Below are 70,578 nucleotides of genomic sequence, written 5' to 3' on the forward strand. Positions count from 1 at the left end.
TCACTCACGTGGAGTCTTGTCTTTTCTCCTGCCCTCTGAGTCAAAGCATACGTTTTATTTTAGTCACATCCTCTTTTGGGGAGGGAAAAGTATGAAATTGCCGTGATGGAAATGTATTTTACTTTGATCAAATGGTTGTTCACTAATAATGATCTTTATATGAGTCACTTTGTTCTGTGGGCTGGGTTGAGTACAGAGGGTGAACTTTTTCCTTGTGATGGAAAGTATGAAATTGCTGTGATGTAAATTTATTTTCCTTTGATCAAATTGTTGTTCACTAATAATGATCTTTATATGAGTCACTTTTGTTCTGTGGGCTGGTTTGAGTACGGAGGGTGAACTGTTCCCTTGTGATGCTTGTGTAGGCCTGCTAGCCACGGTGCCGTCCAACACCAATGGAAATGGTGAGGCCTCCAATGGCATCATGGGATTCCCCAGTGCAGACAACACACAGGAAGCTCTAACCGCCACCTCTTCAGGTATGTCCAATGACTTTTTTTTTACCTGTGGAGAGTGTGTGTATGTTTTTATACAAGTGTGTATGTGTGACATTTACACATTCTTCTCCATCCAAATATAAACCTGGTTGAAGTTGTTAGCCAGCTAAAGTGACATTTCTGGGGGGTGTTTCCAGGGTATCAGATGCCCATGGCATCCCAGGGAGAGTGGCACAGTGGGGTGATGGCATACCCACAGATCGACCCCAAAACACAGCGATCAGGTGAGGGGCAACCACCAAACATAGAGCCACACTCAATTCCCATACAGAGCATGAAAACAATGAAGCTTTTCTCTGATCCGTGGAGCCTGTGTGCACTGTTGAGTAATCTGTGTCTGGCCTGTGTGTTGTTCTCTGGCAGGTTATGTTGGCAACGGCAACAGTGTAGCCTGTTACAGGCAGGAGGCCCAGCAGATGCCTGGCCCCTCAGTGCTGCAAGGTACGGTATGCGTGCCCCGCCCAGTCATGTCAAAGCATGTCCGTAAAACACAATATAGTTTACTGTATGTTGAACCATACATCTGTGTTAAAACATACATCTGTGTCAATCAAGTTCTAGTCTACAATAATTGGTCGGAACTGTTGAATGTTAATTGAACAGAATTACGTCAGAATTATGTCATACTGTACTTAGACGGTGTAGACTTAGACAGTGCTGCCGATGCAGGAGTTTGTTCAGTTCTGTTATTTATGAAGGTGCATGCTACTATTTGTTCCAAAGCGGTGTTCTCCATCCATGAACTTTTTTAAAGGCTTTTCCAATAATCCTCGTTGTTAATATTCCTGTTTCGCTCCTCCTGCTCCTCCTCAGGTCGTGGGCTGCACCCCACCAGCACCCTGCCCTCTGGGAAGCGCCACAGCGAGGATTTGTCTCCCAGCATGGGCTCCAAGGTGCAGCGGCAGAGCACCACCTAGTCAGGTAAGCATCGCCGCTTGGGCATCACAGGGCCTTCTGAATCATGAGCCTCTTGAAGTACCAATCATATTTCCGTTCCCATTTTAATGCCTTTTGTGTGTGTGTGTGTGTTTTTTGTGTTTTCTCAGGAATACGGATGACTTCAAGGCAGCATCACAAACACTTACAACGACTTCTCAAAAAACATACGGGAACAGATCTATGCGCAGCCAAATCCAGACGCTGTCATTCATACATGACAAGAAAACCCGGAGACCAAAAACGCTGTTCTTTCATTTTTATCCTGTTACATGTCCGTGAAAAGAGAGACCGAAGACAACACTGATTTGACCAAACACATGTTGGTCGGTTTTTTTGTTTTGTTTTTTCCTTCCCGTAAGCACATCCACGTCTCGAAGTCTAAAACTGTAATATAGTCACTTGGACTACACTACCCCCAAGCGGGCGGCGACGTTCTCACAACCCTGCAGCGAACCACTGCCCTGTGGTCTCATCTTGCCACCGCCGGCCACCTGAAGTGCCTGAGGCACTCGGATGGACTTGGGTGGCAGACCTTTTGTGTATATAAGGATTTGATGAGTTCAACTCACATACAACCTGTACATATTTGATATTGTATGTGTTCTCTCTCTATCTACTTTTGTCTGGTCATAGGCCCAGTGATATATTTTTGATATAAAGAATCCTTGTGAGATTAATTTTACTCTGTTCTTTATGGAAAAGTACAAATAAAAGTAAAAAAAGGAAAAAAAAACTTTTTTGGGACTTCCCCCACCTGCTGACCTAGAAGGTCAACAGCGGCCTGGGTCTTGCTGGCATGTTGTTTTTTCCTCCTCCTGTTCAACTCCATTTCTTTTCTGATGATTCCTTCTCTGTCCCTTCTGCCCCCACCACCACCACCACCACCCTTCCATCCACCTATGCACCCCAGCCCCTCTACTCTGTCTTCTACTCTTATCTTCTCTTTCAAACATTTACTTCTTCTGCACTCGCTGTGGTGACGTGCCGCAGTAACTCATTACAGTATTTTCCATCCTGGTTGCACCCACACTCTGAGGTCCACTCTGTTCTCGTCCCTCCAGGCCAATCTTGTTCCACCCCAGCGCCGGTAATACCTTCCCCTCCTGTGATTATCTTTGTGTACTACTGGAGTGTACCACTTCACTTTGTGCTTCTCTGTCCCTTATGTTGTGCTCGTTTTATTAAATAAAATGATAAATGTGAACTATTCTGGTCATTTTATTATTATTATTTATATATGATGCAAAGGAAATGCATTGAAGATTAGGCATGTTTCAAACTATAATTGCTAATGCATATTTTTATACAGAACCATAAATATGAACATACTAATACAATGTCACCTTTGGCTATGTTTGTATAGACCTTGCAGCTTGCGTAACCACTGAAGGTATCCCCCCCCCAAACATTTTAAAATGTTTCTCTTCTTAGACCTACAGTAAGAACATTGTCTAGACTGGTTATCACCAGACCAAGCTCAATATTCTAAGAGTCTGTGTGGAGTCGACTCTGTATTTTCTACGGCACAAGAGACGAGATCAACAGGCATAGTTAAAATGACCGCGCGTTTGGATAGTCCTTCAACCAATCAGACCAACGATCCTGGTGCATATGCCAGTTTGGGATTGGTCCCCGTAGATTTGTAACAGAAGCTGGATAGAGAAGTGTGGAGGTTTCCAGCCTGAGCTGCAGGGCTAAATCCAATAGCTGGCATACAGTATCGGGCTGGGTTTACCCAGTCTAAACATTTGTCATGAGCAGTCAGGAATCTTGCTCTCCTCATTTGTTTTCTGAGGACAGTGTGTGCTTTCAAACTATTAGCATTTTTTTTTTGTCATTTTATTTGTAAGGGACCATGTACAGTTTTTAACAATATATGTTTCCATTTGATGCACTGTACCAGAGCTAGCCTTAGGCTAATTTACATCCGTAGTCCCCCCAATACTCTTATGCTGGATGTTAAATAATAATTGTGGTTGTCTTGTGCAACCCTGGCCTATCAAGCTGAATTTGGCAGCACATGAAATACCCTCTTCAGTCTTGTTTACTCCTCTTGGAGTTGAAGATGGGTGGTAGCCTTTTCAGTCTTGTTTACTCCTCTTGGAGTTGAAGACGGGTGGTGGCCTTTTCATCACAAGACGACGTTAGACTGGAGCGCATGAAGGTCCTGAGTGGAGCGGAGTGCAGTGACAACCTAAATGAAAATACGATTATGAGGATGAGTCCTAACACAGAGTCGGGATGTAAGAAATTAAAATTGTTTTATATTGTGCTTCAAAATGTCATGAGCACTCCTCTTGAGAGGTACTGTACTTAGCTTGTTCTAGCATCCCCTGTATGGACACCATGATTCAGCTTTACAACTGTGAATGTTTACAACTAATAACCAACATTTTAACCTTGATTTATTGATTTAGGGTCTTAGTAAAAAGGATAAGCAGGCTGACACAAACATATAAACAAACAACCAACTTTTATTTTGTTCTTTTTCATTGCTTTGTGGTGTTAGTGCATAATCGAGAATGGCAACAATGTTAGCCATTAGCCTTAGTACACTCAGCAGTCTGAAATACTTCAGCCTTCCAGACGAATAATCGAAACTTAAATAATTCCTACAACTTGTTACTGCATTTGTTCCAACGGGAATATTGTGTTTCTCTGAACATCTGAACAAATGTACTGTACGTACCATGTCATATCTTAACAGTCTTTCACTTGTGTTTCACTTTTTTTTGATCACGAGATCTATAAGATATACATTATAGTGATCATGTTTCATGTCAACAGAGTAGTCATTTTTTTCCAGTCTGGCTTTATATTGCATATCAATTTCCCCACAGTTTCTTATGCAAAGGGAAGTCAGCCAAGCCAGGCTTCACAGCAGTGTGGCTCACTCTAGTCTAGAGTCCAAATCACTCTTCTGAGCACCTCAGCGGGGCCACTGGGTTGAAGAGTGGCCTCTCCGTGCGTAGCTTCAGCCGGCCGTAGCTGGCCTCAAAGTCCTTCTTGGTCCCGACGATGACGTCCAGGCTCCCCGCGCGCACGTCGTAGCCGTACGACGCCAGCTTGCTGATGCGGTACGTGACGATCTGCGTGGTGAGCTCCAGCACGTTGGGCGCCTCGCGCACCTGCTCGGGGGTCAGCCCGGCGTCCATGAGCCCGCTGAAGCGCCCGGCGAGCACGGGCACCGAGTAGTAGAGCAGCGCCGGGCAGCGCAGCACGATGCCACGCAGCTCCTCGCCCGAGCAGTCCAGCGCCGCCTGCGTGTAGTCCATGGCCTGCTGCATGGTGGCCGGCTCCATCTCGGAGATGCAGGCGCGCAGGCTGGACACCAGCTGCAGCAGCTGCTCGGTGGTGAAGCCGCGGTCGTGCAGGAAGCCCAGGCTGTCGCGCCAGGCCTCGGCCGGCCGCAGCATGATGTACGGGTTCTGGCTGAGCAGCTTCTGGAGCCAGACGCGCAGGTTGCCCTCGTGGCCGCCCAGGTCCAGGTAGGTCTCGCGCAGCGTGTGGATGACCTCCTGGTTGCGCCGCACGGGCCGGCTGAAGCTCTGCGGCGCGCTGGCCATCAGCTTGCCGATGACGCGCTTGCTCAGCCGCAGGCTCTGCAGGTAGCGGAAGTTGTCCAGCTGGTTGGCGTGGTTGGACACGGCGAAGAAGGAGGCGGGGAACTTCTCGACGATGCCCAGCAGCTCGCGCTGGTTGGGGCAGACGGTGGCCCAGAGGTCGCGCTGCGCCGCCACGTCCTCCGGCCGGCAGAGGATGGCCTCGGGGTGGGCCTCCAGCACGCGCGCCACGCAGGCCGTGTCGGCGCCCATGTCCTGCAGCAGGCCGGCCGTCTCGCGCGCGTACGTGGGGCTCTCGAAGAGCACCCAGCTCTTGAACTTGCGCACCTTGCGGATGTCCACGGACAGGTCGTAGAGGGTGCTGACCGTCTGCTGGTTCTCGGCCAGACTGCTGCTGACGAGCGTGCCGTTGCTGTAGGCCCCCGTGGAGGGCAACAGGCGGAGCCGATGGCAGGCACACAGGGAGGCAGTGGTGGCACGAAACATGGTGGCAGATACGGCAAACTCAGGACACAACCTGCCAACACAGCACCATACATTACATAAACATTACATTATATAGGCATTACTACCACTAGATCTACTATTAACACTTTGTTACAGATAATAATATATATATATTATTAGATCGTTATCACTATTACCCTACCGTTATAACATATATTATTAGATTAGATTAAATTCAGGTGAGGATGTATAATACTAAAATTATATAAAGCCCAATTTTGTCACGTCAGAGAGCGTTATTCTGATGTTCTGTCAACACTACCACAACTAAATGAGAGTCAGGAGGAGTCACGCGGTGAAATTTGGCATAGCATGCTACATGTCATGGGTACACCATGTCCCAGCTTTAGGGACAGAACACCAACACCCCGGTATGCGATGATTAGACAACACATGACAATGCAAAAAAACAAATATGTTGTATAATAACATGTTCTGCTAGCCTATATACGGGCATTTCCCAGAATTCGGGTCAATTTATGTCCCCTGGGTGTAATTATATGAAAAACAAACTAAATCGAATAAATTTGAGCACCACTAATTAGTATAAACAAAACCAAGCATAGACTTTTTTTATGGTTGCTCATACTAATGATTTTAACACATTTTATTGATGTTTTATGGTACAAAAACTATGTTTTGGTGTTGTCCCACACTAGAGTTTTTAGATGTCACGTCATATCTCAAACATTATTTATCACAAATTAATAAAAAAAAGTATGCATATGAATTAAATGTTACCTGAACTAATAGACTACATCCACAGATTAAGCATATATATGCATTTTATACTCTATTTTGCTCTATTTATACCTGTCCCATGGTTTTGCCGTCATTACCATCACACTCTACATAGAGGCACTTTCCTACTGTTTTTTCATCAAAAATGTATTTGGTAGCCATGGTAACATAATATCATAGTGGAGCACATGGATTTCAAGCTGCAAGACAGATGCCCTAATGTCCAGAAAAGTGACTAAATCCACTCTTTATTCTTCGTGTTGGGCATGTACACTTATTATGCGTCATTACCATACGTGTTGTATTTCTGTATTTTAAATATTTTTTTAATTATTTTTTGTCACTTTAATAGTTAAATTGTGTACATTACACATAGAAAGCTAGCTACACTTGCTTAGTCATCATCTCTGCTTTGGAAAGCTAGTTTTTTGACAAAAATGTCATTACCAGCACAGTCATTACCAGCACATTTCCATCAGTGATTTGTCATCACCGCCACAAAATGTCATTACCAGAACTGCAGTGTCATTACCATCACAATACATATTTTTGGCAATAAATGATGTATAAATTACAAAAATATCAAACTATTATGTATTTTTGACAATGTTGGACAGTCTACATGATCACTGTATTAGTTTACTATCAGTGATTTGTCATTATCACATCAAACTGTCATTACCAGAGCTGCAGTGTCATCACCATCACATACATATTTTTGCCAATAAATTAGGTATAAATTACAAAACTATCCAACAATTATATATTTTGACAATGTTTGACAGTCTAAATGATCACTGTATTAAAAAAGTTTTGATTTATGGCATTTCCTTAAAATAAGCTTATATTCAAAACTAGGGTAGATTGATGAATCAGAAATGTAGATACTAAAATGACTATAATTCATCTTGCAAGTAAAAAACAACAATACCATTGAGCTAAAGATGAAATAGATTTCATTAGAAACCAGAAAATGTTTTAAAAGCATTGATTTATCATTTAAGCTTCATTTTTTATATCTTTTTGATGATGTGATGGTAATGACACATTTACTTGACATAGTTAAGAAAATGGCAAAAAATAATAAATTCCCTTATTGTATGGTCTCAACCAAGCTCATAACGTCACTCCTGACTAAAGGACCATTAATTTGATGTATACCAATTAGTCAAATTTGGAATTGTGATTTTCAAAATTTCAGCAACCCAATTTGACCCCTAATCTGGGAAATACCCATACACAGGTAAACTTACAAATTTACGATTACATTTGATGTGAACTAAGGAGAGTACAAATTGACCATTTTGTACGGTAGGCATGCAACAAACAACACATGCAATTCAGCGTAAATGCACGATGCAACTGGACGCCATTGTTTAAGGTAAACAGAGAGTAGTTTAAAAAGGAAAACTCACCAAAGTCAGTAGCCTATATGGGTCCCTGCCTTTCTCTCCACGTAGGTGGCGTGACTGATGTTATTCCACTTACACTAGCAGTTTGAACTAGTGTTTTTCCTTCACAAAAAATGCACATTAGGCTATGGTTTAGACAAGAGTGGCACAATAGCTTACTCTCTCCGGGGCCAGCAGCAATAACAGTGCTCGGTGCGCACAATGGCTTGTATATGATGTGCGTAGTCTGCGTACCTTATGTAAACGCTATTCTCAGCTTGACTTACGATGACATAGCATATGTACCCAAACGTACTTGCGTAACTCACAACATCGGGCCTTGACCAATCGGATCGCTCGGGTAGAACACATGGGGAGGAAGGGTGTTTATTTTTTTTCCATACAAGTGGGCTATACATACTTTTTGGCATGGAGGAATGGAATGAACAAACTGTTAAGCTCGTAATGTAGTAGGCCTATGCCTAAGAACTGTAAGATAGGCCATATACATGCAAAGCAATAGCCTATTATAGGCTAAGTGATAAGTAAAACGCAGCCTACAACAGTAACGGTGTCATTCATTCTCCATGTATTCTTCTTCTCATCATATGATATCAAATAACGCACATGCAATATGGGCTCTGCTTATGACAATCAGAGCTCAATATATAATCAGATAATATAATCAGCATCGTCATCGCCACCTACTGGAGAACGTATAGAACACAACACCTGATGCAATATATGAGATGCATTTATTACATATGAATGTACAGAAATTACTATGAACATAGGCTAGACGTTTGATATATTCTAGATATTAAATCAAATGTTAGTTGAAGAGAGAGAATTGCCTGTACCAAATCATCAGGATTATGCAATTCTTCACTGTCCTGACCTGACCTGTGGTGTAGCGCCCCCCCTCTCAGTCCTCAGCAGTGCTACAGTAGTCAGCACTCATATGGTGCTGGCATGCCATACTGTATATGGTTTCAGCATATATCATAACATGTCAGCAACCATAAACATTTCAGTCGACAACATGTTACCTTGACACCAGTGTTTAAAAAGGGAACATTCATGATATCTGAAGTTGAACTTTCTTCCCTGAATTATCTATACATGTGCTATAGATTTATGTAATGAAGATCATGCGGCCTACCAAATGCCCTAACATAAGTTATACATTACATGTCTTTGCTCAAACTTTATATTGTACAGTCTTGGTCAAATTCTTTCGCAGTGACACACGTCTTATTTTTCACAAACTGTGCTGCTTCAGTATTCTGGGAATATATTGTTCTTGTTTCTCATGTATAAAGAACATTTATGAGCATTGCAGCTGCATGCACATCTGGGGTAACCTTTACTAATAAGAAAACACATGATTTGAATCCATAATAGCAATCAATCCGCTCTTGTAATTCAGTCAGAATGATAAACAGATTTCAGCAGACTTGTTTGCATATATACCTCTGTGCTGCTGAAAAATACTGAAATATGTTATCTGATCATTTAGGTCCAGATAGTGAAATGTAAAGGTTTGTGATACGGCTAATGTATTATGCTAATGAAGCTATTTGCAATGAGTCACTGATAATATGCATCTGATCACACACAATAAAGTGCAAACAAGTGAGTCAACCACACAAACTGAAGCAGCGAGTTTGCAAATCACCACACTTTGTGTCGCTGTTAAAGCCATGACTGTTTCACAACCAGCAGCATGCCACTTTTCAAAAAGATGTTGCAGTTGCTATTTTTTTCTCATTTATAAAACATTTTCAAATCCTGTGTTGCAACTACTGTAGGCCTATGCTGTTTTACTCAGATGGAAGCAAATGTCAGGATGTGAGGAGGGGACCCTGTCACTAGATGCATTCCGTATTTGGTGCAGTACAGATGTCTTCAGCTATGTAGCTTTACTATTGTGCTAGGCCTATATGGCATGAGGCAATTAAGTCCAGAGCAATGTGCGCTGATACCTTATCCGTGCACAATAAATGTAGTTAATAAATGGCTACAGACACTGATGAGTTTGTGTAAGCTTATTCAACATTTGAAAACTCCTTGTCCATATCTTATGTCATATGATGGTGCAGGAATGTCTGATCAAGATCTGTTGAGATCCAAATTGAATGGTTAAATACTGACATGAGTTCTTGATTGTTTCCCCTAAGAAAAGACTCCAAACACAACTGGACAACATGACATTCGGTTAATTCTTATGCATTGCATGAACAGTGTAGTGTGCACAATATGTCTGTCCCCTCTTGAATCCTGCATTATTTCTTGTTTTTAATCTATCATCTCTCTATGTCTGTTTCCTCTTTTGTATATTGTTTCTTGTAAAGCACTAGACGACTACAAATATAAATATATAAAAAAATATATTGGTGAGGATCAGTAACATTGTGTGTCCTTTGCTTCAAGTGTGTGTAATAAAAATGACTTTAGTAATTTCTTGAAATGTCATGTCAGTGGTTCTGTTCTTTGGTATACGCAAACTCTGAGAAGAAATTCAAATGATAGCAAAATGACATAAAAGCATCCTTATGCCTACACATGCTATACTGTATTTCAAAGCTGGTCATAATGGTGGTGCTTGAGAGCCAGTTGTTCTGTGATACAGTATGGTCATTGTGAAGTTTGAGAACCACTGACTTGTTTGATTTGGTTGATGGAATATAGGTTTGCCATGTTTCACATTATGCATTTCTCTCTCAGGACCAGTAAAGCAATATTTCTGCTTTCGTGATGTGAGGTATGTAAGCGTTCAGGTATAGCCTTGGTAGGAAATTGGTAGCCATGAAACTGACTGTTTAGGCAGTGCAATATTAGGATAACATGCATAATAATTTACTGGGATATCATCATTTTATTTATTCTTTTTTTAAAATATTATTTCTGTAGGATGCATTAACAGAGAGGGGGGATGGTGTTATTTTTAGTGCCTAGTCTTTGCCTCCCTGCAGCCTTACTGACAGGCACAGCTGTCCGTCACCTCTATCTTCCAATCAGAGCCTTGATTTAAATAAGATCACCACCTGTCAGCCACAAGACAACAAGGCCTGAATTTTGTCACTTCCTCTAGAAATTGAAATTCTCATGGCCATGGACTGCTATGTAATGACCCCAGACAAATGCATCCCTCTACCAGGGTCTTCAGAGCACAGTCCATTGGGCTGTCTCCTCTGGAGATAATGGTATGTCATCACCTCATTAAACTTATTTTTGCCATAACATCACCAACTTGGTCTAGTGTACTGTTTTGGGTATATGTGAACTCCTGCACATACAATCTGGCTTTGTCAGACACTTCTGCTATCTTAATTTTCATGGCAGAGAATACTCACATCTCCTAATAAATGAATGTAGACTACTAAAGTAGAGTCCACAAAATATCTCGTAACAGAGAGCATATCATGCAATCATATAAGTCATGATATTTACCTAGATGTTTGCAATGATACATACTGTTATTCCCAATAAACTGGGACTAAAGTATCCCAGGAAATTATGCCATGAAACCCCTTCAAAACACCTGTCTGTGCATGTCAGTTATTTCTTGGACATTTAACATTGTGGCATTTTCTTACGAGCAACAGACTTTAAGCTATTTATAGCTCCTTTCATTGGTTTTCTAGTGAGGCTCTCTGTCTGGAAATCCAAACAGTGTCAATGTAAACAAAACAGACAAGGTCACAATGTTCAAGACAAAAATATTTTAATTGCATTCTTAAGAGGCAACGATGTAAATGAAAAACACTGGGTTACTGGATGACTTCACTTCCTCCACAAACACAGGGACATCATTAAGCATCCATAGATAGAACAACTGTTTCCAGGCCAATTAACTTGTATTGTATGGAACACATGCAGCTGCTTCAGTTTATCACTCAACCAATCAGTGATGCCCAATGACCAACTTGCCCAATTTTCCTAGCAACAAAGAAAATGTAGTGTTCAAATGTTCTTACATTTGTACAAGCATAACAATTAGTCTTTGGCACTTCCTTTAGAAAAATGTTGAATGTACACATTTACACGCACTTTGAAACCACATCAAAAGTAGCCTGCATCGGAACTGTAATACTCCAGCCAGTTGTAAAGGTGAAATGTGAATATGAAACAAAGCAGAATGTATATGCAGTGTCATCTCCACCGTCTGAAGATTGGGGAGAGCACAAGTGTGGGTGCATCTGTCTCCGCGTCTGAAATAGTCTCCCCTCTTACCCTGACAAAGGAATGAGAGCTGAGGGGGCTAGCGAGGGCCGCTGGTCCTGGGAGAGAACGGGGCAAGTCTCGAGCAACGGAGAAAATAGATATGCCCCCATCTGTTCCAGCACCATCCCCCTAACGCCAAACCCTCAGCTCAAACACTGCAGCTCAAAGTTGGGCCTGTTTGAGGTCACATGGGTGACGGCACCCTATAAAAGCCTTGTGGCCGCAGGGCTGTGGGACTCCTCCCCTCCTTGGGCCAAACTGCTGGGTTTGAGGGCTGACTGGAAGCAGCACCGCTTTTTGTCCTCCTTGTTTCAGAGTTCAGATTCACATCATGTCTGACACTGAGGAAATCGTGGAGGAGTACGAGGAGGCTGAGGAGGAGGTGAAGGAGGAGGAAGAGCAGGAGGTTGAGGTTGAAGGACAGGAGGAGCAGGCGGCCGAGGAGCAGGCTGAGGAGGAGGCTGAGGAGGAAGCTGAGGAGCAGGCTGAGGAGCAGGTAGAGGAGGAACCAGAAGCGGAGCCTGAGAAAGAACAGGAGGAAGAGGAGGCAGAGGAAGAGCAGAACGAGGAGGAGGATTCTAAGCCCAAGGCTAAGATGTACGTGCCCAACATCGCACCGCCCAAGCTGCCCGACGGCGAGAAAGTGGACTTTGACGACCTCCACCGCAAGCGCGTGGAGAAGGACTTCAACGAGCTGCAGAGCCTCATCGAGCTGCACTTCAACACCCGGCAGAAGGAGGAGGACGACCTGGTGGCCCTCCGCAGCCGCATCGAGCGTCGCCGCACCGACCGCGCCGACCAGCAGCGCGAGCGCACCGAACGCGAGCGCGAGCGACAGGCGCGCCTCGCCGAAGAGCGCGCCCGCCGCGAGGAAGAGGCCGCCAAGATCCGCGCCGAGGAGGAGGCCCAGAAGAAGAAGATCTTCTCCAACAAAGGCTTCGGCAGCTACCTGCAGAAGGTGGACCAGAAGAAGGGCAAGAAGATGACGGAGCGCGAGAAGAAGAACAAGGTGCTGCTGGAGCGCCGCAGGCCGCTCAACATCGACCACCTGAACCAGGACAAGCTGGCCGAGAAGGCCCGCGACCTGTGGGAGTGGCTGCAGCAGCTGCACTCGGAGAAGTTCGACCTGAGCGAGCGGCACAAGAGCCAGAAGTACGAGGTCAGCGTGCTACGCAACCGCGTCAGTGACCACCAGAGGGGCTCCAAGGCAGCCAAGACCACCAGGGCCGCCAAGGGCAAGACCGGCTCGTGGAAGTGAGCGCCCCCTCTGGGCGGCTTCTGTGTCTTGCCCCCTCTGGGCGGCTTCTGTGTTGGGGAGTAGATTAAAAGGTTTGTCATTGTTGCATGATTTGGCTTCGCTCCATTGGGCCCATGTACAGTCTCATTAGTAAGCCTAACAAGCCATTATGGACGTGTAACAAATGTGCTGTGAGATCCACAAACTCTGTTGCAGGCCTACATTTGTTGTTGAAAGTTGTAAAATTTGCACAATTGTAACTTCCACCAAGCTATCACTGATATATGTACTTTAATAGGTAATCTGATGTGGAACACCAATGCTCAGTACATCAGTATTATTATTAAAATCAAGCAAATGTTGGCCTTCCGGGGTATATTATGTCACTGTTTCACTCCAGGAACATATGAAAGACAATTATTATCACTGTTTGAACACAGATGTTTGAAAAAGAAAATAAAAAAAACACTATTGTTTGTTGTGATGTGATGTGAGTTTATCATTAAGTGTACTCTGAGTTTTTAATTTGGTCAGTGGTGTTGTCATAATTTTCTGACAGAGGAAGCACACTAATTAGTCTTGTTGTTGAGACAAACATTCTCTCAGTTTTCAAAGATATTTAAATTGTTAATATAAATGATCAATTGTTGTGTATTGAAACAAATAGACATCTTGACTGACTTGTAATGTCAATTAGTTTTCCTGGGACATGAATTCATTAAAAGTGGGCCATATTTATAGAAACTGTTGGAACTTCAGACATCAAACCATAAAAGGACCTTAGTCTTTCTGTGCCATCCCCTTATTTTATCAGTCCATGAGCTACCCCCACGTTCACTCCCCACGGAAGCTGTTCCTCTGAATCATATCGTCCAGTGGACGTCCATTAGGGCAACTGTGGCATGCATGTCCATCCGCTGGCTGTTTAGTTTGTGACAGCTGAGTTCAAGAAGGAATGTGGCTCAGTTAAGCTCAGAGGCAAGGTGAAGGGGTCTAAATGTGTGGTCATGCAGGCAGAACCTTATACACATTTGTTATGACCTCCAGTGAGTTAAGTAATAGTGTGTTTATAAAAGTGAATATGATGAGTGGAGTGAATTTTGAACTGTATTGAGTGTAGAACATACTTTATACCCAATTTAGCAGTGTGAACAGAGTACTGGACTGTGTGAAGTGTTTCTTTCATAATTGATAATTGGTAGGACATTAACACTTTATTGAACACCATTGGAACACATCAAAATAAGCACAACCAGGGGGCTATTTTACTGCAAGGATTATGGCACATTTTATTCAGAGAGTTCCTCCTCAATGTCTCACTTGTCAATACAATGTCTCCAGTTTTATGAACATGCATTAACACAAACAAATTAAACTTAAAAAACAAAACCATTAACAAAGTCACTTATCAAATCATGTGGAAGCTACTAAATGTTGACTATGAAAGATAAATAACATTGAATGTAATACTGTAAGTACAAAAGGTACAGTTGTATCAACAGTACAAAATGATCAACTGATCTGGGCATCTCTTACATAAAGTAACAAATATGTAATGTGCAATTAACATTTTATTTATTTATGGATTTACTTAAGAGGCGTTTGGGTATCCAAACACTGTGTCATCCATTATCCCTTACCTACCATACAGTGGCACATAGTGTTTTGCACTTATCAGGCTAAGAATATAAAGCCTCCCAAGCCCAATTCAAATTCCCAAGCCAAATGTTTGCATACAGTATCAGAAGGCCAGTGAAACTGCCCCTTGGTTTTAGCGGAGACATCTGCTCTTCAGATGTGGTTATAATAATGTGTGTTTATGTTGGACAGCCTGTAAATTCAGGCATAAATGCAATTTCAAACAAACAAACAAAATATTTGACACATCGAGGGCTGAGAACCAAAGGGCCGTAAGTGACATTTCACCAACTTTACAGGAGAGCCAAATCTAACTGCCTCTATATGTTCACATGTTAAAGACCTTTGTTTTTTGTTCAATAACTATTTATAAATATTTTACTTCTATAATTTTGTCAGCTAAGAGAGCTCATCAAGAGCTTTCCGGTGATATATATAACTCAATTTTGACCAAAATGTCACTTACGCCCCTTTGGTTCTCAGCCCTCGACATAATAGTTCTCTATTTCTACACTCAGTATCCAGCTCAATTGCCCCATGTTACTTATTATAACTTCTGCAGATGATGTAGTTGTTTTTCTTCCTCTGTTTCTGTTTTCACGTGTACTTTAGGGTTCACCCACAAAATGAAACGTTTTGAAAACGATATTAGTGGATGGGCTCTTAGCCGAGGGGCCACATGCTAATCCCTGTCATTGCTGCTGAGCATCTTGGGATAGGATGTCCCAATAGAGTAGCCATACCTGCACACGATCACCTCCAGTACGTACTCGTCCACCTTCACCATCACTTTGGTGACCTTCTCATTGGACACGAGGAAGACCAGCGTGTAGAGAGCCACCTCAAATTCAGGACTGACCCCAATGAAGGAGCTGCCCACTGGCTTGACCAGGCCCTTCCAGCTGAACTGCAGGTTCAGGACATGGTCGTCCTCGTCAGGCTGCGTGGAGAGGAAGCACAAGCAAAGTGGCTAAATGACCGCACAGAGCACAAGAAGAACACACTGTACGCAGCACACATTACAGTCTCTAGCAGAGCCATTCAGCAAGATCTGCTTTCCATATGTGTGCTGTGCACACACATAGGCTACATCAATGAAATAGTATGGCACATAAGTGACCCCAGCTGTCGGACTATTAAGACACATAGCCAGTGGATAGACACGCTCACACACACACACACACACACACACACACACACACACACACACACACACACACACACACACACACACACACACACACACACACACACACACACACACACACACACACACACACACACACTGAGCCTGCGGAGCGGAACAACTATATATCATCTAAGATTAGAGACACTGCTGTTGCGTGCAACACCTGGCCTAATGAGTACTCACTGTGTCCTTATTGCCCCTGGCTTTATAGCCCTTGTAGTCAACGTGGCCATGTTTCTCCTGCAAGTAAAACTGGACCCAGTTATGCAGACCCATGATCTCCTTCCCGTGCTTGGTCTCTCCGACAAACACATGCTCAAACCCGCAGGAATCCTGCCTGTGTACAGAGCAAATTAAGAAAGGGGGGGTGTGAAAGTGAGTTGGAAACAACACGCGCTTCTTACATTTCAGCATTTATATAGTATAGTATAAAGTAGGTCTCTGTGCTTTATACTTCTTCTATTACAAAAAGAAAGCTTGAAAGAACAATGGAAACAGGTCTATTTGTCCTATGGGCATGCACAATGTCCTGACTGTAGCAAACTTGCAAAGGTAACGGTATGTGTACAGTGCAACCTAGTGACAAGTATGCATATAGCAGTTTTATTTCTTAGGACTGTTGCCAGATGGTTTCCTGTTTACTACAAAACAGTATTTTTGTGTGAGTGCAGTGCACTTCTGAAGTACAATTTAAGCGACAGAATGACATGTTGCGCCGCTAAGACACCACAGAATTGTGCATTTTCAAACAATGAGGGAGACAACAACAACAAAGCCCTCGCAAACACAAAGGATCAAAGAGACTACGAAAGGAACCCACCCGCCACTTCTGTCTCGATGGTAGAGGCGAAACCAAATGTCAAACAGCTGTTTCTTGAACTGCGCAGCATCTGAAGAGGCTTGTCCCTTCCTGACCAAGTATCTGTGGGCACACTGTAAACACAAAATACTGGAGTCAGTCACTTAGCACAATATTTGACCGAATCCATGCAGTGTTACTGGATTTAAGAAAAAAGCAAGACACCTGTACTATACCTTCATGACCTCAGTTTGAAGGACAGCATCCAGAAAGAGATGGTTCTCCATCATCTCCTGCGAGGTGACAGTCTCTGCTACACCCGTGGACATCTCATAGTTGTCCAGGAGGTTGATGAAGTCTGTAGCCATTAATATGCATTTAGAAGACTACATTAACATTAATGCACATAATGAAATGCATGACTTTAGGACTGCAAATTTGTCTTCTAATGAAAAATATCTCCTTGAGCATTAATGTGCTTACGAGCATAAGTCTCAATGGTCCTCAGCTTGTCCTCATCTACGAATGAGAACAGTGGCTCTCTTGCTCTGTCTCTGGCCTGGTTACTCCCATGGGCCACATAGCCTGCTCTTCCCTAAGCACACAACAAACATCACAATAGCGCCACATCTTCATTTATAGACGCCCCTGACATCAAATGGTAGTCTTAGTATCAAAGTGATTCATTCAAAACCCATGGGTTGCTGCATCATGTTACAAAAATGAATAAAATATCTGTTCGATATATTTGAACTTTTACCTGACAAATAACATGCCAAAGCACATGACACTGCTTTCGTTTAAACATCGTTTATAACATTCATTCAAATGTTCACTTTTGGATTCTTACATTAGGCTGCAGATGATTGCTCTCTTTATAACACACTTCACTAAAAGGCTGTGAAATATCTATGCAAACTTTACATGCTTTAACATCTATTCAAATTTTGGAAGTTTATTATTGTAAAACATTGCTGTGGAAGTTGTCTAGGAGACTATCTTGACAAAACAATGGAAGTTTTTGCATCTGAGAGAAAAAAAGGACAGCATTACTATTGCCCCATAAAATGAGTAATACTACCAGTCAGTGCTTACCTGTGTTGAGATGGCGTAATCCTTCCCAGGCTTGAGACGGTTAGTATCCAGCCTCCACAGCTCATTCAAGACATCAGATATCTCTTCATTCACACTTTGACTACATTGGCACATAATAAAAACAACATTCAGACTGAGTGAATAGCCTAAGATAACAACAAACATGTGATTGGATCTACACAAGTGTTGCTGATTATATAAGAGATGTCATCAACAGATAGGCTGTTAAATGTTCAAGACAAATAGATCATGACAGTAAAAATCTGACAATGAGTGTTGCAAACAATTTACAATGATGGCAGATCTAGTGACAGCAGATGGCTCGTTTTTTCTTATGTTTTAACCCATGCACAAATCTTTTATGCTGGACTCTGCTCCCTGTTTTATAACTTTGGTGAGAAGCCATAGGCAGAGGGATTTCTAAAACTGCAGAGCCATCACCTAGCATTGTTATTCAAAATATTGTGTCTAGGGAACAGGAAAAAGATCTTATGACGGCATGACTCAACTACAAAGGAAATGTATGCAATCTCTACTTCTCCCTTAATTAAAAATAATTAATGGAAGAAAGCTCAAGGTATCAATGTTGGTATATTATCTTGTTTAGGAGAAGTTTTATTCAGCAACAGGTTCCAAGACAATTAGGCCTAATTCTGTGAGAGCGCGTGGTGTGTCTGTAAATACAGACACAAGACGCGTTTCATGTGTATAGCCTAAACAATCGCCTACAGGTTGTAAAAAAAAAAAAAAAACGGTTAGCTACTAAGAGCAACATTCACAAATACCATCAGAATGAACAATAATGGGTTATTTTTTTCCAGCAATAGCCAAATAGGCGACAGTTGCCTTTCGCGGCAACAATACCAAATAACATCTCGGAAGCATATTCCATGAAGTCTTTAGAAAACTTCATATCCCCCATAATCTTACTCTACTTTAGGCTACATTACTCATAAATGTACCCCAGAAGGACAATGACACAAATGACAAAAAGCAATCTAGAGAAAATCTCACCTATAAGCCATTATTACGGTTAAGTTCTCACTTCCTCAAAGACGTAGCCAAGTTTAGAGCTGCATAAAATTGATAACAGTACGCGTTTTACTATTATAGAGGAACTGTCCATCAAAATACCCTCTCCCATTTTAAACCAATGACAATGATGTGATCACCCTACGCCCGCCCTGAATTAAACAAACCAATCTCTCATTGGGGTAGCCTCGAAAAGAGGAGGCGGTGCTTCGCTTCCTTTACTGGTTGGAGAGGAGCCAGTTCTGAAGGCGTGGCTGAAACAGACTTCAGGAAGAGAGACTAGTCAGTGCATTGAAGGAGTATATTACATCAAGATGCTCTCACAAATTATTGGCGTGAGTTATGCCCGTGCATGCTAAATAGAAGTTTAAATCGTTCATCTTGATTGTCAGCTATAGCTAGTTGTTGCTACAATGTAAAGTGTTTGCCACAGAACCCGTGTGCATTAGTAGGCTAACTGTCAAGCCATTGATGTTACTTAGCTAACTTACCTTAGCTAGCATGCTGTCGCAGCAAAACTTGAAAATGAACTGCCCAAGATTTAAGTCAGATAGCTTCTGTAAACCGAAGGAAAACATCTATTCAGGGATATAAATAACTGGCATACTGTTCAAAGTATTAACTAATGGCACGGGATTAGAGCACAAATTAAAGACTTGATAGCTGGGCATTTTTGACTGATTGAATGAACAAACAACCTGTTAATTCGCTACAAAACGTGCCTTTATGGAAATAATTGTACGCATGTTTTTGTGTAGCTGCTAGTGTGTGTGTGTTAGAACATTGTATGTTTTGATAACATGATGTTAGACATGACCGGACAGGACATGACTGTTTTGAGAAAAACACTTGTGGGTGTTACTGACAGTGACATGTTTTACATTTTCAGTTAATATGCGGAGTCGTTGACAGAATCCGCAACTTGATCTTCAGTCTTCTGTTCGGAAAGAAAAAGCCTGCCATTACTCTGAAAGATCCAAACATCAAATACGCATTGAAATTAATAGATAAGGAGGTGAGAGCTTATCCAGTAATGTTACAGTGCTGCCGAAATGTCAAATTCCTGTTAACACTGTGTCACATAGCCTTGGCCTACAGTTTCGTTTGATATATAGATTATATATCGATATATAGATATATGTTGGCCTTAGAGCATTCTTATTTAGTGTGCTTTTTTATTTTGTATGAAACATGAGGATACTTTTACTTTTTACTGAGGATGTCTCTATGTCCAATGTTGTTTTTGTATTCATGACTAACCAAATGAAAAAGTGTTTTGTAAACTGTTGACATCAGTTCTTCTTAAATCGTTTATCTTAGATCATCAGCCATGACACTCGAAAATTCCGCTTTGCCCTTAGCTCCCCAGATGAAGTCTTGGGTCTACCCATTGGTGAGTTCGGTCGGAGTCTCAAATATTTTCTGATGATGACAATGCATGCTATAGTGTGTCAGTTACAGACATCTCCTTTCTTGCTGAACTGGTAAGGTTAAATTGACCAGTTAGACTTATCAACTCCCTAACTTGCATGTCCCTGATAATGTGAAGTTAATGTATTTCTGATCACTCCTTATTGAAGGCTTAATGTGACAGACTGAAATGTGCAGTGTTTTTATGAAGACTATACTTCTCTCTCTCTCTCTCTCTCTCTCTCTCTCTCATTTTTGTCATGCAAACGTTAATTCTCAGGAGGAATGCTATCAAAACAATCCAATAGATGATGGAATTGCTCGCGGACATATTTGCCATTTAGCTCTACAGCTGTACTGGTGGTATGTATTGATCGATCAATCGATTGATCAGTGCCATGTTTGTCTTGTTTCCAGGACAACATATCTATCTGTCAGCCAAGGTCGATGGCAAGCTGGTGGTGAGGCCTTACACTCCCGTATCCAGTGACGATGACGTGGGATTTGTCGACCTGGTGGTCAAGGTAAAGCATGATTAACACTGGGGGTGGCTCTCAAACACTCTCCTCGATCCTCGATGCTCGGTCCTCGAGGGGCGTTCCCACTGATCTATAACGAACACTGGATAGACTATCCCATTGTTGCCGCCCCATCATTCTTCATCTAGATCAATGAGGACGAGGATCGAGGAAGGAAGGGAGGGTGTATAAAACACCAAATGAGAGGCACCCTGGATGGCTTTGGTGGATCCATGTAGGCGGCAGTGCACATGCTTAGATATGATCAGTGTGATCGAGTTTTAGCACTTCATTTGACACCAAGAAAGAAGGAAGTAAACTCTCACTTAGAGCAATGAGTACTGTACATCTGAAATGAAACGTGTGTCTTTTGATCTTTGCATGTTTTCTTTTTTTTTTTACTTGATGAGCAGCCTGGGGTGCTTTTGTTTCTCTTCAATGTTGTTGTCTTGCTCCACATGTAGATCTACTATAAGAACGTGCACCCAAAGTTCCCCGAGGGAGGCAAGATGAGTCAGTACTTGGAGAGCTTGCGCATCGGCGAGACTATTGATTTCAGAGGGCCCTCCGGGCTGTTAACATACACGGGAAAAGGTCTGTTACGGTGCTGGGAAAGGATTTGTCAGTATGATGACGAAAATGTTACTCTTTGCAGTATTATATCCTCAGGAATATTTGTCAATATCTCTGTGAAATAAACAGAGAAAGAGAGACGTACTCACTGACCAAAGTCACTTGTCCTTATCCTCAGGAGAGTTTGCTATCAAACCTGACAAGAAGAGCCCGGCTAGCATAGTGAAGGCCAAGCATGTGGGCATGATTGCTGGTGGAACAGGTGAGCTTGTGAACTCCATTTTAGAAGATGGTGGCTACAGGTTTAGTGAAGTTTGATGGTTGGTTGAAGAAGCTGATGTTCGTTTGTTTCAGGCATCACACCGATGTTGCAGATCATCCGGGCTGTGATGAAAGACCCCAAGGACCAGACAGTTTGTCATTTGCTTTTTGCCAACCAGGTAAAGCTACATCCTCCTTAAAAATGTAATGTAAATGTATACAGTAGATAAAGCTCTCGGGTAGGTACTGTACTTAAAGCGATCATGTTGCTTTGGCCTTTTTGTTGGTGATTTCTGTTGATACGACATTTTGTCCAAATCCAATCTTTGTGTAACCTGCCTAGCAAATCACACAATTGTGAATGGATGTGGAGCAGCAATCTGCAAATATTATGCATACAAAACCTCAAAATCATATACGTATGCACACATTTTTCCAACTTTTTTATAACTCCCAGGTTATGTGTGGAAAAGTGTTGTTAAGTATTGTTATAATTATCATAATTTTAGTTCATATACACTGATAGGTCCTTTGCCTGTTTTTCCTCAGACTGAAAAAGACATTCTCCTTCGACCTGAGCTTGAGGAAGTATTGGCCAACCACCCATCCCGATTCAACCTGTGGTTCACTGTGGATAGAGCTAACGAGGGTAAAATCTGAGTTTCTTCATCATGATCTTTGGCCCATCAGCATCTCCCCTCGGAGGATATTCTGAAATGAAAACCTCCTCTGTGATGAAACAGCTGTATTATATTTAAACATTTCTCAATATTGTCTCGGAATGAAAGTATTTCCTACACTGTGAAGCAATGAGATCAAGGCGTTGTCCGATGACTGATTATCCTCTTTTTTTGTAACTTGCGTAAATCATCTCTCTCTCTCTCTCTCTCTCTCTCTCTCTCTCTCTCTCTCTCTCTCTCTCTCTCTCTCTCTCTCTCTCTCTCTCTCTCTCTCTCTCTCTCTCTCTCTCTCTCTCTCTCTCTCTCTCTCTCCCTCTCTCTCATATATCGTCTCTTGGGGGGGTCATCAGACTGGACGTACAGCCAAGGCTTCATCAGTGAGGAGATGGTGCGGGATCATCTGCCACCTCCGGGCGACGACACCATCATCCTGATGTGCGGCCCGCCTCCCATGATCGAGTACGCCTGCGTCCCCAACCTGAAGAAGGTGGGCCACGCGGACAGCAGCCGCTTCACCTTCTAGATGTACACAAAGAGGGAGGGGTCAGGTGGCCGGCCAGACTGGGAGTCTGACCCTCGCGCTTGATAAGAGCGCACGTGTGGTCAAGCAGACTAGATAGGCTGCACCCGCTGCTTTGGGAAGTTGGTCATTGTAAAGCTATCATGCAAAATTCAACCTGTATTTATGCCTGAGCGATGTCTACTTAAGAACATTCTTGTTCCTTTAGCAAACAGTGCCAAAACTGTCAGAACAGTGTATATGCATCTCTAAGGCTGTAAAGACGATTAAGTTATGTAGGGGGGGGGGGGGGGGGGGACTGTGTCTTGTCAAGTCTTGTCAAGACACAATATGAGGAGTTTGATCTCAGCGTTATGCTATAGACAACAGAAACGGCAACAACATAATTATGATTGATGTGTCTGAATATTTTTAGGAAGGAAGCAGAATGAATTTTGCATGATTGCTGTTTGATGAGGAAGTATGCATTTATATCCACATATTGAGACCAAAATCAGTGTGCTCTGACCGGTAACAAATTGTGCTGTGTTGATTGTGCTTGTTTTGCCTCCTCCCTAATCCTACTGACTAAAGTCCTTCAGTTCCTGTAAACATTGAACGGAAACATCCGTGGTCCAAACCCAGCTCACTGCTCAGTTTGCACTTGAAACTTTTATGGCTGAGTGTGACTGAATGAAGGATCTGTTCAGGCACATGTTTAACAGTGTGAAGCTGCTGCCGGGTACCTGGCAAAGGCTCATGTGCTTGGCCACTAGGGGGAGTGTTTTTGCCGTTTTTGTCAGAGCCGTAGGTATCTTTATGTACGGCTCAGATTTTTGTCAGCAACAGAAAATAATGGACCCATTGTTTCATTTAGGTTTATAATTACTTGTCCCTTTTTGTACCACGATGTTTGGTTCTGAATGTTTGGCTTATTATTTTATCTTTTTGAGTTCTATGCTGTTATTTCAGTTTTTACACGGAAGCAAAGGATATTACACAAGAGCATTGGCTGATGGCTTTGGCAACTTCACAGCTGGCATTTTGCCTCAAATATTATGTGTAATCAATAATCATAGCATTACTTCATCAGTAAGCATATATCTCTGTATACTTCAGCATCCATTTGAAATGAATAAATCTGAATAGGTGAGAGACATTGTCTTGCCTGGCCTTCAGGAGTGTCAGATGTTCGACTGATTTCTGTTCTGAAAACGAGTGCCTTAGCATCCTCTTCAAGATTCTCCTTTCCAGTATGACGTACTGTAGGTGTTATGGAAACAACTCGCTAAAATTATGTTTGCGTGGAAATGCTTTACACGCCATGAAGACTATTATTTGAATGCATATCCTTTATGCACTGTGTTGAGTATGTTGTGTGAAACACCTGCTATCCACCGTTACATTCACAATTTGTCAGCACACTCTTCACCAAATAAGTCATGCACAGATATTAAGACTACTGATGTATCTGTAACGCAAGTTATGTTGTCAGCGTATTCATGAGGCCAATAAAAAAAAACTATGATTCATCTGCAGTGTTTTACTGTCATCTTTACCCTCATCTTGATTACCTGGACCACTTGAAATAAAAAAAAGTGACTTCTGTATCAAGTGCGGATCTCTAAATGCCTTTTGAAAAGATACATGGACTCATGAAAATACTTTGAAGGAAGCCCTGATTTTTTCTTCTGAAAGTACTTTATTGACTTAGAAAACATTCGTACACAGTACATATAGCTTAGACTGATAGAGTTAGATTTGTGCTCAACAATATCACCGTTGACAAGTTGCCTATCAAAGTAAAGAATTTGTATCATAGACCATGAATACCGTGTAATAGAATAACAAAGTTTGGACAAATGGGCACTGTAATATTGAATGTAGTCTGCCGTGAAAAAAACAGTGAGCTGCATTATGATCTCCTGTTCTGATATTCTAGGCTTACCTTAAAATCTAGCCGCACTAGAATGCTGCAGACAGAGACCGTCACAGCAGATCAAGTACGTTAAACAGCAGATCAAGCGGTTGCTTGCTCAAACAAATTCTTGATGAATTTCAATAAGCGAACAAAGCAAAAAACGGATCAATATGATATACCATTATTCTTCAGTCCGGACTGAAATTGGGGCTAAATCCTTGGCTTGAAATGCTTCCAAAGTGAAAATAAACAAGATTTCACAGGCTTATAGGGCTTTCACATCATGTTTGTCTTACTGTTTGTGTGTCTGTTACTCTCAAGGCACAATTGGTCAAAAGTAAATAGCTTGAAAGGAACAAGTAAAATAACTTCAGAGATCTTGTACAGTCTAAACTGTATAAAAACAAAACATCCTTGGGTCCATTATTATACGAGAGATATATGGCTGTTGTAGTAAATAGAAAGGTAAAGTACAAGAAGTAGGGGACACATGACTTGTCCATATGCATTAGGATATCAATATGCATGCACAGCTACTTTATTTGAACATTGTGAAGACAGAATGAAATTAAGAAATGGCCTTTTTGAAAAACAGAGGGAACGATGGTCCAAATGACATTGGCACTGAATCAAAACAAGATCAGATTAAGACACTGTTGCCCAGTGCCTTACTGAATGGTAAGCACAGCACAGAGGTAAATTAGATCAACGTAATAAACTAACCGAGACACTGTCCTCAGCCGTGGCCATCCCAGCACTAGTGATGTAAGAGCTGCATTCAGATGGATTCCATGAGACATTACCATAAGGGGAAAAAAATGTTACGAGTATACTCATCCTACTCACTCACTCAAACCCCCCACCCCCCCACCCCCCACTCACTCATCAACCCCCCCCCCCCCCCAACCCCACCCCCCGGGTATAATCCTGTCACATTCAGGCTGAGTACAGTTTGTTTGTGTGTGTGTGTGTGTGTGTGTTGTCACTGGGCTTGCTTAGTGGTCAAAGTGCTGGTACTGCCACAGTAATTTGTATACTGTAGTGGTGGGGGGTTCAGGACAGCCGTTGTGTTGTTCACATGTCGTCGTCCGTGGCACTGGCGTCCGGTGAGCCCTCTCTGAAAAACTCCTCCTCCTTCAGCATACTCTGGGGCACAACAGGAAAGTTCATAAAGCAGACAATCGCACAATAGTCCCTCTGTCTGAGCAGACTAAGCCAAAAGACAGCGTTATTTGTGTTGGCTTCTGTCAGAGGTGCCTTGTACAATAGCATATAAACAGACATCTCCTTGCTTTGTAAGATTTCTACCAAGCCGATTAAGATGTGATAATATGCTAGTTTATATTCCTAACCTCTTTAACGATTAAAATCTTACCGTGAGGTTGTTAATGCCTTCTGAAAAAGCCCCAATTTGTTTCACAGTTCCCTCTGAGTCATCCATCTGCAAACAAAAAGGGAACCTTGAGCTAACTATGATGTCGGACTGACGGAGAGGCTTTGAACAAGAACTTCCTCCAGTGACTCAGATGTATCTAAACGGTAAAAGAATCTTATTTTAAGAAAGTTATATTTTCAGCATAAGAGAGACCATAGCCTCAATGACCCAGAACTTAATGAAGAGCTCATGTATCAATTTTAGTTTTGGCCAATGAAAATCCCATCAGCACACATCAATAAACAATTCTCCACGTATGGGACACTCCAGAGCCATATAAAGAGATTTCTCTTTATATGGCTCTGGGACACTCTAGTTCCCCCTGTTCTATTCTCTTGCTGCACTGTTATTGGTTCTCCTGTTGTTCTCATGTTCTAAACTCCTGCTGCACTGTTATTGGTTCTCCTGTTCTAGACTCCTGCTGCACTGTTATTGGTTCTCCTGTTCTTCTGTTCTAGTCTCCTGCTGCACTGTTGTTGGTTCTCCTGTTCTAGACTCCTGCTGCACTGTTATTGGTTCTCCTGTTCTCCTGTTCTAGTCTCCTGCTGCACTGTTATTGGTTCTCCTGGGTCACCTGCTCCAGGTGGTCCAGCTCGTCTTCATAGATGCCCAGGCCCCGGTGGAAGCTGCTGCTCTGGGGCATCTCCACGTCCATGGGGCAGATGTACTCCTCGCTCTCCTCCTGCCGCTTGCGCCGCAGCGTCCCGAAGCTGCCAAACGACAGCCTCCTGGGCTGCAGGAGGAAGAGGATGCCGCAGAGTATGGTGGGTGTCACATTATAGATTTATGTTACATGTTATATGTTATATGTTATGTGTGATGTATGATGTACAGATGATGATGATGTATGTATGATGTATGATGTGTGATGTGTGATGTGTGACGTGTGACGTGTGACATGTTATATGTGATGTGAACATCAAATGCTGCTATCTCTTTTATGGAATGTATTGATGTGTGAAGAAGAATATCCTTATAGGACAATAAAGACTCTATCCAGAGTTGCCTTTAAAGTGCTAGGCTAAGCTAGTGGGACAGGGTGCCATCCATGGTGCTATCTTACGTACCTTGACTTTGGCTGTGGCGGTGAGTAAGGTGTAGTCAGGGTTTTCCAGACTCTCCTGCTTGAGTCTTTGGGCCTCTGAACCAATCAGGAGGTGGAAGTGGGTTGCCAGGTGACGCCTGAGCAGGGTCTTATTGGGCGGGATGTTGAGCAGGAGGGCCAGGGTCTCTACGTTGAAGCGCGGCTCCAGAACCTGGCAGCAAAGTCAACAGAGGACAGTTGACAGTAAAAAGTGAACAGGGGATCACAATATTTCATCACTTGATGTTCATAAAATCTCGTCATCACGTGTATCAACCACCTCAAACTACCCTCAATCAAAATAGACTTTCTACTTTGATGAGAAATGTAGAATATTAAACCACATACTGGAATACTGGACATAATGCTCTATTCCACTTTTCTCAACTCTCTTTTGCGGTGTGACAAAGGTACAGGCCAGAGACAAATAAGGTACAACTCAGCACTTTGTTTCGATTCGACCGTTTTACAGCAGCAGTTTCAACTCTTGAGATTTGCATTGGAAAGAGGCGGAGTTGGTCAACTAGGTCTTGCATTCTGTCACCCCTTTAATACATTCCCCTTATCTGTTGTTCTCTCTAAAGTAGGGTTCAGACCAAAGCGTCCCGACGAGACGAGCCGCGACGTTCTAAAACCTTGCGACTGCGACTCAACGTGTTTAATGCTCTGCGGCGGCTTGCGACGGCTTGCAACTACGTGCAACTTCTAATTCACACCGCTGCAACTCAGTCTCGTCGCGTCGGGAATCTTTGGTGTGAATTGGGCTTAAAGAAGCTTCTGTCCACCCCTTACTGAGTGGACTCGTCCTCCCTGGCCACGGTCCTCTCACCATGAGTCCCCCGTGGACGCCGCTGCCCCTCAGGTTGGGCGCGTACTCGGCCAGGTCCACGGAGCGCAGCCACTCCATCACCCGGTGGTTGGTCCACTGGCAGATCTCGGCCGGGGTGATGTTGTTCTACAAATAAAAAAAATGAAACAAATAGAAAACAACGTAACATTAACTGAAGTATGTTAAGATTGACCTTTCACATTGGACAGATATAGTATATACTGTATATATAGTAACTATAAGTAACCAGGTTCCATGCAGCTAGTTTCTCTCTATGTGATATCAAATGAATGGACTGGCGTGAGCACCTCATCAGAGGGTCGTCGGCGGAGGCAGTTGGGCTCGTAGCGGTTGAGGCGGAGCACCTGGATGGCCCGCTTGATGCTGAGGTGGTGGAGGACACTGCCCACCTTCAGACCCAGCACGTCATCCTATCAGACGGTGTAGGGGGAGGGGAGGGGAGGGGAGGGGAGGGGAGGGGAGAGGAGAGGAGAGGAGAGGAGAGGAGAGGAGAGGAGAGGAGAGGAGAGGAGAGGAGAGGAGAGGAGAGGAGAGGAGAGGAGAGGAGAGGAGAGGAGAGGAGAGGAGAGGAGAGGAGAGGAGAGGAGAGGAGAGGAGAGGAGAGGAGAGGAGAGGAGAGGAGAGGAGAGGAGAGGAGAGGAGAGGAGAGAGGAGAGGAAAGGATAGGAGAGGGTTAGTTACTGAGAGGTGGATCTATGGATACCTGGCGGTGGCACTGAGGCGGCTGCACTGGACTCACCACAGTCATGTAGTGGAGCATACGGCCGTCCACCCTGCCCTCGTCAAAGTGGGACTTGTACTGAGGAAGGCCAATGTCATCCAGCCACCCTTACACAAGCACACAAGCACACAAGGAAGAGACATTAACATGGGCAGTCAGAAATAGAAAATAATATTCAAAATCCACACAATTCCAATCATAATTAAATCATTTTAAAAACATAAAGATAATTCAAAGTAACTTACTGGTCACCCAGTTGTAGTCCAGCTTGCCCTTGGCATCCTCTTCCTCTGAGCCCAAAGCCTGTAGAGTTAACTGCAGCTTCTTCCTGTGGAGCGGATGCTTGATCCCCAGCTCCTGCGATCAGAGAGACTTGTTTATATGACATCCAGCACCGGTACTCAGGGTCAGGTTCCTAGGAGGCCGCTACTTACTATTGATCCCCTAACTTTAATGGCCAAGCAAGAGGCAAACATTACTGCTGTCTTCATTAGGTCTGTGTTTTATGCAAGTTAAAAGGAACAAAACCATATCAACACCACCACAACTGGCCCCATGTATTAACCTCATAGCTGAGGAAATTTGCAAAATCAATGTATACTGTAAGCCGCGGCTAATAGTCTGGAAATTACGGCATACACACAGTCGATATTCTATTTAAAGGCAAAGAGATTTCCGGAGTCTGTGAGCTCTCGGGCAAGAGGCTAACATTACTGCTGTCTCCATTAGACTTATGGAGCCCGTAGAAACAATTCAATCATAGTCAGGTTTGTCTCAGTAACTGGACTACTTGATTACTGCATACAGTAATTTCCAGAATATAAGCCGCATCGTGTAAAAGCCGCAGGACAGTGTTTTATGCAAGTTAAAAGAAACAAAACCATAGTAACACAATATTAACTGGCCCCATCATGCATGTATTAATTTTGCAAAATCAATGTATAAGCCGCGGCTAATAGTCGGGAAATTACGGTATACACACAGTCGATATTCTATTTAAAGACAAAGAGATTTCCGGAATCTGTGAGCTCTCGGGCGGCCTGTGGCCGGCATCCGGGGCTCACCTTCTCCAGGTCGTGCTGAGAGGCCTGCAGCAGCGTCTGGCCCGACTGGACCCAGTGCTGGGCCTGAGGCGCGTACATGCCCAGACCCAGCTCCTGCAGCCAGCCACACACCTGCTCCCTCGGCCAGCGCGCAAACGGGGTGTCCAGCTCACTGCAGGGAGCGGAGGGAGAGAGGGAAGGAGGGAGAGAGAGAGAGAGAGAGAGAAACAGAAAGATAGACAGACAGAGAGGGAGAAACAGAGAGGGTCAAACTGTACTGCATTCAGCATTGTATATTATAGCTGGAGATAAGAAAATGAACGCGCGCACACACACACACACACACACACACACACACACACACACACACCTGCTGTTGCCCTGTCGCTGCAGGTCACGTGACCATCCCAGACGAGGACCTGCCGTGGCTCTGACTCCGCCCCTCCTGAACTCCGCCTCTGCAGCATCATCCAGGTTGAACGACGTGGACTGACTCCTCCTGAGTCTGACCGCACATCCGCCAACGTAAACATCAAACATCACATAAAGACAGAGGACATCACATGTACACATATGAAGAGCTCTTTTCCAAAACGCTATAAATCCGTTTTTGAATACATTTAAAAATCACGTTTTTTAATTGTGCATTTCAGGTAATATCAATAAAAAGGCAGTTGTTTTGTTTTTATTGAGTAAAGATAAATCAACTAAACATAACCCAAATGGTGGATATAGCGTTTTGGAAAAACAACTCTTCATGTGTTGTTTAACAATGACTGTGTATGGGAATAATAAAGTAGATAAATGCAAAATAGCCCATAAAAGTACAGTACACAAGAGTAAAAACAAGACACCATTACCTCCCAAAGAACTTCCTCAGTCCCTTGTGCTTCTTCTTGGTGTCTGTGAATGCAGGTGCTGCCTGTGTGGTCTCTCCTGCTTGAGACTTGTGAGCTGGAGCTCCTGCCAAGTCCAGGTGCTCCGTCCCCTTTCTCTCCGACTCAGCTGCGCCAACATCAATCAGCAGAGCAATTAGACAAGCGTGGGATGCACAGCTCCCACAGAGAACTCTCAAGGGGCAATCACATTGCTCACGGCATGCGCTGCGCTCACCGCTAGGTTGCTCTTGGTTGAGGCAACGTTCTATGATTGTTGTTGTGCTTTACCGCTCCTATTTCTATGGTTGCCGCTGGGCTCCGCGCAGAAGACCATTCACTTACAGCGCGCCGTGGTCAAAGTTCAACATATTTCAACTTTGACCGCGGTACGCGCAACAGCGGCAAAGTGGCAAAATGTCGCCGGCACTGCGCTATACGGAGCGCAGCGGCAGACCCGTTTTTGCGGCCTCAACCCATTGAAAGTAATGGGTTCCATAGCGCATGCCGTGTGCAATGTGATGGGGCCTTCACGTATTACGACAGCACACAAGATATGACCAAACCACCACCACCACCACCACCACTGAAAAACACCTCTTCACCTCTCCTCCACTTACAGAAAACCACCACCTCAAGTTCACAACTGATTTCCCCCTTACACCCTTCAATGTATCTGAGAAGAATAACTTACAACCTTATAGGCAGAACCGAGAGAGTTTTGTTCAAACAATCATTGCTGTGATGGTCAAAGGAAGGCGTTGTGCCTATAATGATGTAAAGGTGATCTGTCCCATTGTGATTTGCTGGGCTTTAGGACTCACAGAGTTGAAATGGTATTGCAGATGGCCCTGGGTGATGGGATAAGTAACAGCCAGATGTGATGCAAAAGGAGGAGGAATAATATGCTAAAGGCCAGAAAACGCAATAGAAGCCAGACACCACACCACACATTTTTCCAAAACACACACACACACCAACACACCCACACACCCACCCACGCAGCAGCCACAGCAGCAGACAGGAAAACACACACATTCAAGCCTCTCAAATATATATATATATCAATATCACTAAAAGAAAGGGGAAGAAGACGTGAACAAAGAACAAAGCCGTGCACACAGAGAGATGTGACCCTGGCACATGACTCCACATCAAAGACTGGGCTGCGGATGAGTAGAGACTCTTGGGTCCAGCACACACACACACACACACACACACACACACAGCTCTGAGTGCAGCGCCGTCTGTGTGTGTGTGGGGTCACGTGGGAGCCCAGCTCCAGCTCCAGCTCCATCTCCGTGCACATCCAGCTGTGTTATCCCCTCAGCTGACACACTGACTCAGCACACCCGACCCGATCAGGCTGCCCTCCCCACCAGACGCTTCAGGAAAGCACGCTGACCCTGGATCAGCTCCAAAAATCATCCAGCGTTTGGGGAATTTGGATGCTGTGCTCTCCACAAACACACTGGCTGCAAGATCAAGCACTGAACGGTTGCAAGCGCAGAGTTCTAACAGTGGACAACAGCAGCTCTGTGGTCAGATTTTGACTATGCAAATGTGGCCCAACGGTGTGTGTGTGAGTGAGTGTGTGTGTGCTGATGGTCACCCAGGGAGCCCATACTGCAGGCCAGTGGCTTAAGCTGTTACTGTACCTAACGAAGGGGCACTCGCACTCCAACTACGGTCTTCAGAGCACAGCACGGAACACACATGGACACAAGGACAAGACACACACACATATTGACAACATATCATGGGACATGCATACACACACACACACTACACACAGAGTGATGAATATATTTCAAGGGATCTTGCATCTGGTTTACAGAGGGGAAAGGAGTGAGATGACAATTATTATGATTAGTCACAGTTATCAAATTATTGTTTGAAAATGTATGAATTCATGGCACATCAAAACTAGCACCTACACAACAACACTTACACACTCATACACAAGCATACAACATGAATCAATTAGTTACATAGACAATGTTAAAATGACAAAACAAATGTTCAGAATAATGCATGCAAGGCATAACATTATAGTGCTAAAAAAGGGCAAATAAAACATACTCAACAGTCTCAATGCTTGAGATATTATTCCATATGTTGCAGCGGCCTTTGGACAGCACACACAAACGAATATTCTCTTACCTAAGTTAGGGGTACTAGCAGTCCTCTTGCCCCCTCGGATCTTGAAGAATCCTCTTCCAAAAGAGGATCGAGCTTTCTTGGAGCCAAAGCCCTCTCCCTCGGCAGGGCTAGCTTTGGCTGCTGAGCTGCTCTTTAGCCGCGGTTCTTCCTGAAAGTCAGAAAGACAATTAAATATACAGTGTGTGTGAGTGTGTGTGTGTTGGTGTGTGTGTGTGTGTGTGTGTTTATGTACTTATGACTCTGTGACTACATAACCAATGTTGCACCTATGAATTGCAGTTCTTCACACTGCCAGTAGGTGGCACTCAGTGTCTGGTTGCCGGTTCCCCCCTATTCCACTGCATTGCCAGCTGAAGACAGCTGTGAATCAGTTGTTCTGTTTGAAGACTCTGCGGTGTGATGTCATGGCTCAAATTCATTATTCACATCAGAGCATCAGAGATCATGCTTTCTGAAGTGCCGTGATTCAGCGTTTGACTTTCACTAGTCAGGATAACGACTACTGGAACAAATGCCATGCTAAATTCAGACGTCTAAACAAAATGTACCGGACAGAAATATTCTGCTTGCTGGACAGTCTTCAAACAATACCATTGAGTTGGGTTAAGCTTCAGTTACATTTCAGCTCACCAAGACAAGGATGTCTAAAAGTAATACACTAACTGTGATTCAGTTAAAAGATGTTAAATCTTAAGGTTGAGTATAACTTTGGTTCTCTGATTCATCATTTTCGGATGATGTCGTCAACCTTAACCAATCTCCAAACACCCGTCTGTTGCGGGCCACTGCCTATATAAGGTTGCACCGTGAGAAACTAGTCCTCTGCAGACTCTCTGAAGCAATCCAATGGACCAGGTTCAGAGAGCCAAATGAAACTAGAGAGGCTTAACGTCTAGTGTTCCCCTTCAGAGAGTCAAGGTCATATTCACAACCATACGTTCTGCTTCGGTCGAGTTCACTTGACATTAACCAGTGGGAACATGTATACCACTGGGCCTCGTTGGCAACAGTGGAGACACGTGGTGAAGACAGATGCCCACAACAGTCTCCTCGCCAGGTAACGTCGACGTATGCCACCACCGTCCCCGTGTCGTCCCATTTGACCAAAATGTGGCAACCAGACAGTGGAGGGTTGGAAGGTTTCAGGGCTCGAGACACACGGTGTACAGCTCCAGAATAGTGATGTGGAGCTGCCTTTGAGCGCTCGCCCACCACTGCTGGCCATAATGAGAACTCGTGGCTGGACACTTGTGAAAGACTGAAGGTCATGGCTCATTGGAGGCTCATAATAGAGGAGGCAGAAGGCACATTCAGTCTGTGCAGTGAGCCTTATATACACAGCGGCCAGAGGGAGGTTGAGCTGCATCTAAAGAGAACGCTCATGTCTGATGTGATGAAGTGCTAGGCATCTGAACGTGTAAGTAGGACAGATATGCGTGTGTGTGTGTGTGTGTGTGTGTGTGTGTGTGTGTGTGTGTGTGTGTGTGTGTGTGTGAAACGGTGTTCTCATTTTACATGGTCAACAAAGCTGAGGATGGAGAAAACCTAATCTATGACCACCCACAGACATACCTCTTGTGCCTTGGTAACACGATCCGCGCTCCTTGACAAAGAACCGTCCGAAGAGCTGAAGGAAAATAAAACAGGAAAATATTATCATTGCACATTCGGGTTTCCCTGCATAAATGCCTCTGGTTTCCTCGTGGCTTTAGAAAGGGAAGCCGTACTTCTCTGGGGTCCCTTGTGCCTTTGACTCGCTGGTCTGCCCGGCTGGGGGGGCGGCCTTGGCTGCCGCCATATAAACCAACTCCGACTCCAAGAGCTCGGTGCACGGAATCAGCTGGGGCTGGGGGTTCAGACAGAACAAGCAGGCCACACACACACACACACACACACACACACACACACACACACACACACACACACACACACACACACACACACACACACACACACACACACACACACACACACACACACACACACACACACACACACACACACACACACACACACACACACACACACACACACACACACACACACACACACACACACACACACACACACACACACACACACACACACACACACACACACACACACATTAGACTGATGACGTGCTGTGGGCTGTAGGAATGATACTTTGACATGTAAATTGATAGAAAACAAAACACTTAACGAAGAAAAGGCACAATAATAGACTTGTCAGTGCCACAATATTTACGACTTGGTTTAATTAAAAGGCTTTTAAGCGTCTTCAAGAGAGAAAAGAAAATCCTTATGTTGACTGTAATGGTTGTTTCCCCCCCCCCCATGTTTTTTTTCTGTTTGGTGCGATTTGACAATGAATTAGTACAATAACACGCAATAGTGTGCATTCCTCAAACAAATAGTGGGCGGGCGGGAGACGCGCAGCCTTCCTGAGTAAGAAAGCTCCCGCTCCAGAGGAGGCCCAACGACAGCTTCTCTGAAGGAAGTCTCCAGTCTGAGGTGCATCCTGTGCACAGAAGCGCCGCGTCAGGCGTCAGGAGGTGGGGGGGGGGGGGGGGGGGGGCCCTACCTCATCGGTCTCCTCCGCACCGCCCGGGGAGGATGTCTCTGTCTCCACGGCAACCGAGGTCGCGATATCGCCGAGGCTCCCCGCTCTGGTGTCCTCCCTCAGTCTCTCTGCAGGGCGTTACAGAAATAGATCCACCACACACACCCTTAAACACATGTACTGTATGCTTCGCCAGTGAGGATCACACACACACATGCTCAACACATGGCACTGAGAGTGTTTATGGTCGATAATTAAAGATTTTGATAGGCTGTCAACAGTCTCATCATGTACTTTAAACAGTATTCATTCATTTGAGGTGAGGTTTAGCTTCAGAGAGACCCAGTCTCACCTTTCTTATCCTGCACTGACAGAACCATGTCCTGAGTCTTCTTGATGTGTGTCAAAGACAGCTGAAGCTCTTCAATTTGACGATCCTGTGTGAACACAGACAGCTTTAACACCTTACATAATCCCACAAGACAGCAGATGATGGCTAGTGCTATCATGTGTATGCTTCAGTCGAACCATAAAGACAGCAGATCTCCAGATGAACATTCTACAGTACATCTAAATCTTGATGGCTAGTGCCATCGTGTGTATGCTTCAGTCGAACCATAAAGACGTATCAAAATACTAACCTTCTCAGCGTTTGCTGCCATCACCGATTCCATTACCTTTTTCATTCTTTGCACTTCCATATCTGAGAAATAGAGTGAGCATAATTTCCCTATGCATTTGCCAAGGCAAACATTCAGTCAACACAGACACAGACAATCAACAATCTGTCAAGTAAATCATAGCACGATAGACTCATAGTAGTAGTAGCAGTCTTTCATTGTGTATTTGTCAGCATTCTTTTTGCTGTAGCCAACACTGTATCTGGCATTGTACCAAGCAGCTGTTTATACCAATTCCAACGTCATTAATCAACATGTCACACATTAGCTGTATACTGTAGACAGCCTGTTGAGCATTATGAAGTTGCATTGCGACGTTGCAAAGATGGGCATCTTTAAACAACTGTTTCTAATCCAAACCCATCTAAAAACATGTCTGAGAACACACAGAAGCCCATATCCTGAGGCCATTTATGTTTTCATTTGTCTGTTTTTACAGAGAACTCTAAATCATATGAAAAGCCGATGCCAATGTAACCAACTAGGGGAAATTCCCACTGAATAGAGCTCCACCTCAACCTCAGACAGTGACTAGACTGTGGTGCAGAATACTGCATTTGATGAGGCAACGTCAATAAAATCATTTATGTACGAATAATAAATGTGAGATGCAAAATTACGAGAGTGACTTAAACACTTTAGACATCTACATTTGATTATGTTTGCCTGCGTGGCTTTCCCAGATTAAGTATGAACTCACATTGCACATTTGTAAAACTGAACTTGACAAAAAGTGTAAGATTTTTGTACAGGGACAAATCTCATTATAAACAAAGCAATGACAACTGGTGTAGTGTTATTTAGAAAGATCAACTCCACACCTTTGTCTACATTCAGGCCACCTTTTGGGCTTGCAACGTCTTGCAGTGTCTGGTCATGAAGGCCCTTCAACTCTGCCTCTTTCTCCTCCAGCTGTTTCTGCAAGTCCAGCAGCTCCTCCTGAGCAGCAAACCCCACAGTTAGCATTAGCATTAGCATACACGGCATGACTATTAAACCTGCGATACTCTAAATGAACAGAACACCACCGTTTTGTCCTAAAGGACGCGAAAATACATGAAATACAGCAGGGATACAACTTGTATATACGGAATAATAATAGTGAAACACACAGGATGAAATGGAAAAAGGGAAGAATAGGAGACATTTGGCCAGAAACAAGGTTGGCGGTAGAGCTACAGTAGAAAAATCAAAGTTTTTCACTCTAACAGATCTTTCTATTGTACACCTGCCAGGTCTTCACTCCAAGAGTGAGGTAAGTTAGAAAGACAGAGTCCAGCGATTAGTCAGGACACAGCAATGGCACGAGAAGGCCGAGGAGAGCAGAGTATAAGACAGGGCTGGCTCCTAAAATGAAGAAGAGAGGGATCAAGATAAGAAAGGAGAGGAATTAAAAGAGCTTTAGCATTCCCAGACAAGAAAGAACTCAAACTAGACACCAAACAAAGACAACAGGGCTTTAAAAGTAAGGAAATTGTATGTGCCTGAAACTATATGACTTTTTTTTCCTTTCCCATGAGCAGATTTCTTTGTTTTTGTTAAATACTGTAAATTGATCTATTTTCAAATGCGAAACGGCCCAGCCCATGCCTGAATGTTGGCACAGTACCTGATAAATACGAGCCCTGCAGTAGGTACAGCACAGAGAGAGACTCTAATCATGTCTACTGTATATGACCCACTCACGAGCCCTGCAGTAGGTACAGTACAGAGAGAGACTCTAATCATGTCTACTGTATATGGCTCACTCACTTTGTTGGCTCTCAGCTTCTTATCTTGCTGTATTCTCTCATTCTCCATGTCAACGACCCGAACTCGAAGGTCATTCACCTCCTGGTGTAGAGCCTGGTGACAATGAAACCATTAAAGTTAAATTAAATCATAATTAAATAATGTAGGACATTCCAATTTCCTGGTGAAATATGACACTTGAAGCTTTCCTTTTTATGAACCCAGACAGTAAATGAAATCATAATGCCTCTCACATCATAAGAATATAGCACTCATAAATCTTCACACAGGCTGAATCTTGCACCAAGACAGAGGAAGCCACTGGTTGGGCTGTTTGATTCATTGCAAAACACTTTGTCGAATAAACATGAGCCGATTTGTATGTTACACAGTCATTTGCAAATGCACTGACAGCATCAATGGTTTTTAATCTGATGCTTCACATTCCCTGCATGCATATGAGACCACTTGGAATTAGCATAGCATAACTTTCCATCCTAAATGAATTTACGGTCTCGGAGATGCTTGGCCTCAGAAGGAATATTCTCTTACTTTTCCACAACCCCCAAACCCCCCCCTCCACCCCCCCTTAATCTGGAAACCCTGACACATTGTAGGAGAGCCCCAGCTCACGATGACCAAAAGGGTTTTATTACAGGAAAGTGCTTTTGAGGCTCATGGATTTCACCCACTTTCCCTCCATACGCAAACTCTTTTCAAAGCAAAAGGAATTTAGGATTTACAAGCTTCATTTACTAAATGTTGCATTAAGATTATGTGCGTGCTTCTGCAGCCGTCAGTGTGAAGTGTGAAATGGAATAGCCAATTGTACTGTACGTTTGCTTTGACAGGCATCGGCACATTACCTCGGTTTCCCTGTGGTCCCTCTCCACGGCGGTCAGTTTTAGCTTGAGGCTGGACACCTCAGTCATCAGCTCCAGTTTCTGAGTCTCCAGAGTAGATCGGCCTACCAGCTCCTGCAGAGTACACAATCACGCTCTCATGAAGACAGATTTAATCAAGAAATATATATTCCCAACGTGGAAAAAAGCTAACAAGGGAAACACTGGCATAAAACTGTGTGTACTGTACACCAATAGAAACAAACAATCATATCACACAAAAGATACCATGAGATACCATCATCTCTTCATATCGTCACAAACAGTATTCCATCAAGAAAACAAGATCCAGACATTTCTAAGACATAATGGTCATACCTGCTGAAGCAGCTCTTCTGTGGAGTTCAGTTTCTCGCGGTGTTCTTCTAGACACATCTCCAGGTCCCTTATTTTTTCGCCCTGCACCTCCACCTGGTCCGTCAAAACACTCACCTGAGAAAATGGAGTCAGTGTTGTCAGTGTTTTCAGCAACAAAACTTGTGTGCAAAGTAGTCAGTCTTGTTAGAAACCTACTCTAACAATTGACCTGTGGAAACATACAGTATAGTACATTGCAGGTATACACTACTATGTGGATGACCTCAGCGTTTCCTCACCTGGAGCACGAGGCATTCCTTGTCGCTCTCGAGGCGACTGAGTCGCTCCTGGTAGACGAGATCCCCTCCAACGGAACTGTGGCCATTGCTCTGGAACAGCAGGCGAAACAGAGGTCTTAGCGACTGCCTTATATCTCTCATGGAATGGCACTATTGCGCTTAACTTAACTATGCCGCCTGAAATCACACTCTTGAGCCTTATTGCTATACACGGTTTTATATTGCATTTTTATTCGTTTTATGTCACTTTCTGCAATGTCATATTGCTATGTGTTTTCTGTCATTGTTATGTCTGTATTGTCATGTCTAAATGTAGCCTACACTGTGGGCCTGGGGAGCATTGCCATTTCGAATCCTGTGTATAACCTGTACAAATGGTTTTGACAATAAAGCTAACTTGACTTGACCTGTACACATGGTTTTGACAATAAAGCTAACTTGACTGGACTTGACTTGACTTGAGAAATGACAACAGCAGTACACATCTCTTCACCCCCTACAGTACACGACCCTGCCAGCATCAGTTCATCTGATATCCAGCTACAGCCATAACAAAATAGAACTTGATAAGAGTGGGAGGGATGACGACGTTTGAGCCTCAAATGACACCTCTTGTGAACTACAGGACCTCTGGAACAGTCTATCCTCTGTCGACGGGCACATTCACATCAAACTTGGTTTCATCTGCTGTGTAGGGTTCACAGTTTCAGAGTTCACAGTTTCAGAGTTCACAGTTTATGAGCTGGATACCAACTGGCAGCATCCTACTCTGGTATGTAGGTGAGACATGACGCAAGTATGCTTAAAGCAAAAAAAAAAAAGGACTGTCTGCAATGAGTCTATTTCCTAATGCTTCAGGGCCAGAATGAGGAGACGAGCGCAATTACAATTTATCAGGGCAGTTTTCCCGTGAAGTAAAAAAAACAGTCTAGTAAAGAAGAACTTCCCATAAATCACAGTCCTACTAAATCGACAGCCTCTAACCAAGTGTCTGCACGACCTGATAATGTGATCACGTGCAATTTATCGGTCCGCGCAGTCACAAGGGGCTTCAACACGTGAACGTGCGTAACCGGAGAGACATGTGAGGGGTCTGGATGGCTTTCGCATGTGAACGTGTGCTTTGTGCCGCCTGGAAATTTCATAAAACCGGCCCGGCTCAGGTTACGTTGGTGGGGAAAAAATGCTCAAGGAAAATGTGTAATACGGCTAGTCTGTAGTGATTCATCATTGGAAAAGAGGACAGAACACTCCTGCCGCACACACACACACACACACACACACACACACGTGTGCGCACGTCGGCGCGTGCGCACACACACACACACACATACACACACTCTTACATAACGCGTAAAAACGTCAAAAAGAAAATCAGACAGTTAGAAAATCTATTGTCAAGTCCCAAGAAGTAGCTAGCTATAAAAGGGTCACATAGGCTGCACTCTTGAGGGATGTGCCGTGTCCAACTTGGTTAGTGCTGCAGTTGTGAACATGCCAGATGACTAAATGCATGCGCAAAAGGCAGTATGTATGAGCGACCACGGAGAGGAACTCTGAGGCAGCACCAACAGCACAAACCAGACTGCACTACTGCAGACTAGGCAGCAAGAGAAAAGGCCATCCACCAAGTCACAAGGAACAAAAGCATTTTGACCGCAAATTCAATTGAAATAATAAAAAAAGGAGAGGAGATGACCCCCTACTGATAACAAACTGATGTCCAGTGGTGGAGATCATGCGCTGAAGACGTGAGCAAAGTCACAGGACGCCCTTTTGATATTTACATTCAACTATTTAGCGTTCACCAAATGCCTTTATCCAGCACCACTGCCTGCCCACTGAATGAATTCATTGTTCTAGTAGAAGTTCTCCCGTGTGGGATTGCAGTCCTGACCTTGGCATCGGTCCTGCTGTGCTTTGCCAACACGCTTTGCTATGGACGTGCGTACAATGCGCTCTGGGAGCAAAGTGTACCATAAGCATGGTCAGCTTATAGCCCTGAAAAATGCCTGCCAAAGGTATTAATGTCTCAGGCAGGCTGTAAGCATAGATGCCATTTTATTGGCAGTAGTCCACATCCAAGGTTAAAGGGGCCTCAGCTTTTCCGGGGGGTTATGCCCCAGGACCCATTTGTCCATTGCATCTCCACAATACAGAACATTCCTCCAGTGGCCTCGAGTTCAGCTCACAGAGAGCTAAATGTTCAGCTAAAGTTTGTAATGAGCCTGTAGCCTTCGACTGACCATCCCCAATGCACCAATCAAAGCACCCTCAAGCGTGAATTTGGTCAACTAAACAACACGGTCTTGTTTATTTACAACCCGTTTTGTCCGAACCAGACAGTCGACGGCCACAAGTCTATTCAGAGCTGCTCGTTTGAAACGGCACGCGCTCTTAGAGCACCCAAACCCAAGAGTCTCGCGCACCAGACGAATCATCTCCCAATTAGCCCACTGGACGCCACCAGGTAGCAAAAACGTCTAACCGAATCAAGACCGAAACCCTAGTCTGGTTTTCACCATACTAAGCTCAATCTTTTAAGATTGAACATTAGTCTGGGGAGGCTGCGCTTTGCTTCTACTGCACTTCGCGTTGCTTACGTTTCGTTATCGTCACGTCACCGGCCAATAGCGTGCCAAGGACTACAGTATGGCCGTTTCTGATTGGAGCCAAAGCTTCTGGCAGTAAACAGAGGATCTAGATCTGCTGGTTTCCAGCCTGAGCTGCCGGGGCGAAATTCAAATTCCCCGGAAGTTCAGGCAGGGTTCACCCAGCCCACCGGAAACCCCTCGACCGACACCGGGACTCACCAGGCGTCCCTGGAGCCACTCGCTCAGGCCGTCGGCGGTGCTGTCGGACACCTGGCAGCGCAGGCTGTCCCGCTCGTCGGCGTCCATGAGCTCCAGAGCCCCGCGCAGGTCCTCCAGGAGGTGCAGCGCCCGCAGGCTGCTGATGAAGGGCGAGGTGGGGGACTGGCAGTCGAACAGGCCGTTGGAGTAGTCAATGGCCTTGGAGCCTGCGGAGGGAGAAGAGAACAAGGGAATTTAACACGCGGTTAAGTGGAAACGTAAGGAGAGAGGAGTGAATGTGTGGAATGTCTTGTCTGCTAATTGCATTACATTAGAGAGAGAGAGGAGATGCGAGAAGGGAATCAGACGAGGAATTAAGTCGAGGTGTTTTGAAGGTGGTTTTCGGGGGGGAAAGGAAAAACACATTTGTAGCCAGAGATCACAATGCCTTCAGATGCAGCGAGTACGGAGTAGACAAATTGTTTGTAATGGGTAATGAAATGAAAAGAATTGGTCAGAACAGCTCGTCTCACAAAACATGTTTATGATTGGCTAATTGAATGAAAACGATCGGTCAAAATAGCCTGGTCGCAAGAACTCCGAGACTGAGGAGACTGTGGCCTCGCTGGAGTGGCGGAATTGGTCAGATGACACCACTTGACCTGCCAGGCTCTTGCCCCTGGCAGCTTCACCTCTGTAATTACGGGACGCGGGTGGAGAAGGAGGAGCTGGGGCGAAGAGAAAAAAAAATGACCCCATTTCAATCCATCTCTCACTGGCCCTCTTCCGGCTAAGCCACTCGGCCAAAGACAGACGACGGTGCTGCCGTTGTGGGCGAGAGAGAGAGAGAGAGAGACCTTGAATACGCATTAGATGGAGCAAGTGCTGACACAATGGAAAAAGCTTTGCAATGCGTCTTCCCCGCTCCCCCGCTCCCCACGACAAGAAGGCTCCCATCTAGAGCTTCCTCTCTATAGGGCTCTAAAAGCACGGAGGAGCCAGGATGGACATTTCCCATCCCCACTTTAAGTGCCTGCTTTATTTGAGAGATTCACAAAGCCTGTCCGCCATGAATAGATGTTAGGGGGAAATGGCAGAGAAAGGAAGCACATAAAACATCAATGTAATAAACACAGACACACACACACAGACACAGACACACACACACACACACACACACACACACACACACACACACACACACACATACCTGCTATGATTCCATCCATTTGCTCCAAGGCTGCGGCCAACATCTCACTGGCGTCGTTCATCATGGTTGCACCCCTCAGGTTCTGATCAATTAGACAAACATGATCTCAGAGACGGAACGTTTCATCAACATGTCATAAATAACTGTGAGAGTTTATTCAAATGTGCCATGTACTGTACAGTGAGGTGATAACAAAAGAGGTTATAGACAAAAGGTTCTGTTTAAATAGCAAATATATTCAATGAAAGGATGGATGAGAAAGAATAATAGTGAAAACGACTCACAAGTGCAAACAGTACATAAAGAGCAATGAGCAATGAGCAAAGAAAGGAGAGAACCATTATGGGTTTTAATATTTCCAGGCATAACCAGCCAATTCCATCACTGGTTTGTGGAAATCTGGGGTGACATGTATCCAATAACTACACGGGATTAGCATCTCATTTGGAATGCGTGAGTGAAAAAGGCCCTTCACATGGGTAACAGAATACCCGACCTTTCAATAATTTCAAACAACAAAGTCCTACGTTTTCTGGAAATTTCTACTGAGAGCAAAATGAATATGACTGAACCAAAAATCTGCTTTTCATTTAGCTGAAAATACTCAACTCCAGCCATCTTTATTTGGCTCATTTCATGTACTTTCATGCCATGTCTTGCCAACACAAGAACAAGCGACACAGCATAGCTACCACGTGGAGATGGCTGAAGTGTAGAAAAGAGGGAACCAGCATAACAGCATTATAATGAGGTTCCAACCGTGAGGAGAGCACTTTGCATGGTCTCCGCTGCTACTTGGTAAACACATACGGCATGCGCTCAGCTTGGAGTCTGGACTTGATTGATTGATTTCTATTGTTCAGTAGTCAGCCCAATCATAACTCTAACCATGGCATGCGAGAAGCGCAATTAGATGCAACTTATCTGACAAACGGAGATCAGTCATACAATCAGCCAGAGATCAATTAGACAATATAATTACACAGAACACATGATTAACTGAAATTCAATTGTGTGTGAACTTCAAGCTATGAGAGCCAAAACCCATTGTTCAGCCAAACAGTCACGCCAAAAACACCATTCTAGCGCGCGTTCATCTGACAAATAACAGCGCCTTTCTCCCAGGGTTCACTCTCTAACTCGTGCTGGTATGATCGGAATTCCAAACCCTCCAAACAGAGCCTGGTGGCGGCATTCCCGACCCCTTGACCCCCCAAGGAGTAATTCAGCATCATTAATTCTAATGCTCCTTGCTCCACCAGGGGGGAGAACAGCATTTATCTTTCAGCAGGTGATAAAAATGCAAAAACACAAACAGCTGGAGCACTGGGGCCTTTGGGAACTAATTATGCATATAGATAGTGTATCATTTATAAAATAAAATGCACAAGGAACAGTAAGATAAATATCAATAGTAGCCAACAAATAAACACTGAATTATTAGGAAACAGCAGTGAGAAGTTTAAGTGTGTGCTATGCATAGATAAGAAATGTTGTTTTGTGGAATAGGCTACTAATGGCAATGTCAGCTAAAAGCTTTAACATTCTAACATTGTCAACACTATCATGGAGTGAAGATATAATACAAAAATCTAAAGTGATTATTCAATCACAGGTAAGTGTAGATTTCACCTTCTCCTCCAGTATGAAGGGCTTTCTATCTCCTCATTAGTTTGGCATTCGGATAGAAATAGGAAAAGGAAAGGAAAGGATAGAATAGAATATCACAGCACACAATAAATCACAATATCACAATAAATAGAACATAACGATAATTTTGCTTCTGTCTATTTATTGTACATTTACATTACACATTACAGCTATTATTCACAAGCCTAGAGTCAAATGTCCTATAGAGCAGATATATTGGGCTTGAGGAGATCACTTAAGTTGAGCCAAAGGGATATAATGAACACGCAAAGCATTTCAGGATACAACTAACCCATTCACTACCTCACTGAGAGCCCTGGTTGTGCTGTGATTCCCCCAAAGACTCATATAGGGAGCGTGGCAGGGCCCATTCTGTTCCCACAAGTATAGCCACTCCACCGTATCCAGTCCCTAATCTATGCAGCAATGGTTGCATGATTGCTGCTGGGCTCCACTGACTAATGGAGCTGAGGGGCTGTGCCAGTAGCGTACTGTAGGCCCAGAGCTCAATTGCTCCATTCATTCACATCCACTCAGAAAGTGGGGGGTTATTATTTCAATGCACAAAAAAAAACCCAACAACAGACGGCCTCCATTCTGCTATTGCAGGGAAGAGCTGGCAGACATGCATACACAAAACCGTTTGATATGGCCATGGCACTGGAGAACCAGCTCAGACTCCGCGTGGAGGTTCTTGAGTAGGTTTTCGCTGGTGGGCTTTCCAATACTTGGGGGAGCCCTCGTTTCATGTCTCCGAGTGTTTTCCTTTCCAACACCCAAGTCTGCAGTACGTGCAACGGCAGACCACCTGCTGAAAAAAAAACCTCCCGATGAAGATTTTGGGGTTTTGCTGCGGCGTCATTCCTTGTGGCTTGCCGGCGTGCCGGAGGCATTTCCGTCTGCTCCGGGGAAGCGACTGTGCCTCCCAGCAGGGACAGCGGCTCTATTTGGTCAGCTGTCTGCCATCATATCCTTCAGGGAAGCCTGGAACGCTCTCCCACCGACTTGGTGGCAGCTAATCCACAGACTCCGTATCAAAGCTTTCTAGCGACTTTCAAAAGCTTCCTCTGCCTATCGTCTGTTTGTGTTTGAGCACAAGAGAAGTGTTCTGCAGAGCATATTGATGGTATGTCACATAATCACTGACTCAGAGGCCCACTCTAAAAAAAACACGCCAGTGATCTTACCCAGCACCACTAAAGATTTCAAAGCCATGCACTTATCTTGTGACTATCCCCATGTGTTCATGTGCTCATGGTGACCCATGCCTTCATAAGAAAGTGCGCAATGGACCAGTCGCATATTTCCAGTGCTCTGCTGCAATCCTCTCTGTCGGTCTGCTCACTGCACAGTTGGAAAACAACATAAACTATGCTGATTATATCTTACAAACGCTCCAGTTAAGGAAACGCAAACAAACAAAGCCAGCTCACTGACACACTCCTGAGTTGTTCTTGCCATGGCGTGGTGTAGAGCCTCCCCATCACATATCTGCACACCACACACTATATTTAAAAAGTAGCATTTTTAAAATCCCCAATCTAAAATGACTGTGCGTCAGTGGCACCTTGTTTATCTTTTAAAAATGTGATTCCTGAGTCATGTCTGGATAATTCATGGGAGCATTTAGGCTCTGTTCTCTGTCTAGTACCAGGTTCCAGGCTCTCCGTGACCATGTGACCCCCTACTATCAGAGTGACTAGCTTCCTCCCACTGGATTCCTCCAAATTCCTCCAGATAGACAAACGTACACATCACGGTCCCATCCTTGGCCCAAGCACAGGCTCAGCCTCATCCCCCTTAGCTATACCCATTAGGGTCCACAATTGCAATCCAGGTTTTTTCTTCAAACAGTCACTTCCTCTCCTAATCCGCCTCTCTCCAAATGAGAATAAGGTCAGGCCATTCTACTGGCACTGGCAGACCTGTTTGAAAGGACTTTGTGGTTTAATATACAGACTCAGACAGACGACTCCCCGTTTTGGCTGCAAGCCACGCCTGCCATCAGAGAGCAAAGGTAGAGGCTATTTTGGTTTATTTACATAGTTTGACATCTACCAGATGTAGAGATAGGAAAAGGGGGGAAGGGAGTTCTGAAAGAAAAACAACCGTGTGCCTGCATCGCCTTTAACAAGGTTATACGTCGAATCACACGCACGCATGCGTGGAAGAACAAAGAGACATACGAGACGAGTGTTTCGAACGTATACGGCACGGCACACATGGACACAGCCAGCTGGACCACATATGTCGGACAGAACTCCAGAGCTCTCTCGCTGGCTCTTATCCTCCCATTCAGCAGACTGGAATATGGCCAGAGCTATAGGGCCACTTCTACAATATTACACAAAGATGTGCTACACAGGTCTGCACCGAGGAACAGTCTGTTCTCTGTTCATCAACTCTGAAACGACAGGGCACATTCACAAAACTGTGAAAGCTTTTCATTCTGAATTTCATCCTAAAACTGAATCATGCTTTAAAAAAAAGATCTTTTGAACGTCTTCTGATTCCTCTAAGTGGCCCCAGCAATACTATGCAGAACAAATCTCAAGATAAGAAAACTAGAGAATACGTATTCTACACAATACAATGATCAGTGCCCCTATACTCAAAGTTCTATCCAGATATTCAGCCTTTTCCAGGAGAATGAGTCACTAACTTAGGAAAAAAAAAGAGGCTTGACCATGAAATGCCCGTCTGCTCTAGGTGAGACAAAGTATGGGTCCTGTTTGGATAAAAAAAACAAAGGCATCCCCAGGTGAAGCACTCAGTGCAGGGGCCGTGGAGAAGTAGAGGTCAGAGGTTAGTGCTTGTGTGAGACGGCGTCTGCCATGTTGAGCACCTCTGGACGGAGCGCTACAAGACGCGGCGCGGCGCACAAGCAACTCTTTGTTCTGCTAATGGTCACATGGAAGCCATGGTACTCTGAGGGGGGAGAACCACGGTACATAGGAACCATAACTGTGCAAAGTGGTGCTATCATAAAATACACACTCAGAGGTTCCCAAGCCAGGGAATAAAGGAGCCAAGAATAGCAGTTGGTATTATATATTCAATAACTTTTTGTTCAAAAAAGACCAAAACGAAACAATAGCTCTGAAATGTTGATACACTGCCATAATGACTTTGACTTTGAATCTGAATTTAGACAAACTGATCACACAAAATAGCCAAGAATAGAGCGTGGGTGGGTTGGGCTGATGGCTTTCCAAGATCTTTTATCTGTTGAGGTGGACAATGACAGGACTGATGACTCCAGCACAGGTCTTTAACAGAATGGACAGGAAGTGGGATCCCCACCCCCCTTCTGACCCTGTGCTTCCCCCTCAGGCTTGTGTTTACCCTCATGGTCACAACTGGACTTTTCCCACCGAGGTCGTCACCTCACTAAGGAAATGACGTATGTCTAACCGATCTTCATCCAGTCACTCACAGATGAGGCCATTGTGAACGTTATACTGTAAGTAGGCCTATACATTGTGATTGTTAAAACACTGCTCTCCTAGAGCACACATTGTGTTTTTTTCCCTTCTATGGCCATTTTTCGATTCGGTAACAAAAAATGGTAACTGCTCCCAACAGTAGCAGCAAATCTCCTGCTCCAAGTGGTCACACCCATTATGATCTAGGCTACTGCATCCTAAAATAAATGACTGCAGGGACAGACAAAAAAATTTGAATGGAATGTGGGCGTGTAATGTAAATAACAACACCATAACAACGTGATGAAGAATGCAGATGATACACCACACAAATTCACTCTAAATAAAAAAGATTCTCAAAGAACGAATCATAGTAAATTTCCCACCCTTAATTAGACAAAAGTAATTTCTGCTTGACTCACAGCTTGTGACATCTACTCCTGGGTGGTTAACAGGACTGTCATCAGTGAGGGCAGGATGTCTATTTCCTTTCAGTTGTTGCATAGGACAAACACCAGGATCTGTCAATGAATGGACGTAAAAGGGAAATAAGTCTGTAGGCTATGATATAGTCCGTATGCAATTATCTGTATATAAGTATGCCTACATTGGTAATGCTTAAAAGGGTCAAATACTGTTGTTAGAGTAAGCAAAAGAAGACTGTTAGTTCAGTAGCCTATCATTTGCCCAGAGGAAATCCCAACTTTCCCACCAAATGCGGAATAGCCTACTCCGAAAGTGTCAAACTCGCTTCAGAAATACTTTGAGGAGGAATCAGTGATTTCCATATTTTTAAACCTCACCTTACTTTACCTCGATCTGCCCAGTCAGCCGAATTAGGAGTATTTTTCTCAAAATACTTCAATGTTACGGGATCTTCTGGAGATCAAAGAAAATAGCTTTCGAAATAAAGAAAAAGCCTACTCACCTTCAGTGACTGTCTACAATGTATCCATAAACACGAACGTCGCTGTAGTATTCTCGTGGCGTTTTCCCATGTCTTCAGCAAAAGTCCAACTTCTGCTCAGTCAGACTGCAGTTGCACCTTTGAAACTTTGGTCGACTTTGAGTAGTTTGACTGACTCCTCTGCGCGTGCGTTGGCGTAAGCCAATCACTGTAGGCGGTGTTATTTAATTGTAGCCTGGTGTAACAGGTAGTTTGGCAAAGTCACAGAATTCCATGTAGTTTCTTTAGACAGACTAAGATTGAAATTAAACTTGAAATTATTATTATTTTTCCTAGGCTATAATTTCAGAACCATAGAAATCAGTGTAGTGTAGCCTACGTCTTATCTGCCCGCAGAGGCACTTTGTCTCAACCATTCCTCATTTTGCATCCTTGTTAGATAGGCTGTGTTTTTTAGGCTACTTGTATTCCTCAAGGACCATTCGGTCCTGGTTGCATAAACTAGCCTACAGCAGTGGCCAAGCGCCTCTCTGGCTGCTTGCGGAGCTTGTGCGTCGGCTATTGCTGGAGACTGTTTAGTTAAATCTACGGTATTGTGAATGGTGTTGTCATTCATTTCAAAACGTTTGAAGTTGTAACAATTTTCTGTACGACTGCCGCAAAATATATATATTATATGCCTAACGCAGACAGACACTGCGCCTGTTGCGATTTAAATAGGGAAATAGGTGCAATGGCTCCATCTTGTGTTCATTTCTCCCCCCACAAAGTGCACCTGGAATCTATGATGCTGTCAGCGCCATAACACCCACTGACACATCCTCTAACATCTTGAGTCTGGACGTCTGGTTTGCGGTCTGAGCTACCAGCTGGGTTTTTTTGTTGTTTTTTTTTTTTTTTTTTTATCACTGCTGCCACCACCTGAACTTCTTCTTCACGAAATAGGCTTCACTTACAGGAGGCCTATTCAATCACAAATGACATCACACAACCTTTCTAGCTGTTGTCAGACATCATGTCATATACAGTATACTGTAGTCCCTTGGTTGTGGCAAAGTCCACATTGTCCGTCTTACTAAAGCCTATCTCATTGGATTAAAGTATACAGGTGCAGAGGTGACTGTATTTAGATGTAATGAGCATTTTCCTTGTCCTTGTCTGAACTTATATGCACGTGAAGGCAAATACATGTGCTGAGAGGTTATGGTGAATGTTCTGCCAATAAACATTAACTGTTCTGTGTGAGAGAATGTAATGCAAGCAAACACAAAATGGGTTTTAAGGCATGAACATTTAATGTTAAAGAGAAGTCTGCGCACTCCTGGATAATTTGCTTGCTTTATTTTCTTATGTTTGACTTTAAGAATGTAAAAAAATAATGCATTGTGAAGATAATAAACACATCAAAAATTACTGTGCAACATTGATGACTCTCGCCATTGTTTGGGTGTGGCTCTTTTGCTCACTAGATGGTGACAAATGCAAGCATTTATAATTCCCATTGGACTTCAGGAGGTGTGTGTGTGAGAAGGCTGTGTTATGGGAATAAACCGACACGATTCGCAGAGCTGTAGTCGGAGCGTAACTACTCCATTTATTTAGTCACACAACACACAACTTCCTAACTCACGTTCTGACGTGACAAACTCCAAAAACCAATCAGCACGCAGCGTTGCCATGGCAATGGCAAACATAACATTTCCCCCCCCCTTACAAGAATCTAAGTGTGATACTCAGTTGCAAAATCATTCAAGTGTGCAGGCCGGGTATGTGCACGGGCTGGGCGAGGCTGGTGGTCGGCACAGGTGTCAGGGGTTGCTTCCATGGCTTCTAGCTGGACAGGAGGCGCTGGGGCGTCGAGTTGTGGGAGAGCTGGGGCTGCTGCGAGGTCAGACCATGGGGCCGTGTTCAGACCTGGCCCAGAGGGTGCCTGTACTTTGCGCAGACGACTGGCATGCCAGCGAGTGCCATCCACGAGCCTGAATGTGGCGGGCCCAAGCTGTTGGCTGACCTGGACTGGATCTGACCAGAACGACTGCAGTTTGTTGTCACGGTGGGGTCGGCGGATCCTGACCCAGTCTCGAGCAGCAATGGCGGGTGGCCTGGCTCGCCGTCTCCGGTCAAACCAGTTCTTCATCTGGCTCTGACGGGCATTAACCCTTGCTTGGATTGGATGAACTGGAGCCTGGGCCAGAACAGGGCGAAGTCTATCCAAAGGCAGCTGGAGCTCCCGTCCCAGCATGAGGGATGCTGGGGAGGCTCCCGTAGTGGCATGTGGGGTGGCGCGGTAGTGTAAGAGCGTCTGGAGGAGGCTGGCATGAAATGTGCACCCTTGAGCGAGGTGTGCCCTTATTCCATTCTTGAGGGACTGATTCAGCCTTTCGACCCCCCCGTTAGCTGATGGGTTATAGTAAGCCGTGCGAATATGCTGAATCCCTTTCTCTTTCAGGTAGGTGCACAGTTCATGTGAGACCATCTGAGGCCCATTATCGGTGGTGATTTTCTTGGGCAAACCCCATCGTGCAAACAGTGAGTCTAAGATGTCAATTAGCACTTTGGCGGTGACGGAGCCCACGGGTGCAACTTCAGGCCACTTAGAGTGGAGGTCATAGATCACGACCAGAAACCGTTGGTGGTGTGGCACCCCATGTAACTCTCCACAGACGTCTAATTGGAGGTGCTCCCATGGATGGGATGGCCAGTTCAAGGGTTGCATGGGTGGGGGCGGGCCTGGGGCCCGGGTCTTGCCACTGAGAAGACAAGCGGTGCAGTCCCTGACCAGGGTCTCGATGTCTCTGTCAATCCCTGGCCACCAAACAAGGTCCCGACACCGTTGTTTGAGCCTGACTATGCCCAAGTGACCCTCGTGTGCCATAGCAAGAACACGCGCACGAAGGGCACTCGGGACCACAGTGCAGAGCCCCCTAGCAACACAAGTGTCGTTCCAGCATGCCAGCTGCTCACGGATTCTGAAATAGGGTGAGAGCTCATCTGGTACTTTTGTAGGCCAGCCATGTCTAATGTATGCTGACACTACAGAGAGGACAGGGTCGGCTGCTGAAGCATCCACCAGCTCACGCAGTGACACAGTTTCCTGAAGTGGTGCATGGAGAAGCTGTATGAGGTCCTGCTCTGTTTGGTCGTGCTCAAGATCCTCAACCGGAGGTGTGGGTTGAGTAGGGATTGAACGTGACAGCAGGTCGGCCACCACATTGTCACGCCCTGGTGTGAACTGCAGACCATAGTTGTACTGCTGTAGGCGGTCAGCCCAGCGGTGCAGACGAAGTGGTTTGTGGCCAGTGCCTGACGTGGCCAGGAGAGTGGTGAGTGCTTGGTGGTCTGTTCTCAGGGTGAATTTGCGTCCGTACAGGTACATGTGCCACCGCTCACAAGCCCAGAGGCAGGCTAGCGCCTCTCGCTCCCCTACCGAGTAACGCTGTTCTGTAGGGCTGAGTGCTCGAGAGGCAAAAGCGATTGGCCTTTCCACGCCACCCTGGAGTTGGGACATCACAGCACCAATGGCGATAGCAGAGGCGTCACAGGTGACAAGTGTGGGGCTGGCTGGATCAAAGTGTGCTAAGACCGGTGGTGAAGTGAGCTGTGACTTTAGGCGATGCACCGCCTCGGCACAGGCGGGTGTCCAGAGCCAGGGCTCATCGTTTTTCATCAGCTTGCGTAGTGGAGCAGTTGTGTATGAGTACTGAGGCAAAAAACGAAGATAATATGCGGTCATCCCCAGGAAGGACGCAACCTGGGCTGGTGATGTGGGCTCAGGGACTCGCTGGATGGCCTCTGTGTTCGAGTGGAGTGGGCTTATGCCCTCAGCTGAGAGGCGGAACCCCACATATTCAATGACTGAGGCCCCAAAAACACACTTGTCTCCATTGAGTGTGAGGTGGTGCTCCGCTAATGCCTTAAACACTCTGTGGAGGCGTTCGTCGTGCACTGCAGTGGTGGTTCCATGAACAACAATGTCGTCAAGATAAGCGGCCACGCCCGGGATCCCTGCCAGGATGGAAGCCATGATTTTTTGAAAACAGCTTGGAGCGGAGCTCAGTCCGAAGGCCATGCGTTTGTAGCGAAAGACACCTTCATGGGTAATGAAGGCGGTTAGGTTGCGGCTATCAGGGTGTAAAGGAACTTGGAGGTAGCCCTGGCGGAGGTCAAGTTTTGAAAAAACAGTGGATCCATAGAACTGAGCTGTGAGCTCCTCTGTTGTTGGCAAAGGGTAGCGATCAGGTATTATGGCCTTATTTACAGCTCTGAGGTCCACGCAGATGCGCAGGCCTCCTGTCTTCTTTTTCGCCACCACCAGGTTGGATATCCACGGCGAAGCATTCACACGCTCAATTATGTCCTCATCTAGCATGCGCCGTAGCTCAGATGAGATGTCATCCCGCAGTGCTAGAGGGGAACGGCGGAGTGGTTGCACCACTGGTGTTACGGTATGGTCTACCAGGGGCTGATGGGCAAAAGCAGTGAGACAACCCACCCCGTCAAACAATGTTGGCCACTGTTGGTGCTCTGGGGTGGCGACAGTGTGGATTTCTGAGCCTGTTGTATCCAGTAGGGTGAATCCGAGGCCGTTGAAGAGGTCAAGGCCAAGTAGGTTGGTCCCATGGCGTGACACATGGAAGGTGAATGTCGGTAGGGCCTTCCCCCCGTAGCGTACAGGCAACTGTAGAGAGCCCACTATGTCTATTTCAGAATTTCCATAACCTCGCAAAGTTGTAGAGGCTGGTCCCAGTGGCTTATGGGAGAAGAAACGCTTATAGGTTACTAAATTCAAAAGTGACACAGTGGCCCCTGTGTCAAGGAGGAGGGGCAGAGTGACATCATCCAGCATTAGAGAACAGCAGAGCCATAGATAGAGAGAGTTGCGACACTCTTTGAAGTCGCCGCCGCGCCGTCACGTGGTTCATGTACGCTACAACAGTTCTAACCAGCCCTGGCGCTGCCATGTTATTTCTATGGGATAGACAGCAATGATCACGAGAAACATCGAAACATTCCAAACACGAGTTCAATTTGAAGTGCTATAACGTTGGTTAGCATGTTTACATTAGTGCCCATGACATATCGCAAGTTTGCTCTGCAAACATCGTTCTGAAATAGTCTATTCTGTGGTAGCTGACACTGCCATTTAGCCTACCTCTCGGCATCAGCTCCATTCCTGGTTCCGTGATTTGCCTGTTTGTCGTCATGCATAATAAACTTACATTGTTAAATGTATGTATTTTGTATCCAATGTTACCGTGGGTATTTGAGATGTTCAGTGATCCTCTCCAGTTATTTTGATGAGATGAAGGTGGCCACCAACTATAGGCCTACACACCCACAGCCTTCACAATTTTAGGAGTAAGCCATGAACATCTATAATATATGGCAACCAGTAACAGGTTATACGTTAAAAGTTAGATCAATGCAGTCAATCAGTTAATTTGTTTATTTTAAGGAATAGCCTAAATATGGCCACCACACAGCCTTAGTAATATTTTCAGATTAAGCCATAAACATATGAAAATACATTAACAAAGAACGATAAATAACAGCCAAAATGTTAAAAGTGTGTATGTTAAAGTTAAGTTTGTTCAACAGTTCGTTCAGGACACCCACTGTTTCGATAACATTGTAACTCAATAGCAATCATCTGTTTCAAGAAAGCACTTAGAACAGCATAAAAAGGAGGACTGATACATTTTGAGTTTTCAATACATTTGTTTATTACATTTTCAATGTGTAGAACAAGTAGGCTATGTTTTAACAACATCAAGAACAGGAATACACACAGAAAAGGCTTGGAGATATGGTGAGACTGCAATATAAAAAGGAGGGTTAACACCCATTTATATTTTCAAAGACATTCTGAAAAACATTTCAGATTCCCAAATCTGAACAACCGTACCGTGTGTACAACTTAAGACATTAATGTGCAAAGGATGCTGGACATGCACACCTACAGTACAAGAAGGTTAACTGAGGAAGATGTAGCACATTTGGCTGGAGGTAGGGATGTTAACCGGTGACTGGTTGACCGATGGTTGACCGTATCCACGTTAGCCGATCAAAGTTGTCGCTAGTCGGTTAAAAAAAAAAAGAAAAAACGATCTCTAAATTAGGCTATTATTATAGACAGTGGACTAAACGCTACTACAGCTAGCCATCTCATTCCAAGGTCTTTTTTGCGTGAAGTTAACAAATTATCCCTCACACTCAATTTGTAATAACTCGCCTGCTTGTAGGCTACTTAATAAACCAATAAAAACATTCGCACGCATGCCTTGGCCGGTGCGTCTTTTGCAATCTGGAGGTGCCCGTTTTATCCATTGGTTTTTATCGTGTTGCAGCAACTTTCCGCATAAGATGGGCTTAGATTTGGAAACACATTACATCTACATTTCAGGAAGGGTCAGCAATTGTAACAGATAAGGTAATGATGATCATCTTTCTTTATTATTGTTAGTAGGCCTACTTCCTCAAACTATAGCGGCGTCTCCTCGGAGCTGTCATTTTCTTAAGTGAGCCGCGGCAATTTCAGTTTCAAATGAGCTTCTAACGCTAGACAAACGCCTTTATTTGCAACGCGATCACCTTATACCCAAACCATTTCGAAACGAAGGAGCCATTTGTCCTCCACTTATTTACAAGCTCCTTGGTTTGCGGGACTCATGTTTCGCGCTCTAGGGGATTTTAAAAACAGTGACGTGAGTGAAAGTGCGGCGCCGCCGCCGGGGCTGTGTGTGTGAGCGGGGGACAGAGAGATGCGACAGGGTTGCAAAACTGCGTGGCTGTTATTTCAAATAGCGTAGAATATTTTAAACGAATCGGTTAACCGGTTTCAACCGGCTAATGAGGCTCGGTGGTCGGTCAAGAAAATTAGTAGTTTTCGCCATCCCTAGCTGGAGGTGTGACAGGAGGTGTTGGGAGATGCTGAGGTTGGAAGGGTCCCTTCGTTTGGACCTAAACCATAAAAAATGACCTTCTCTGATAATTTCAGTCAATACTACACACCCGTCTTGTCCTCTGCATCCTTGGTCCTAGGCAAGAACAGGCACAGTGGAAAATGGAGAGAGGTAAAAGTCAGTGTATACTTGGTACAATACATTCACAGATGCCACATCAAGGTATTAGCATAAACAAAAGCAAAAGGCCAGCAAGAGTTTTACATACACGGCTGACCCCTTCAAGGTTGGTTGGGGGTGCCACACCTTATAACTTTTATAACAACAATGATTCCCAACAATATCTTTCATGGTTATTTTGAGAATAAAAAGCTGACAGGCTATAAGAAATCACTGCACTTTAGCCATTGCATTCATCAACACAAGGAGACTTTTCTTATTGTAATAAGAACAATACTGAGGGTAATCAGTAACTGACTTTGTGAGGAATGCCAGCATGCTGTACAGACAACAATTGGGATTGATTACAGTATACCCACTACAGCTAACTAGACTAGGCTACATCATTGCAAACATTGTTCTTATTCTATGGATGGACCTAATTCTACCCTTAGAGCATCATTAACCTACACTTTTCAGTTATCCATACAAGGTAAAAAAAAAGAAAGAAAATTATTATAGCCTACTTACAAGGACCACTTAATTGAAGACAATGTCTTGTCACATCACTTTCAGCATCTGCAAGATAGTCATTGCAATCAAAATTATTCCATCAAATACATCGACCTGCTGTGGTGATATAGACCTCAGAAATGTACATTCAATGTAGAATAATATTGACTGCAACCTGACATCCAACAGCAGTTGAGACAAAAATAAGTACTGCACTGTACACGCGCCCCTATCCCAAGCTCTAGTCTCGTGCCACTGTCCCGACTCCCGAGTTGGAACAGTAGTGGCACTAGGGGCAGGACTGGACAGTTAGGCAAGTGACACACGGCAGGAGAGTATAGTACAGTTTTTGCTTCTACAGCTCCCCTGGCCTGAAGTTCATAATTGAAATTTCTGTTGTGAAGAGATGTACCCGAGTTCATATCATGCTCTCTTGATCACAAGTTTAGCTTCAGGTTCACTTCATAGTGCCATGAAACATTCCATCTAGCAAGCTAACAAGCTAGATCAGGTCTAAATGAAATGTCATCCCATTAATTAGTTCCACTGTTCATCTGAAGAACAACTTAATCACAAACTCGTTGATAACGAGCACATCTGATGCCATTGCATGCATTCACGTTACTGTTCCCCCTTCATTGCATTTCGAATGTGTGTGAGCTGACTAGCTAACATTAGCTAACGCCATCAGGTTCAGCAAATAGGATTATAAATGTCATACAAACTCCTTGATAACCCCATATATTATCTAACGTTGCTCTACTACAGTAGCGTAACCAAGTGTGATATGTCTGACATTCCTTATTGACATAGGAACATTACATTTAAGCTAGCCTCCCTCCACGTCTAAGGTTAGCTTGGTAGGCTAACGTAACGTTATGCTCTGAAATTTCGGTCATAACTAAGATACAAAAATAACAGTTAAACGAGCAGCACAAACAACTCGAATAACACTACGACTACATACTGGTACAGTTGATATAGGAAATATATAACAATTTCAAAAAAGGTCGTGCTTTCGTTTACTTACCGCTGACAAAGTTAGGCAGACACCAATGGAAGTGAATGAGGCAAACTCCGCGAATGTCACTGTTAAGAACTGTTGAGCTCTCCATAACGCGGAAGTAGCCTGGAAAAAACGTCCGCCATTGTTTCCTATGGAGGTCTATGGGAGTGTCGCCACTCTGTTATATCTACCGCTCTGGAGAACAGGTTTTAAATGAAACTCGTCCTGAGCGGACATTATGGATAACAGTTGGAGGAGCTACTGGGTGTTGTCGGTGGACTCTGGCTGGGGCAGACCTACATACTTTGTGGAAATGATTGAGCTTTCCACAGTTGGAGCAGGCTTTTCCCCGTGCAGGACATGCTTGTGCTCTGGAATTGTGTGTTTGTGAACCACAGTTACCACATGGCTGTTGTGATCTCTCACGGGGTTGTGAGGCTACTTGTATCATGTCTGGGCTGTTAATAGGGCTGATGGAGGCCGTTCGTGCCTGTGCTGGTGTATCCACTGTCTGATCATGCAGAGGCAGAGAGGCGGGAGAAGACAGACTGGCAGCGCATTCTAATGCAGACTCAACTTGTAGTGCTATCTTAAGGGCCTGGGCTAATGTCAGGTCATCATTTTCCAACAGCAGTTTGTCCCTAATTTTGTCACAATTAGTGTGTAAGATGAGTTGGTCACGTATCAGTTCATCTTGCAATGTTTTAAATTTGCAGAAGCTAGCTAAGCCTCGTAGGTCAGCCACGTATTGGGACACAGACTCACCCGCTCTCTGATGTCGCCGCCAGAACACAACACGACGGAGAAGAGCACTCTGTGGTGCTGCAAAATGCTCCTTGAGTAGTTTCACAGCTTCGTCATATTTTGTGGTGTTAGCAAACGTTCCGAACACTCGTTGTCCTTCTGCTCCAAGACAGTGCAACAACAATGCACGCTTCCTCACGTCGGACACGTCTTCCAAGCCGGTGTTCTGTCGAGTTGGGCTGCCAGATTGACAGAACACCGGCAGCAAGGAGATAAGTTTCAAACGAACCGATCCAACGAATCCATGGCACGGGAGGTTCTCCGGGTAGAGCCAGGAAAGGAGAGGGTGGAGGTAGAGAACAGTCAGCCATTCTCGTCGCCAATGTTATGGGAATAAACCGACACGATTCGCAGAGCTGTAGTCGGAGCGTAACTACTCCATTTATTTAGTCACACAACACACAACTTCCTAACTCACGTTCTGACGTGACAAACTCCAAAAACCAATCAGCACCAAAGATTCTAGAACAGAGCTCTGTTCTAGAATCTTTGATCAGCACGCAGCGTTGCCATGGCAATGGCAAACATAACAGGCTGCAAATCTAAATCTCTTAAAATTGCATATGAAATGTGTAGAAACCCTTTCATTGCCACTATAGCATAAGGACATACAGTACATTTCATATTACCACTGCCACAGTGAAAGGCATTCTTGTAGTGAAATACATGAATATGATGTGAGAGCACTGCACCTGAAAATGCCACGGGCTAAAAGGAAGCATGCACTTAGCCACAGTCTACTTGCCCCTCCAGCCGTGTTGGTAATTGAACATATGGGGTCCTTGTTGGTCCGCAACACTATGCCTTTAGCCACTCAGTCAAAGGCACAACAGACTGCAAACGTCCTTGGTGGAACTGATGTGTTTGGAGACTAGTAGCCTCCAACCAAAAGTTGTTGCTAAGTCTGTGATTTATAGATTTCCTGTGGAACTGCTGTGGATGTTTTTTTTTACAGCATAGGCTGGCGTGAAACAAGAAAATTGTGGCTGCAAAGGATGTTCTCCTTTTCTGCTCTCTCACCCTCTGCTATTGTTCTCTAGATATTTTATATGTGCTATCGATTGTGCATTGTATCAGATACATAAATGACTGATGGAGAAAGTAACAAGGAAATCTATAAAAACAATTCATGTTCTAAGCATAATGAAAATGTATTGCTTCCTCATATCACACCATGTCTATCTGTTGTCTGGTTCTGTGGCCATAGCAACTAAACCTCTCTAATGTAATGCAATATCAAAACCATAAGCTTTGGGAATGCTTTGTGAGTTGGTCTGGTGTTGTCAATCTACGGAAGTCAATTCAAGTTTTCTTCATGAAAGGCTTGAGATAATGTGAGCTGTGAACACCTGCTGGAACTTTTGATTAAAATGGTCTTCCAGTTACCAGTAATGTCAATTTAAGTGTTACTAAGGGGATGTTTTAGAGATTTCAATTATTGAAACGTTTGGTTGTGGTGACCATTCATTGATATGAAAATTGGACATGAATATTGAAATGAAATGAAAGTGCAGTTTTATTCAAAACTACACTTTGTATATTCTGTCTTGGTCTGACATGCATTCATTATGGAAATTGAGATGCTAAATGTTTTGATTTTACTGGAATTATCTGCAGCCTTTGACACAGTGAACCATAACATTCTTCTCTCTGCATTAGCTGAGCAAGGAATTTCTTGGGAAAGCTATTGGTTTGCATCCTACCTCAAAGGAATTTCATTGAGTGTATCTTGACGGGGACAGGTATCAAAGCCTTACGACCTCATCATCACAGGTGTACCTCAGGGATCAGTGCTTGGGCTCCTTCTGTTCTCCTTATTTGAGATAATTCGCTCTGACAGATTTGGATCACTTTTCCACCTGATGACTCTACTATGCTTGGATTTCAGTATACCTTATTATTATTACAGGATTAAAGATCAACACCTTCAGCTCAATCTCTCTAAAACAGATATTCTGGTATTCCGAGCTAATACAGCTATGATTCTTTCCAGACTGAGCTATTGCAATGCATTGCTAGCTGACCAACCTGCTGGTGATTCCTCGTTGATGGATTGGTGATTGGTGAGTTGGTGATTTACCTGCTGCTCAATATACTAGTTTGGGGATATTCAAAAGTAATCCGTTTACCTCTAACTAATGAATTATCCTCACAGTCTTAAAGTTTGTATTTGTTAATGGTTTTAGTTATAAGTCTGTTAAATTCAGTCTATTACTAATATTGCTTTTATTTATTTAGGCTATATGACTTAACATGATGTTAATGTAATGTTGATTGATGTAATTGTAACTCGCTTTGGACAAAAATATCTGCTAAGAACAGCAAACATATTATATTTAATGTCAAAATCAACTAGATACATGTTTTCTTTTACATTTTGCAGCCTACTCTTTCTCTCTAATTGATTTGGACAAGACATCGCTCTCAAGTGGCCTCTCTCCCATCTGTTTCTTTAACATGGCTGCAAGCTGTGCCTATGATGACTGAAAATACATGCCGTAGACATTAGTTTTGCCATTTTGATATTTCTGTTCATTGTTATAAAAGTAGGAGAGCTAGTCTTGCTGGCATCAACAGACGCACACATAACGAATTTCAGAAGAAAATCCTTCTAGCCTATACAAGCAATAGCTGTGCTTTACACAAGTATCATATTTGCTATTATAAGTGTTCTAATTGATTGTAATTTGTGTTAAGTGCATGTTATGTATTTCTAACTAGCCTGCAAATTGGGCATAGAACTGTTTCAAAACAAGGATTCTTTACTTGCAAAAAAAATCATGTACAGACATAGCATCTCAAACTCTTGTTCTTTGCATCATTTTTTACAAATTATCAAGATTCCATTTATATAGGCAGTAAGAGGGGAAATATCCAAGGGGGTGAATACTTTTTATAAGCACTGTGCAGAGATACAGATACACACATACTGTACACATTCTCTCACACAAGCACACTCTCTCTCACACACACATGTACATGCACAAACACACACACACACACACACACACACACACACACGTACACACACGTACACACACACACAAATTCCAAATCCAAGTCAATTGGCCAGTTGAACCAAGTCAATTTGGAAAGGGATTTCTATTTTTATTCAGATAACATTTACACATGGCAAAGGCTCTCTCTCTCTAGTAGTTCTCAGAAATCCTTTTCCCATTCCTGGGACCACCTTCTGTCACAGACAATTTACATATTTTGGATTACTCTAATTTTCAAGACATTATGGCAAATTACTTTAAAAGCATCACTCCTCTCACACCAAAGCTATGATTAGTGACTCTTAAATCACTTACATTATTTTCTCCCTTCACCTCATTATCTGTCAGACAAGGCAGCCATTTTTGCGCTTTGTTGTTATTATAAATGCCAAAGTTCTTGTGATTGATCTTCATTGATAAATGCCAGCGTTGTGTTGTCGACTGAAGTGTTATGTGATGGGTTCTGAGAAATCACAACATAGAAAGTGAACATTGTTTCACCTATAGACATATGAAGAGTTTGGTTCCAAAACGCTATATCCACCATTTTAATGAATTTTCATATATACATTTTTTACAATTTGTTTTCCCAGTCATTTCAGTAGAAATGCATTTGAATATTGTTATTTGATTTATCTCTACTCAATCAAAACAACAAAAAAGTAATTTGATTGATATTTACTGAAATACACAATTAAATAACATGACTTTTTAATGTTTTTAAAAATGGATATTTGTCAAACTCTTCAATGAATGTAATAAGAACCATATTATGTATTGGCTGTTCATTCCGGTGGGACAGAGGGAGGTTCCGCACATAAAATTCAAACTGCTTTGGAGTCCTTGCATCTCAGCAAGGCATTCCTATTGTGTTATTATCAAGCCAAGGCACATATTCTAGACTCTGAAGTTGCCCTTGCAATGGCATCAAGCCCACTCTTCTCTACACTTCAATCTTCCTCCAGCGCTCTTCGGTCTGTGAGAGACAGGTGGTTGTGGTGGGGGATGTGCCATAAATTCATTAAAACTAACACACTCACACTCACACACAATCTCTCTCTCTCTCACACACACACACACACACACACACACACACACACACACACACACACACACACACACACACACACACACACACACACACACACACACACACACTAATGTAAAAGACAGTCTGCCTTTCAGGTAAAAGAAATGAAAGAAATTGTGTGTGTGTGTGTGTGTGTGTGTGTGTGTGTGTGTGTGTACATATATACTGCACCGTACACCTCCTTGGTTCCCCTCATTATCTGAGAATTGACTGTTGACTTTGACCCTGTCTGGTCTTCATACAGCTGTTGAAGAGTTGTGAAGATCCTGTAAGGCAATCCAATTTGAACAGGACCTCTCACTTTTTTCTATTAACATGTTGACAGCTTTTCTTCTGAAGTACCCAAAGCCAACATACAGTAGCATTACATGTGTTGCCTAAACCGATCTTGAAGTCGTGTCATGTCAGGATGCCAGAAATATGAAAAAATCACTTCTCCCAAGATCTAAGACCACAGGTGAATGATGGAACTATCATTTACAGATGACTACTGTATGCGTTTCAGGTTTATTTCACGTCTTTGGAAATCCAGAGTTCTCGCGAGAACACAATTTGAATTGTGCCTGCAAGATACTCTGGCAATGAGCAATGATGCACATTACGTTTACCCCAACCATCAGGGGGTCATCAAATTGGTGTATCTGATAAAGGCGGGCTAAAGGCGAGCTAAACTGATGACGACAGCGCTGCATCGTTCAAAGTCGGTACACATTGGTCGCAATGTTATCCAATTGCGTCGAAGTAGGTCGTACTGTTATCCAATTGCGTGCGGTGATATTTTCAAATGCATGCTTGGTGCCTCCCCTCGAGTTAGGCCATACATTATTCTTGGCCAGACCCTTAATCTGAAAGATTCCAGGGTCTGGATTTACCAGGCTACGTTTTTGTTAGAATCATGTCTTCTTGGATGAAAAATACCTGTCACTGAAAAAGACACAAGGTCCATTTAAATTCACTGTTCATCAACAAATCAGCTACATGGACAATTTTGCATAACTTAGCAAAGTGATATCAAATGCAACACCTAAGGACATATTAACAATGAACAGAGGATCTCACAGTCCCTTTGGTCAGCTGGACAGATGTGTGTCCTCTGTTTGTGCCCAGAGCAGACAGAACCGTGTATGACACCATTCTACTCAACACCAGAGAGCAAGGGACCTGAGGAGGCTCTTGCCCCGACCAGATGCGTATTCATTACCTCAGGGAGGGGCATGCGGATGCCATGTGTTGCAAACATCTGATGCACACTGTATTGGCCCAACGGGCAAACAGAGACGAGGAAAGAAAAAAAAAATGGAATATGAGATATGGGAAAAACGGCAACATTACTGTACATATCATGACTCCCAGCTGATGGGAGTAATGTTTTAAAGGGATTCAAACCGTGAGAGCTTTGTGAGAAGAGGACAGCTTTAATCTAATTCTGACATGGATGATTTGAAGAGCTACTGTGGCTAGCATGATGTAAGCTTAAAACCCAATCTGCAGAATCCAAGAGAGAACATTTGGACCTGGATCCCGGCTGTGTAGGCTCTCCCATGGTGGAGCAATATTTACTGTTTCTCATATCCTATGTCTATAGGTAAATCAAGCTGTGCTTTCATTCAGCTTCAGGAAAGCAGCGTCTCATTTCATTTCATTTCACAGCAGGTATGGCGAGACGCACAGTCGATAAGCGGGCATTAATCCGTGCTTTTGGGCTCCTCAGCCATGAAATGCATAACAAATGGCCTCAGAACGCAGACGGCCCCTTCAAAGCCAGCCTTCCCCTTCCCTGAGCCTAGCGCCGCGCTGCTTGACTACCTCGGCTTTTTTTTTGGACGGCGCGGCTATTTAATATTTCATCATGTTCTTCCCAGGGGTGTGTTGGGCAGAGGGGTTACCTCGTTTGCGTGCGGCTGTTGTTGCGCAACGAGGCTGACAGCTCGCTAATTACCTGAGCGAGGAGGCCAGCGCGGGGGATCCTGGGCGGGCGGCCCCTCGCTGTGTCACCTCGCTGAACGGTCGCCATAGCGCCAGCCGTCCTTGCGCTATTAGCAAATGATATGTTCACCTATGGCACCTCAAGAACACCGCGAGCCAACTGTGTGCTGTGAAACTCAACGATGTAAGACACAAATTCACATGCTATCGCTAACCCCCTCTATTGCATGATCCCAATATGTCTTTGTCTTCCTGGGTGACGCCCAGGGTGCTGTTAGCTTTGCAGGCTGGCCTTACATACTGCACACCATCTCTACACAGTGTAGGGTCTGTGGTATATTTGATGCAGGGAGCGGTTAGTTAATAATCACATCCATAATGCACGGGCTCTTATCTTCCAAGGCATAGGGTCAGACAGAGGGGGTTACTATTAATTATAGATTCATGGAGTTGTGCCATCTTTAGATTGTTTTGAATAGACATTTTGTTGTTGCATTTCATTTGGGTAGCTCTGGATTTACAAAGATAAAGCATACAAATGGCATTATTTATGAACACCACAAACTGAACTCATTATTTTTTAATAATAGGCCTACACTTAGAAGATTAGTCAGAGTAAAAGTGTATGTCTCCAGTCCAGGCAAACTTCTACTTTGTCTTCTAGAAGTCTTGTTTTATTTTGCTGGAGGAAATTTGATGTATTGCATACACCATGCATGCATATACCCACCCGCACACACACACCCACACACCCACACACACACACGCACACGCGCACGCGCACGCACACGCACACACACACACACACACACACACACACACACACACACACACGTGACAGGATTGGCTTTAAAGCCTCAGCAGAGACTGGGGACAGCAGGGGGGAATCAAAGTGACAAACATGCTGCAAATAGTTTCCATGGTGAGAAGGACCCCTTGACATCCCATAATTACCCACAGTGACCAGGAGCTGATAACATGAGGGCCAAAAGCTCTGCTGGAAAGAGCAGGCCTAGGGAAGGATATAGTGCTCGCACACATTAAGTGGACTTTAAGCACTTATGTACTATACATCACAAGAGGGCCTTGCCTCACCAATCAGATCTGAGTGTGCAAAGACACGTGTATGCTGTGTCCTGCAGCCGTCTGGCTACCTGTTAGCAGCCAGTAAACAGCCAACATGATTTAAAAACACATGCTTGTTCGCAGGTCTTTGTACTGTTCACTTTGTACTGTACTTCTACACATAGACGTTGGTGAAATGTAAATTATTTTGTGTTTATTTAATACTTTACTTAATACCTTCCACAGGTGACATCCTTTTCTCATTTAAAGGTGAGGCTCCTGAACAGCTCCGCCTTGAGATACAGACATGCACCAACCTCATACAGTATGTCCTTGCAGTGGATTCCTGCAGCCCACTGAAAGTGCTTAAATCATGTCTAACCACTAGACATGGACGTTCTGACTGAACAAAAACTTTTCTTAAAAAAAAAAGGAAAATAGCCCACCATTATAGAGCAGAGGGATAAGAAGTCGACTGGAAATAAAGTTCTGACTCACTCTGGGTAATTCAAGAAGGGCCCTTTCAAGGACATCAGACGGAACTTCAGTGTCAGTCTCTTTCTTTGAGTGTGCCGGGAAGTAAGTCTGAAAGGTTGGAAGGAAGACTCGGACAATTCCTGAAATCCCCAAACCATTCAGAATGAACAGGGTCTGTGCAAAATGCTCACCAGCCAGGTAAATTGCTGGATTTAAGCTTATCGACCTGATGATACGCAGATTTGGCATTCGGCATTTGTGAGCGAGAACTTTTTGTTTCAGAACAGTCGGGTCACTTCACCTCATTAAAAAAGGGGAGACATGCTCTCCACCTAATCCAGCCTCTGAAGCCATGTCGTTCTGGTGCGGCAGGATCCAAAGGAGCGTTTTCTTTCTGAGCTGATGGGAGATCAGGCAACACACACAACTTGTCTGTCTGTGTTTGCTCTTGGATTGTCTCCCCTTGATCCTGTTTTCCAGCTTTGTTGTCTTTATTATTGTAACTGATTAGTAGGCCTTGTAAATGGACAACATTTGTATAGTTCATAGTAATGTTAATCACACAGCACTAGAACAGTATGGATCCACACACAGGGAGTGATTTTCCAGGGTATAAGACAAAACAGGATCCAGGAGGACTGCTCCTAAAATGTGGAAGTCACTGATTGATGACGGGTCTCAGGCAAAGTGGAGCTGCGGAACGGAAGACAGCTATAGCGAAAGACTAAAGTCAGACAGGGATCTGTACAGTATGTGGAACGGAAGACAGCTATAGCGAAAGACTAAAGTCAGACAGGGATCTGTACAGTATGTGGAACGGAAGACAGCTATAGCGAAAGACTAAAGTCAAAGAGGGATCTGTACAGTATGTGGAACGGAAGACAGCTATAGCGAAAGACTAAAGTCAAAGAGGGATCTGTACAGTATGTGGAACGGAAGACAGCTATAGCGAAAGACTAAAGTCAAAGAGGGATCTGTACAGTATGTGGAACGGAAGACAGCTATAGCGAAAGACTAAAGTCAAAGAGGGATCTGTACAGTATGTGGAGTTCAGCCCTCCAGCAACACAGCAGCATGGCAGCCACACATCACGCCGCCACCGCCTGTGCATGCTGCCATTCCTTGTCATCATAGATTCATCTCACAAACATTAACCTCAATTCACTGACTGTGAATTAGTATGGAACGCCATGCATGCGCACACTGTCATTACATTAGTCAGAGGAGGTGTGTGCAAAAAAGACATTTGTGTATTCCTCAGACTTTTAGAGGATTTATTATCACTGCTCGTTTATTGCATGGGAAACATTCCATTGATGTTTTACGACGAGTTAAACTCTCTTTCAAACTTAATTACTTTCTAAGGAGATATGCAAATAGCATATTCATATAAGCTGCCCACCTTTTATGTGTGTCCGAGCGGAAATTGTGTTGTAAGACAGTCCAATCCTCTTACGATGAAAAAGTCCCATTTAAATGTTGATTACTCTTTATGTCATATCAAGAGAAAGTCCAATGAAAACTTATTTGTCAGAAAATAGTTATGCAATGAAAATCTCTCTGCATGATAACATAAATAGCAAACCTTATGAATATGAATGTAGATGGAGGACCAATAAATAAACAGTTCTGTAGCCAATTTTCTCATGTATTCTGAAAGTTTGCCCGACTAAAACCAGATCAATCCTTAATTGAGTGTGGACACGTGAGTTGCGAGAGAGACTGAATAATACTGTAGAACAGAGCCTGTAGAGCAGGCCCAAGAATAGGCCTGCCATTAGAGCTTGACTATAAACCCAGAGTAGACGGAACTGGGACCTCTTCTATTCACTACGTGTTAAGCGTCTATAGGTGTGAACACAGAGATGATTGTGCCCAGCTACCACTGATTGACCAATTACTGTAATGCGACCAAGTGGGAAATGGTACGCAGAGGATCAGAATACTTTAGTAGCTGAGAGTACTTCAGGTAACAAAATAGCCATTTGCAATGATGCTGCTGATGCTGCTGGTGCCGTGCCATGTGATTTGTCACTTGGGGCAACTTGAAAAAAAACAGAAAGGTCAAAAATAAACGTGACATCTTATGAAATCCCTTCTTCGATTCCTTTAATGACCCCAGGAACTTCCTATATGTCGTTCGTCTGTTTGTCACTTTCATAAAGATAACCCACAGCCTTCCTCTAAACCCCCTCCCCCATAGAACAACATGTGATTTCATGTCAACAAAATGCCACATCCATGAGATATACTGTAATGTCAACTTCACTTCCGACGTGACAGAAGCAGCCATTGTGACAGCTGGCGCTAGATGGATTCAGTCTTTTAAATTGATTATGAACATATATAGTAGTCAAAGGGTTTCAATTTTATTTAGATTTCACCCATCTGTCATTTGTAAATTAATAGCTTATCGTGATTATATGATTTAGCAGATGCTTTCGTCCAAAGCTAAAAGCGACATAAAAACAGTTCAAAACTTTACAAAATAACATGTTGACTACATTAGAGAAAACAGCGATAGTAAACAATAATGTCAATGCAATATCAATGATCAGCAACTTAATGAAAATAAACTCATTCCACCAACAAGAAACCACTGAAAAAAAGAGTCTAGAATTTCACAGAGCATTCATGACTGTTCGACACAAGAAGACTGTGGGCGGATAGGGATGTACTGTAAAGCTGGATCATATAATTGAAATAGCAGGCAGCAGATCCAAGTGTCCTACTATATATGCCAGTGAGAGATTGGTAGTGTAGATGTACGGGAGGTACTATAGTGTCTGTCACATTTTAGGGTTTCCACAACACTCAGTTAGACTTGAATTACATTTTAAATGCATCCTTCCTTGACTCTTCAGTTGATTGCATCTACATGGCTTTATTTTATGGCTTGAATTTCCCCTTGGGTATCAATAAAGTATCTATCTATCTATCTATCTATCTATCTTATTGTAAGGATATTGCCTGTTGAAAGAATGCATGTTTTTCACCCAGTTTGGTCTTTTGACCGTATTTGCCCTCTTTGACTTGCATTTCCATTCAGCGTGCACGTCTAAATCAAATGCTTTGGAGACGCTGGAACCTCCTCTGTGGAGCTCATTAGCACTTGGCCACTCTTGCACTGTGATGGAAACCTGGTATGCAGACCTCATTTGTCTGATACGAACATGTTTTTCTTTTATATAAATGTTGCGTTAACTTCTGATAACGATACAAACTCAGGGTGAAATGTCATTTACATAAGGCCAAATAGCCCCCCAGAATATACCTTTGGCTAATATTCTGAGTGACAGTTAATATGAATAAAATACCCGATTAGAACTAAACACCAATATGAAATGCAAGCAGTAAAACTGTAGCTAAATGCAGTCAAGATATTTCATTTCTGTGGGGAATGTTTCGCATGGAAAAAATTAGATCATTAAACATATCGTAAAAATAATTATGATGAACCATTTTAATAAAGTTATACTTGAAACATTAATTGGCCAAGTGCCCCGACTGAAAAGAATATTGCAAATTGCTTTGTGAGAACTAAACTAATTCAACATATTAAATCATTGTTATAAAATGAATGGCAATCTGTGAAGTATTGTGGAACACTGGGAGAAACAAAAGCTCCAATTAATAGTTGCCTCTCCTTCACTGGTGCTCCATCACCAAGCCCCCTCACCAAACTGCTCCAACACCACACTCCCTCCAGCAGCTGTGGTCAAAAATCTCCAGGCACACTCAGGTGTGAGAAAACACTGCAGGTTTATTCACGATACCGGGAACAGGTCACTAGCCACATCATAGCTCTGATAACACTGTTCAAAGATCTCTAGGGCAAGGCCCATCTTATACATGGTTACATTGTGATAATACAAATCACATGGGTACAATGGTCTTTTCCAAAACTCCTCATACTTGCAAAAATACAACAATACATGGACACTTCTTGGACATAGCATGTGATCCATGTGCCATACGCAAGTCATGTGGGTACTCCAAGTAGGCACGATAATAGGTCTATACAATACATATACATCCCTCAGCATTCTCTGGTTGTAGCATGTTCTCTGTTAGGGGCTTCCTAATATTACTGCCTCAGGCAGAATACCCTTAGCTTGTGACAAAAGGGGGTCGCAATACCTTTATTAGAAAGTCGTGACATGGAGAGAGCAAATGACAGACAAAGCAAAGTTGATGCACAGTATTGAATGTATAGAAAAGCATACACATAATATATGAAAATGTAATATTGATCACCTCTATGTAATAAGATTTGTTAGTAATCCAAAATTTCTACTACACAGCCTTCACTCC

The 70,578-nt window shown here is 43.8% G+C and overlaps 7 protein-coding genes across 11 annotated transcripts in view; 3 read left to right on the forward strand and 4 right to left on the reverse strand.

Annotated features, from left to right (window-relative positions):
- Positions 1-2,169, forward strand: part of cry1a (cryptochrome circadian regulator 1a) — a 14,261-nt gene extending 12,092 nt beyond the window's left edge. The window contains exons 10-14 of the mRNA XM_062517582.1: positions 366-479; positions 635-721; positions 861-938; positions 1,311-1,418; positions 1,544-2,169. Of these exons, the coding sequence (XP_062373566.1) occupies positions 366-479; positions 635-721; positions 861-938; positions 1,311-1,414 (383 nt within the window). The 3' untranslated portion in view covers positions 1,415-1,418; positions 1,544-2,169. The remainder of the gene's footprint in view (positions 1-365; positions 480-634; positions 722-860; positions 939-1,310; positions 1,419-1,543) is intronic.
- A 1,992-nt stretch (positions 2,170-4,161) lies between these two features.
- Positions 4,162-7,911, reverse strand: LOC134061789 (transcription termination factor 2, mitochondrial-like). The gene is made up of 2 exons (XM_062517584.1): positions 7,663-7,911; positions 4,162-5,516 (listed from the first exon to the last, which is right to left on the reverse strand). Exon 2 carries the CDS (start codon positions 5,483-5,485, stop codon positions 4,349-4,351), a length of 1,137 nt encoding a protein of 378 aa, XP_062373568.1. The 5' UTR covers positions 5,486-5,516; positions 7,663-7,911; the 3' UTR covers positions 4,162-4,348.
- A 4,285-nt stretch (positions 7,912-12,196) lies between these two features.
- On the forward strand, positions 12,197-13,259 carry tnnt2c (troponin T2c, cardiac). Its single transcript, XM_062517585.1, has one exon. It carries the CDS (start codon positions 12,197-12,199, stop codon positions 13,121-13,123), a length of 927 nt encoding a protein of 308 aa, XP_062373569.1. The 3' UTR covers positions 13,124-13,259.
- Positions 13,260-14,345: 1,086 nt separating this feature from the next.
- Positions 14,346-18,930, reverse strand: si:dkey-222f8.3 (Poly(U)-specific endoribonuclease-C-like). Its single transcript, XM_062517587.1, has 7 exons — positions 18,838-18,930; positions 17,824-17,923; positions 17,212-17,323; positions 16,965-17,086; positions 16,750-16,862; positions 16,113-16,266; positions 14,346-15,680 (listed from the first exon to the last, which is right to left on the reverse strand). The coding sequence occupies exons 1-7, from the start codon at positions 18,846-18,848 to the stop codon at positions 15,423-15,425; spliced, it is 870 nt and encodes a 289-aa protein (XP_062373571.1). The 5' UTR covers positions 18,849-18,930; the 3' UTR covers positions 14,346-15,422.
- A 148-nt stretch (positions 18,931-19,078) lies between these two features.
- Positions 19,079-24,322, forward strand: LOC134061791 (NADH-cytochrome b5 reductase 3). The gene is made up of 9 exons (XM_062517586.1): positions 19,079-19,190; positions 19,745-19,870; positions 20,176-20,248; positions 20,683-20,789; positions 21,248-21,377; positions 21,535-21,618; positions 21,711-21,796; positions 22,167-22,266; positions 22,648-24,322. The coding sequence occupies exons 1-9, from the start codon at positions 19,170-19,172 to the stop codon at positions 22,818-22,820; spliced, it is 900 nt and encodes a 299-aa protein (XP_062373570.1). The 5' UTR covers positions 19,079-19,169; the 3' UTR covers positions 22,821-24,322.
- Positions 24,323-25,638: 1,316 nt separating this feature from the next.
- Positions 25,639-49,474, reverse strand: ppfibp1a (PPFIA binding protein 1a). Of its 5 annotated transcripts, XM_062517591.1 has the most exons (27): positions 49,345-49,474; positions 48,839-48,937; positions 43,342-43,423; positions 42,153-42,358; positions 39,340-39,429; positions 39,062-39,175; positions 38,708-38,818; positions 37,863-37,955; positions 36,932-37,049; positions 36,072-36,133; positions 35,783-35,867; positions 35,452-35,558; positions 34,616-34,734; positions 34,461-34,515; positions 32,889-33,036; positions 32,384-32,416; positions 30,711-30,855; positions 30,221-30,355; positions 29,872-30,022; positions 29,053-29,164; positions 28,826-28,914; positions 28,374-28,496; positions 28,066-28,191; positions 27,220-27,408; positions 26,727-26,885; positions 26,093-26,158; positions 25,640-25,863 (listed from the first exon to the last, which is right to left on the reverse strand). In XM_062517591.1, the coding sequence occupies exons 2-27, from the start codon at positions 48,848-48,850 to the stop codon at positions 25,792-25,794; spliced, it is 2,802 nt and encodes a 933-aa protein (XP_062373575.1). In that variant the 5' UTR covers positions 48,851-48,937; positions 49,345-49,474; the 3' UTR covers positions 25,640-25,791. The 5 variants fall into 5 exon arrangements, with proteins under 5 accessions (XP_062373573.1, XP_062373572.1, XP_062373575.1 ...); XM_062517589.1 differs by lacking the exons at positions 48,839-48,937; positions 49,345-49,474 and adding an exon at positions 45,295-45,353 and having other exon boundaries at positions 25,639-25,863; positions 36,953-37,049; XM_062517588.1 differs by lacking the exons at positions 48,839-48,937; positions 49,345-49,474 and adding an exon at positions 45,295-45,353 and having other exon boundaries at positions 25,639-25,863.
- Positions 49,475-51,043: 1,569 nt separating this feature from the next.
- On the reverse strand, positions 51,044-54,169 carry LOC134062047 (uncharacterized protein K02A2.6-like). Its single transcript, XM_062517919.1, has one exon. It carries the CDS (start codon positions 54,167-54,169, stop codon positions 51,044-51,046), a length of 3,126 nt encoding a protein of 1,041 aa, XP_062373903.1.
- Between the last annotated feature and the right edge of the window lie 16,409 nt (positions 54,170-70,578).

The sequence above is a fragment of the Sardina pilchardus genome, chromosome 17 (genome assembly GCF_963854185.1).
Source record: "Sardina pilchardus chromosome 17, fSarPil1.1, whole genome shotgun sequence".
In the NCBI taxonomy this organism is placed as follows: Eukaryota; Metazoa; Chordata; class Actinopteri; order Clupeiformes; family Clupeidae; genus Sardina; species Sardina pilchardus.

Bases quoted from the DNA above. Each gene is read 5' to 3' on its own strand.
- LOC134061789 (XM_062517584.1), bottom strand. From the start codon at position 5,485: ATGTTTCGTGCCACCACTGCCTCCCTGTGTGCCTGCCATCGGCTCCGC.
- si:dkey-222f8.3 (XM_062517587.1), bottom strand. The intron at 17,087-17,211 runs GTAAGCACATTA...TAATGGCTACAG, and splicing joins GACCATTGAGACTTATGCTC to ACTTCATCAACCTCCTGGAC. The intron at 16,267-16,749 runs GTGGGTTCCTTT...CTCTGTACACAG, and splicing joins CATCGAGACAGAAGTGGCGG to GCAGGATTCCTGCGGGTTTG.
- ppfibp1a (XM_062517588.1), bottom strand. From the start codon at position 45,339: ATGAGTCTTTGGGGGAATCACAGCACAACCAGGGCTCTCAGTGAG. The intron at 37,050-37,862 runs GTGAGTGAGCCA...TTTGCTGCTCAG, and splicing joins AGAAGCTGAGAGCCAACAAA to GAGGAGCTGCTGGACTTGCA. The intron at 36,134-36,931 runs GTGTGGAGTTGA...TCTATTTCTCAG, and splicing joins TGGCCTGAATGTAGACAAAG to ATATGGAAGTGCAAAGAATG.
- LOC134061791 (XM_062517586.1), top strand. From the start codon at position 19,170: ATGCTCTCACAAATTATTGGC. The intron at 19,191-19,744 runs GTGAGTTATGCC...TTACATTTTCAG, and splicing joins TGCTCTCACAAATTATTGGC to TTAATATGCGGAGTCGTTGA. The intron at 20,249-20,682 runs GTGAGTTCGGTC...TCTTGTTTCCAG, and splicing joins AGTCTTGGGTCTACCCATTG to GACAACATATCTATCTGTCA.
- LOC134062047 (XM_062517919.1), bottom strand. From the start codon at position 54,169: ATGCTGGATGATGTCACTCTGCCCCTCCTCCTTGACACAGGGGCCACT.
- tnnt2c (XM_062517585.1), top strand. From the start codon at position 12,197: ATGTCTGACACTGAGGAAATCGTGGAGGAGTACGAGGAGGCTGAGGAG.